At 37.7% G+C, this 67,413-nt stretch overlaps 13 protein-coding genes across 13 annotated transcripts in view; 9 read left to right on the top strand and 4 right to left on the bottom strand.

The window, feature by feature from the left end:
- The window catches only part of LOC147275908 (mitochondrial ATP-independent inner membrane protease subunit 2-like), a 3,950-nt gene extending 3,631 nt beyond the window's left edge, over window positions 1–319 (bottom strand). The window contains exon 1 of the mRNA XM_086254547.1: window positions 146–319. Within this exon, the coding sequence (XP_086110673.1) occupies window positions 146–217 (72 nt within the window). The 5' untranslated portion in view covers window positions 218–319. The remainder of the gene's footprint in view (window positions 1–145) is intronic.
- Window positions 320–11,193: 10,874 nt separating this feature from the next.
- Window positions 11,194–14,215, top strand: LOC147275907 (ENTH/VHS/GAT family protein). Its single transcript, XM_086255444.1, has 4 exons — window positions 11,194–11,351; window positions 11,542–12,045; window positions 13,045–13,320; window positions 13,477–14,215. The coding sequence occupies exons 2-4, from the start codon at window positions 11,560–11,562 to the stop codon at window positions 13,897–13,899; spliced, it is 1,185 nt and encodes a 394-aa protein (XP_086111570.1). The 5' UTR covers window positions 11,194–11,351; window positions 11,542–11,559; the 3' UTR covers window positions 13,900–14,215.
- A 450-nt stretch (window positions 14,216–14,665) lies between these two features.
- TTN8 (Structural maintenance of chromosomes (SMC) family protein) lies at window positions 14,666–24,381 on the top strand. The gene is made up of 18 exons (XM_086253548.1): window positions 14,666–15,468; window positions 15,692–15,928; window positions 16,510–16,743; window positions 17,232–17,473; window positions 17,612–17,878; window positions 18,112–18,382; window positions 18,906–19,032; window positions 19,153–19,260; window positions 19,364–19,471; window positions 19,555–19,694; window positions 20,256–20,345; window positions 20,440–20,648; window positions 21,228–21,397; window positions 21,594–21,703; window positions 21,790–22,169; window positions 22,814–23,065; window positions 23,485–23,712; window positions 23,818–24,381. The coding sequence occupies exons 1-18, from the start codon at window positions 15,031–15,033 to the stop codon at window positions 23,864–23,866; spliced, it is 3,660 nt and encodes a 1,219-aa protein (XP_086109674.1). The 5' UTR covers window positions 14,666–15,030; the 3' UTR covers window positions 23,867–24,381.
- A 640-nt stretch (window positions 24,382–25,021) lies between these two features.
- LOC147275905 (patellin-6-like) lies at window positions 25,022–27,143 on the top strand. The gene is made up of 4 exons (XM_086254961.1): window positions 25,022–26,072; window positions 26,142–26,266; window positions 26,375–26,516; window positions 26,617–27,143. Exons 1-4 carry the CDS (start codon window positions 25,224–25,226, stop codon window positions 26,902–26,904), a joined length of 1,404 nt encoding a protein of 467 aa, XP_086111087.1. The 5' UTR covers window positions 25,022–25,223; the 3' UTR covers window positions 26,905–27,143.
- A 1,776-nt stretch (window positions 27,144–28,919) lies between these two features.
- Window positions 28,920–30,774, top strand: LOC147275904 (prunin 1 Pru du 6.0101-like). The gene is made up of 4 exons (XM_086253903.1): window positions 28,920–29,214; window positions 29,303–29,583; window positions 29,651–30,304; window positions 30,382–30,774. The coding sequence occupies exons 1-4, from the start codon at window positions 28,920–28,922 to the stop codon at window positions 30,772–30,774; spliced, it is 1,623 nt and encodes a 540-aa protein (XP_086110029.1).
- A 3,301-nt stretch (window positions 30,775–34,075) lies between these two features.
- On the top strand, window positions 34,076–35,963 carry LOC147275903 (prunin 1 Pru du 6-like). Its single transcript, XM_086254031.1, has 4 exons — window positions 34,076–34,373; window positions 34,459–34,742; window positions 34,819–35,472; window positions 35,550–35,963. The coding sequence occupies exons 1-4, from the start codon at window positions 34,076–34,078 to the stop codon at window positions 35,961–35,963; spliced, it is 1,650 nt and encodes a 549-aa protein (XP_086110157.1).
- Window positions 35,964–39,897: 3,934 nt separating this feature from the next.
- Window positions 39,898–41,939, top strand: LOC147275902 (prunin 1 Pru du 6-like). The gene is made up of 4 exons (XM_086254030.1): window positions 39,898–40,195; window positions 40,292–40,734; window positions 40,810–41,448; window positions 41,526–41,939. The coding sequence occupies exons 1-4, from the start codon at window positions 39,898–39,900 to the stop codon at window positions 41,937–41,939; spliced, it is 1,794 nt and encodes a 597-aa protein (XP_086110156.1).
- A 3,272-nt stretch (window positions 41,940–45,211) lies between these two features.
- On the bottom strand, window positions 45,212–47,048 carry LOC147275901 (prunin 1 Pru du 6-like). The gene is made up of 4 exons (XM_086252908.1): window positions 46,754–47,048; window positions 46,369–46,670; window positions 45,686–46,285; window positions 45,212–45,604 (listed from the first exon to the last, which is right to left on the bottom strand). The coding sequence occupies exons 1-4, from the start codon at window positions 47,046–47,048 to the stop codon at window positions 45,212–45,214; spliced, it is 1,590 nt and encodes a 529-aa protein (XP_086109034.1).
- Window positions 47,049–48,622: 1,574 nt separating this feature from the next.
- On the top strand, window positions 48,623–49,482 carry LOC147275900 (pollen Ole e I family allergen protein). Its single transcript, XM_086255232.1, has 2 exons — window positions 48,623–48,888; window positions 48,984–49,482. Exons 1-2 carry the CDS (start codon window positions 48,752–48,754, stop codon window positions 49,303–49,305), a joined length of 459 nt encoding a protein of 152 aa, XP_086111358.1. The 5' UTR covers window positions 48,623–48,751; the 3' UTR covers window positions 49,306–49,482.
- A 778-nt stretch (window positions 49,483–50,260) lies between these two features.
- LOC147275899 (mitochondrial import inner membrane translocase subunit TIM44-2-like) lies at window positions 50,261–55,099 on the top strand. Its single transcript, XM_086253659.1, has 14 exons — window positions 50,261–50,551; window positions 50,675–50,781; window positions 51,364–51,447; window positions 51,587–51,662; window positions 52,104–52,148; window positions 52,236–52,646; window positions 52,764–52,832; window positions 53,130–53,194; window positions 53,280–53,348; window positions 53,452–53,524; window positions 53,719–53,823; window positions 54,396–54,467; window positions 54,556–54,618; window positions 54,784–55,099. The coding sequence occupies exons 1-14, from the start codon at window positions 50,474–50,476 to the stop codon at window positions 54,913–54,915; spliced, it is 1,449 nt and encodes a 482-aa protein (XP_086109785.1). The 5' UTR covers window positions 50,261–50,473; the 3' UTR covers window positions 54,916–55,099.
- An 892-nt stretch (window positions 55,100–55,991) lies between these two features.
- LOC147275898 (uncharacterized) lies at window positions 55,992–56,946 on the top strand. The gene has a single exon (XM_086254988.1). It carries the CDS (start codon window positions 56,056–56,058, stop codon window positions 56,629–56,631), a length of 576 nt encoding a protein of 191 aa, XP_086111114.1. The 5' UTR covers window positions 55,992–56,055; the 3' UTR covers window positions 56,632–56,946.
- Window positions 56,947–59,190: 2,244 nt separating this feature from the next.
- Window positions 59,191–61,055, bottom strand: LOC147275897 (transcription factor MYB30-like). Its single transcript, XM_086252877.1, has 3 exons — window positions 60,801–61,055; window positions 60,540–60,669; window positions 59,191–59,879 (listed from the first exon to the last, which is right to left on the bottom strand). The coding sequence occupies exons 1-3, from the start codon at window positions 60,931–60,933 to the stop codon at window positions 59,381–59,383; spliced, it is 762 nt and encodes a 253-aa protein (XP_086109003.1). The 5' UTR covers window positions 60,934–61,055; the 3' UTR covers window positions 59,191–59,380.
- Window positions 61,056–66,265: 5,210 nt separating this feature from the next.
- RUS2 (root UVB sensitive protein (Protein of unknown function, DUF647)) overlaps window positions 66,266–67,413 on the bottom strand; it is a 3,922-nt gene continuing 2,774 nt past the window's right edge. The window contains exons 9-10 of the mRNA XM_086253311.1: window positions 67,077–67,199; window positions 66,266–66,991 (exon numbers count right to left, since the gene is read on the bottom strand). Coding sequence (XP_086109437.1) covers window positions 66,566–66,991; window positions 67,077–67,199 — 549 coding nt within the window. The 3' untranslated portion in view covers window positions 66,266–66,565. The remainder of the gene's footprint in view (window positions 66,992–67,076; window positions 67,200–67,413) is intronic.

Below are 67,413 nucleotides of genomic sequence, written 5' to 3'. Positions count from 1 at the left end.
AACCTGACAAGCAGCAATCTTTATTGGGTCCAAAAAAATAATAATAATAACAAGAAACCCCAAAAGCAGAAAAATCAAAACAAAGGGATAATATAGGTAAATGGGTAAGAGAAAGAAAAAGAGTGAGTGGGAAAGAGTGAAGGACCTTCCAGCTGATAGTGGCTGAGTATTCGAGCTTGTGAGCTATGTATCGGAACCAGGTTGAGAGGGAAACCATCGCAAAGAGAGTACCTGCTGCTTAAGTTGTTGCACGAGAAAGATGTCAAGGTGCAGTTTGGGCATTCCCTTTTCTTAAACCCCTAAAATTTCGATTTTATTAGTTTGCTCTCGTGGGCTCACGCAAATCGCAATTTTAAAGTTTTTAAAGATGGTACAATTGATCCGTAATCTAATTTTAAACATAATCTAGTATTCATGGCAAAAAAAAAAACCATAATCTAGTATGACTCCAGATTTACTGGGGATTATAAATTGATGATCGAATTCGTTTAATTTCTTATTTTTTTAAAAACTAGATGAATCGAAAATTATTAAAATATTTAATTGTGATTAAATAAATAGAAAATTTGGGTTAAATATCTAATCCCAATAATTTTTTAGAAAACCAGTAAGGCCCTATAATTTTTCATTTGAGCTACTAATTTATATGGTTATATTTTAGATTAGGTCACAAATCATTTAGGCCTTTTTATTTTTCCGGTCTTGCCCTTGGCTAGTACATTGGGTTTAGTTTCATATCAGTTTTATCTACTTCACGTTTGCTGCCATAGAGGAGATCCAACCCCAAAGAGAGAGAGCTTCATAGCTCCATACCTCGATACCAAGCTATTCACTTCATGGAGCTAAGAGAGAGTGAGAGAGCAAGTAGTTTTTGACCTTCAAATTTTGTATTAGGATCACGATGAGTTCGAACTCGGATTTGTTGCGCATGCTGGAGTCGATTTTGGGGTTTCATTCTCAGCTCAGTGATGGACACAATGGTGGTGATCGCGACAACTTCACTTGTGCTCATCATTGGGGTTTTGGTGCTGGTGTGGAGGAGATCGTCGGATCAGAGCCTAGAGGTGAAGCAGCTGGTGATGCCCAAGCCGCCGACAATGAAGGATGAAGAGGACGAGTTTGATCTCGCCTAGGTCAAGAGTTAGGTCACTATCTTTTTTGGGGACACAGACTGGTACAGTTGAGGGCTTCGCTAAGGGAAACAATCTGCTTGTGTTGAATTCCAATTTTTTCTTTTGAATTGTTTGTGTTTGTGATCAAATGGGTGAGCTTTGTTGGGTTTTGGGTTAGTTTGCTTTGTTTAGGAGGTTGATGGGAAAAATTAGATTTTTAGTAGTAATTTTCTTAAGGTTTGATCTTTGGATTTTGTTCTCTTTGAGTAATTTGTGTGTTTCTGTTTCAAGTTTTGTATATTGTTTAATTTTGGAGTTTAGGCTTGGCTATGTTTTTGCTTTTTAATTATTGTTTTGTATTTGATTTGATTTTTATTGCTCTTTATGTTTGTGACTGTTCCATTATTGTGGTTTCTGCATTAGAGTTTTAAATTTTTTGTGGAGCTTAGTCACAGCTTCTATTCATGATTTTAGGCCTTACTAGAAGTGTGATTTTAGCAACTACTTAATTACCTAATGTTAATGTTAATGTTAGGTGATGATTTTAGCAACTACTTAATTACCTAATGTTAATGTTAGGTGCTTTATCTTGAGTTCTATACATAATGCAATAAGGTGTAATGTTGAAGTGCTTTATCTTGAGTTCTATACATTCTTTCATTCCTTGATTTTAGAGACCTCACTCAAGTTGGCTGCGTGTCCAAGAGATGCAGAGAGTTTTATCTATCAACTCCATCATTGAATTTGGAGGTCAGGCACTATGAGGATTACAAAGGGCAGTGGAAGTGATCGATGTTTTTGAATTCCTTTGATAGGTTCTTGATTCAGCGTGGGGATAAAAAGATACAGAGCTTTTGTATTCGTTGGGTCAGGGACTATGTGGGTTACACTAAAAAATGCCTCATTGAGCAGAATTATTGACTTATCACGTGGATCCATAATGTAGTAAGGTGTTAATATTGCAGAGATGTTTGTAAGCTTGTGAATTAGGAATTGGTCTTTGTTTGTAAGTAACAAAGGAAGTATATTATGTTATATCCACAAGAGGATTGTTCTTCTAAGGTATAGAATGATGCTATAGTTCATGAATTTCGTGTCAAATATGATGCATTTCCATACACTTGTGATATACACTAGTGATCTCACTTGTAAAATATGATGCATTCCCCTGTTTATGTTAGTTTTTATGCTAAACATTAAGGTGTTTTATGTTAAATTTATTTTTCTGAATCTCAGTCACAACTTCAAATTTTGTTAATTGGTTGTTATATGAGTTTTGGGGGTGGTTTATGTGCACTTTCTATAGTTTTCATGTTGGAGTTTAGGACATTAGGGTCTATCTTTTGAGAACCTAAACTTATCTCTTTCAATATCAGTCACACTTTAGATTTAGCAATGATTGTAGGACAATCACAATTTCATATGCAGTTGTGACTACCAAACAGTCACAACTAAATTGTGACAATCACAGTTAATTTTTTATTATTTTTAGGTGTTCTGTATTAATCCATTTGATTTTTTATTTTTTCTATTTGAATCCTTTGTGTGTGAATTGGAAGACAAATGCATGACTCTTTATGCATATGTAATTGTAGATTTCTTAAAAAAACTTTCTCTCTTATTATAGTAGTCCTTCTAATGATTTTGTTTTTGTTTAATTTAGGGATATAGGGTTGGGTTATGAAGTTGGTAAATGGTACCAAGCACTCGGCAGTGACTTTTTTATAACAACTGAGCACTTCTTCCGGCGCTCGGCTCTAGTTGTGAGATAGTCACATCTTAAATCAGTCACAATTAAATCTAAAGACAGTCACAACTTAATTGTGATAGTCACAACTTTAGATTAGTTGTGACTAATTTGATTAATTATTAAAAAAAAAAAATATACAATAGTATAGTATAAATTAAGTTAAAGCAATACTTTTGCATAGTAGTTAACTTACTGTAATGGTGGGAGATATTTCATTCCTCTTGAATGAGAGGGGTTCGAATCCCCTCCATGTTAAATGTTAATTTAATTTTTTGTGTAATGAGTCAAGCTTGCTTGGCCGGAGGTCGGCCGGAAAATAGTGGCCGGAGGTCATTCATGTTGCTAATGAGGGAAGGGTAGATTTGTACTTTTCATAATGACATAGCAAGTAAATATAGAACTATTGAAGGCTTTTTAATTTCATTAAGGTTTGACTATTCAACTAGTATCTAATCTAAAATGGTATTTAATTTTGGTACCTAAACCAAAAAATTATTAAAGTTTAGTAGTTAAAATCAATGGACCTTTAAATAAATACACGAACATAATGATTTTGTAAATATTTAAAATGATGACCATTTAATTAAATGATTAAACGAATTTTGATTTGTCTAATTTTTTACAAAAATGATTATTATATAGAGACTTAGAAAATAGACGATTTCAATCATCGAATCATAATACAGAATAAGTCCTACAAGCCATATATCATTATGTTTAAGAAAATGTATACCTCATTATAATGGCCAACAAAAAAAAAATTTATATTCAAGTGGTGTAATACTCGCGAGAAACTCAAGTACAGCAAGACATTTGAGACCCGTGTGACATACACATCTCGCGAGACACTCGAGCTACGAAAGGGATATTACTAAGTATAATTTGAAATACATCAAAGGTATAAACATTTAAAATTCTTAAGGAACGACTTGGGATGCCCTAAGACACGACTTAAGAAATTCTAAAGTATGACTATAGAAGTGTCAAAACATGACTTAAGATATTACTAGGTACAATTTAAAATGCACCAAAAGTATAAACATTTAAAATAGCTCAAGTTACGAAAAGAAATTCTCAAGGAACGATTTGAGATGTCCTAATGAACGCTTTGAGATGTCCTAATGAACGCTTTAGATGCTCTAAATAATGACTTAAGAAACTATTGGATATGACTTTAAAAGTGTCAAAACATGACATAGGAAGTCACTAGGTACAATTTCAAATGCATTAAGGGTATAAACATCTAAAATGCCTCGAGCTATGAACTGAAATTCTCAATGAACGACATAGGATACCCTAAGGAACGACTTGAGATGCCCTAGAGAACGACTTGAGAACCGCTTATGTATGACTTTAGAAGTATCAAAACATGAATTGAGATGTCACTAGATACAATTTGAATTGCATCAAGGGTATAAACATTTAAAATGTCTCAAGCTACGAAATGAAATTCTCAAGAAACAATTTGAGCATATGCCCGAAGGAACAACTTAAGAAACTTTTGAGTATGACTTTAAAAGTGTCAAAACATGAATTAAGATGTCACTTGGTACAATTTGAAATGCATCAAGGGTATAAAAATTTAAAATGCTTTGAGCTACGAACTGAAATTCTCAAGAAACGACTTAGGATGCCCAAATGAACGACTTGAGAAACTCTTGGGTACGACTTTAGAACTATCAAAACATGACTTGAGATGTCACTAGTTACAATTTGAAAAGCATCAAGGGTATAAATATTTAAAATACTCAACGAACGACTTGAGATGCCCTAAGGAATGACTTAGGATGCCCTTGGGTACGACTTTAGAACTATCAAAACATGACTTGAGATGTCACTAGGTACAATTTGAAATGCACCAATGGTATAAACATTTAAAATGCCACGAACTACAAACTAAAATTCTCAATGATCAACTTAGGATGCCTTAAATAACGACTTAAGATGCCTTAAGGAACGACTTAAGATGCCTTAAAGAACGACTTTATAAACTTTTAGGTATGACTTTAGAAGTGTCAAAACATGACTTGAGATGTCACTAGGTATAATTTAAAATGTATCAAATGTATAAACATTTAAAATGTCTCGAGCTACAAACTGAAATTCTCAAGAAATGACTTGGGATGCCCTAAGGAACTACTTAAGAAACTCTTGGGGTATGACTTTTAAAGTGTCAAAATATGACTTGAAATATCACTAGGTACAATTTAAAAAGCACAAAGGACATAAACATTTAAAATGGCTCGAGCTATGAATTGAAATTTTCAAGGAATGACTTGAGATGTCCTAAGGAACGACTTGAGAAACTATTGGGTATGACTTTAGAAGTGTCAAAACATGACTTGAGATGTCACTACGTAAAATTTGAAATGCACCAAAGGAATAAACATTTAAAATGCCTCGAACTAAAATCGACATAGGATGCCCTAAGGAACGACTTGAGATGCTCTAAAGAACGACTTCAGAAACTTCTGGGTATGACTTTAGAAATGTCAAAACATGACTTGAGATGTCATTAGTTATAATTTGAAATGCATCAAGGGTATAAACATTTAAAATTTCTCGAGCTACAAACTAAAATTCTCAAGAAACAATTTGGGATGCCTTAATAAACGACTTGAGATGCCCTAAGGAATGACTTTAGAAACTCTTGGCTATGACTATAGAAGTGTCAAAACATGACTTGACATGTCACTAAGTACAATTGGAAATGCACTCAGGGTATAAACATTTAAAATGTCTCGAACTACGAACTAAAATTCTCAATGATCAACTTAGGATGTCTTAAGGAACGACTTGAGATGCCTTAAGGAACGACTTTAGAAACTCGTCTGTATAACTATAGAAGTGTCAAAACATGACTTAGATGTCACTAGGTACAATTTGAAATGCACCAAGAGTATAAACATTTAAAATCTCTCGAACTACGAACTGAAATTCTCAATTATTGACTTAGGATGCCTTAAGGAACGACTTGAGATGCCTTAAAGAATGACTTGAAATGCCTTAAGGAATGACTTTAGAAACTCTTGGGTATGAATATAGAAGTGTCAAAACATGACTTGAGATGTCACTAGGTACAATTTGAAATGCACCGAGCGTATAAACATTTAAATGCCTCGAACTACGAAATGAAATTCTAAATAAACTACTTGGGATACCTTAAGGAATGACTTGAGATGCCCTATGAAACGACTTTAAAAACTCTTGGTTATGACTATAGAAATGTCAAAACATGACTTGAGATGTCACTAGGTACAATTAGAAATGCACCAAAGATATAAACATTTAAAATGTCTCGAACTACGAATTGAAATTCTAAATTATCGACTTAGGATGTCTTAAGGAACGACTTGAGATGCCTTAAGGAACGACTTTAGAAACTCTTCTGTATGACTATAGAAGTGTCAAAACATGACTTGAGATGTCACTAGCTATAATTTGAAACGCACTAATAGTATAAACCTTTAAAATGTCTCAAACTACGAACTGAAATTCTCAATAAACGACTTGGGATACCTTAATGAACGATTTTAGAAACTCTTGGGTATGAATATAGAATTGTCAAAACATGAATTGAGATGTCACTACGTATAATTTGAAATGCACTAAGGGTATAAATATTTAAATGTCTCGAACTACGAATTGCAATTCTCAAGAAACGACTTGGGATGCCTTAAGAAATGATTTGAGATGCCTTAAGGAATGACTTTAGAAACTCTTAGGTATGACTATAGAATTGTCAAAACATGACTTGAGATGTCACTAGGTACAATTAGAAATGCACCAAGAGTATAAACATTTAAAATGTCTCAAACTACGAACTGAAATTCTCAATGATCGACTTAGGATGCCTTAAGGAACGACTTGAGATGCCTTAAGTATCGACTTTAGAAACACTTGGGTATGAATATAAAAGTGTCAAAACATGACTTGAGATGTTACTAGGTACAATTTGAAATACATCAAGGATATAAACATTTAAAATACCTCGAAGTACGAACTGATATTCTCAAGAAACGACTTGGGATGTCTTATGAAACGACTTGAGATGCCTTAAGGAACGACTTTAGAAACTCTTGGGTATGACTATAGAAGTGTCAAAACATGAATTGAAATGTCACTAGGTACAATTTGAAATGCACAAAGGGTATAAACATTTAAAATGCCTCGAAGTACGAATTGAAATTCTCAATGATCGACTTATGATGCCTTAAGGAACGACTTTAGAAACTCTTGGGTATGATTATAGAAGTGTAAAAACATGACTTGAGATGTCACTAGGTACAATTTGAAATGCACTAAGGGTATAATCATTTAAAATGTCTCTAACTACGAACTGAAATTCTCAAGAAACGACTTGCGATGCCTTAAGGAACGACTTGAGATGTCTTAAGGAATGACTTAAGATGACTTAAGGAATGACTTTAGAAACTGTTGGGTATGACTATAGAAGTGTCAAAACCTGACTTGGTCTGTCACTAGGTACAATTTGAAATGCACCAAGAGCATAAACATTTAAAATGGCTAGAGCTATGAATTGAAATTCTCAAGGAACGACTTGGGATGTCCTAAGAAACGACTTGGGATATCCTAAGGAACGACTTGATATGCCCCAATGAACGACTTGAAAAACTCTTGGGTATGACTTTAGAAGTGTCAAAACATGACTTGAGATGTTATTAGGTACAATTTGAAATGCACCAAGGGTATAAACATTTAAAATGCCTCGAATTATGAAATGAAATTCTCAATGATCAACTTAGGATGCCATAATGAACGACTTGAGATGCCTTAAGAAACGACTTGAGATGACTTAAGGAACGACTTTAGAAACTCTTGGTATGACTATAGAAGTGTCAAAACATGACTTGCGATGTCACTAGGTACAATTTGAAATGCACCAAGGGTATAAACATTTAAAATGCCTCGAATTACGAACTAAAATTCTCAATAATCGACTTAGGATGCCTTAAGGAACAACTTGAGATTCCCTAAGGAACGATTTGAGAAACTCTTAGGTATGACTTTAGAAGTGTCAAAACATGACTTGAGATGTCAATAGGTACAATTTGAAATGTACTTAGGGTATAAACATTTAAAATGCCTCAAACTACGAACTGAACAAGAAACGACTTGGGATGCCTTCAGAAAAGACTTTAGAAACTCTTGGGTATGACTATAGAGGTGTTAAAACATGACTTGAGATATGACTTGGTACAATTTGAAATGCACCAAGAGTATAAACATTTAAAATGCCTTGAACTACGAAGTGAAATTATCAATGATCGACTTAGGATGCCTTAAGGAAAGATTTGAGATACTTTAAGGAACGACTTTAGAAACTCTTGGGTATGACTATAGAAGTGTCAAAATATGACTTGAGATGTCACTAGGTACAATTTGAAATGTACCAAGGGTATAAACATTTAAAATGACTCGAACTACGAATTGAAATTCTTAATGATCGACTTTGGATTCCTTAAGGAAAAATTTGAGATGCCTTAAGGAACGACTTGAGATGCCTTAAGGAACGACTTTAGAAACTCTTGGGTATGACTTTAGAAGTATCAAAACATAACTTGGGATGTCACTAGGTACAATTTGAAATACATAAAAGGTATAAACATTTTAAATTCTCAATGAACGACTTTGTTTGCCATAAAGAACGACTTGAGATGCCTTAAAATACGACTTGAGAAATTCAAGGGTATGACTATAGAAGTGTTAAAACATAACTTAAGATGTCACTTGGTACAATTTGAAATGCATCAAGAGTATAAACATTTAAATGCCTCGAGTTACGAACTGAAATTCTCAAGGAACGACTTGAGATGCCCTAAGGAACGACTTGAGATGCCCTAATGAACGACGATAAACTCAAGGGTATGACTTTAGAAGTGTTAAACATATCTTTGCATGTCACTAGATACAATTTGAAATGCACCAAAGGTATAAACATTTAAAATGTATGGAGCTACGAAATGAAATTCTTAAGGAACGACATGAGATGCCCTAAGGAACTACTTTAGAAACTCTTGGGTATGACTATAGAAGTGTCAAAACATAACTTGAGATGTCACTTGGTACAATTTGAAATGTATCAAGAGTATAAACATTTAAATGCCTCGAGCTACGAACTGAAATTCTCAAGGAACGACTTGGGATGCCCTAAAGAACGACTTGAGATGCCCTAATGAACGACGAAAAACTCAAGGGTATGACTTTAGAAGTGTTAAAACATAACTTTGCATGTCACTAGATACAATTTGAAATGCACCAAAGGTATAAACATTTGAAATGCCTCGAGTTACGAAATGAAATTCTTAAGGAACGACATGAGATGCCCTAAGGAACGACTTGAGATGCCCTAAGGAACTACTTTAGAAACTCTTGGGTATGACTATAGAAGTGTCAAAACATAACTTGAGATGTCACTTTGTACAATTTGAAATGCATCAAGAGTATAAACATTTAAATGCCTCGAGCTACGAACTGAAATTCTCAAGGAACGACTTGGGATGCCCTAAGGAACGACTTATGGAACGACTTGAGATGCCCTAATGAATGACGAGAAACTCAAGGGCATGACTTTAGAAGTGTTAAAACATAACTTTGCATGTCACTAGATACAATTTAAAATGCACCAAAGGTATAAACATTTAAAATGCCTCGAGCTACGAAATGAAATTCTTACGGAACGACATGAGATGCCCTAAGGAACGACTTGAGATGCCTTAAGGAACTACTTTAAAAACTCTTGGGTATGACTATAGAAGTGTCAAAACATTACTTGAGATGTCACTTTGTACAATTTGAATTGTATCAAAGGTATAAACATTTAAAATTTTAAAGGAACGACTTATGGTACCCTAAGAAATGACCTGAGATGACCTAAGGTATGACTTGAGAAAATTTAGGGTATGACTTTAAAAGTGTCATAACATGACTTGGGATGTCACTAGGTACAATTTGAAATGCATCAAGCATATAAACATTTAAAATTTTTCGAGCTACGAATTGAAATTCTCAATGAACGACTTGAGATGCCCTAAGGAACGACTTGAGATGTCCTAAAACACGACTTGAGATGCCCTAATGTATGACTTAAGATGCCTTAAGGCACGACTTAAGAAACATTACGGTATGACTTTAGAAGAGTCAAAACATGCTTTGAGATGTCATTGTGTACAATTTGAAATGCATCAAGAGTATAAACATTTAGAATCCCTTGAGCTACAAACTGAAATTCTGAAGGAATAACTTGGGATCCCCTAAGAAACGACTTGAGATGCACTAAGGCACGACTTGAGAAACTCAAGGATATGACTTTGTATGTCACCAGGTTTAATATCAAATGCATCAAGGGTATAAAAGTTTAAAATGCATCGAGTTACGAATTAAAATTCTTAAGGAACGACTTGAGAAACTTTGTGGTATAACTTTGGAAGCATCAAAACATGACTTAGGATGTCAATGAGTATAATTTGAAATGCATCAGAGGTATCTCATGTCATGTTTTGACGCATATATCCAAAGTTATACCCCTAGAGTTTCTTAATTCGTGCCCTAGGGCATCTCAAGTTGTTCCTTAGGGCATTTCAAGTCGTTTTTTGAGAATTTCAATTCGTAGCTCTATATATTTTAAATTTTTTGACATCCTAAGTCAATTCACCAAGCGTTGAATCTCAGTTCGTAGTGCGATGTAAGAGGAAGCGTTGAACCAGGGCAAGGAGAAGCGTTGAACTGAGGCTTCTCCTTGCCCTGGTTCAACGCTTCCCCCTTCCTCGGTTCAATGCTTCCATCTACTTGCCCTGGTTCATTGCTTCCCTTTACCCCTGTTCAATGCTTCCAACTGCCCTAGTTCAAACACTTTTCTCTGCCCGGCTCAAAGCTTCTCCCTGCCTCAACACTTCTTTCAGCTCCGGTTCAACGCTTCTCTCAGCCCTGGTTCAACACTTCTCAATTTAATCCCCGATTCAAAGGTTTTCCTTCCCCCGATTTAGTGCTTCTCTCTGCCCCCAGACGTTATGACATATCCTGGCACGTCATTAGCACTTAAAGGCGCTTTGCCCACATTTGAAGCAAAACAAAAAAATATTGTTTAGTGTCCCAAAATATGGCAAACTCATATCAATGTGCATGAATGAGTTATGAAAAACTCATGATCGGATCATGAATGGGTTTTAAAAGTGCTTACGTTCAATGTGAGCCGCATGCGGTTAAAATTAAAAGTTTCATTCAAAAGCGACGTGGCAAAGGACCCCACCAAAATCTCAGTTTTGATTTATTTTCTGTCGGCCACGCGTTATCTTGGCTTCGATTTTTGACCATCTCCATGTCTCTCAAGGTCAGAGCTTTCAGCTTGGGCCAATTCAACTCAAAGCCTCTGATTATCGTTCTCAAAAGCTCAACTTTCATTCGCACAACGGAGCGCATTAAAAATCAAATTTCTGGGTTTTGTTTCGCGGAATCCCAAGTCACAGTAGGTTAGTCAAATTTTTCAGTTGTACATAAATTTCATTGATCAATCAGCAGCCAAACACATCTAATATGAGTCATATGACTGTGATTTTTCTTTTGTTTATACTTTCTAATTAGCTACAATTTGTTCAAGATTTACTGTTAAATTTGAGCTCAAGAGGTGTTTTTGTAATTTTTTTTTCATAATGAAATTAGGGTTGTAAATTTGTGATCATGGATAAGTTGAAACTAGCTCAGTTGGGTGAGAGGTTAAAGACGGGTGGAGCTCAAATGGGTCGAATTGTTAGTGGGAAAGTGAAGGAAATTCTACAAACCCCGACCCCCGAATCGAAGATGATCGATGAGGCCACGTTAGAGACCTTGGAGGAGCCAAATTGGGGTATGAATTTGAGGATATGTGCAATGATCAATTGTGAAGAGTTCAGCGGGTCCGAAATCGTTAGGGCCATAAAGAAGAAGATTTCGGGTAAGAGTGTGGTGAGCCAGAGGCTGAGTCTTGACTTGTTGGAGACGTGTACGATGAATTGCGAGAAGGTGTTCTCTGAGGTTGCTTCGGAGAAGGTGCTGGATGAGATGCTTAGGATGATTGATAATCCGCAAACGGATCTTGGGAATAGACAGAGGGCTATGCAATTGATTAGGGCTTGGGGAGAGTCCAAGGACCTCACGTATCTACCTGTATTCCATCAGACTTATGTGGTGAGCCCTCTTTATATCCGATATGCTGCATTTAGTTTGTATTTTACCCTTTTATGATTTCTGAACTTGCAGGTGGTCCTTCATGCATCTATTAAGGACATGTCTATCGATTAGTATTTAGTTTTCACAATGTTCTTCAAGTATTTAATCTATATAATTGTTTTCTTTTGGAAAAAAAGGGTCTTTATTAAGCTTTGTTTGGCCTTTGAGCATTGTCTAATAATCCTCTAAGGTTCAACTCTGAACTAATTTGTTTTATTTGAACACTTGTTACTAATTTAGTCCTTCTGTAAGAGGAACTTCTGATCAAACTGTTACTTTTTTAATCCTTCTGCCTTTCTTCACCCAGCACAGTGACAGTGTGTGTAGGTGGGGTGAAACCTTGACTGCATGTGTGCATGTTTTTGGTAGATGAAGCTTTGGTTATAGTTCTGGTGCTTAAGAAACACTGTTTATGGCATTTTTTTCTTCTTCTCTATCTATGTGTCTACTGAACTTGCATGAAAGTAGTTGATTATGATCCAACAAGGAATGATTTTTGTGATCAATTTAGTGGCCCATTCATATGGCCTTGTACATAGTTCCCTGCATTGGAAGGCATCCTTCATATTCCACCTTCTTGAACGGCTGAGGTTGTATATGACCCATAATCTGGGCCTTGGATGGTAAATTACTGTGAGATAAGGTTGTGCATATTTAAGTTTAAATATACTCGTTTAATTGCTTTGTTGGTCATCATACACACTAAACTATGAACTTTTTGCATTTCCTCCCCAAAGAATATAAGATACTGGAATGTAGCTCAAAATCCTTATTATCATTTTCAGTCATGTTCAAGTTAAACTACCTTTTGCCCATAATGTTTTTGACTTTGGCCTGTCTGGACAAGTGGACATGTTGACTGGGGTACTTTGGTTTTTTACTAAGTGTGGTTTTCAGGTTTTCATCAATTTAAGAGACACTGATGTCTAATCTTTTTCTTTTCTGGGTGTTATGCAGAGCTTGAGAGATAGAGGCACACATCCATTAACACAAGAAGGGACTTCGCTCTCAGTGCAGAATACCTTGGAATCATTTATTCAAGAGCCACTGCCTCCCCCTGAAAGATACCCTGTACCTGACAGAGGATTGCATGACTCAAATCATAGCGCTTTCCCCTTTAATTATCAAAACCTATCAGTTGGAGAAAAAAAAGAATATCTTGTTGTAGCTCGCAATAGCCTTGAACTGCTGTCTAGTATTTTGAATACTGAAACAGATTCAAAACCTTTGAAGGTATGTTACTGATTTCTAGTGGAAAGAATTACTACTAATTCCTAAAAGTTGTTAGTTTTTCAGAACTTTGAAGTAACTTTTTACCTAATCTCAAGAACGGTTTGTAGGAAGAAAAACACATGAAAGCTGATAGTGGAAATACTTTTTTGATTGCAGGAAGAACTGACCATGAGCATGCTGGACAAGTGCAAGGAGTCTCAGCCTGCTATTAAGAGGATTATAGAAACCACTACTGATGATGAAGCGATGCTCTTTGAAGCTCTATTTCTTCACGAAGAACTTCAACAAGTGATTTCCAAGTATGAGGAGGAGTTGGAAGCTTGTCAAAAGTCTGGAGGACAACAACTTGAAAACCCTGACACCACCAGGCATGAGGGGTTGGAAGCTGCTCAAAATCACGGAGAACTGCCCGGAAGCTCTAACACCACTGAACGTGAGGAATTAGAAGACACCCAAAAACCTTGTGGAAAACTGCCCGAAAATCCCGATGCCACCGAAGTCAGCTCACCTGGTCAACTTATCCATGGTGAAACCAAGATAGTGAGTTCTCCAAAAGAGGACCCTAAGTCCAGCAATTAAAAAGTTGGTGAATGAGGGAAATTGGTATCGGGCTGGATATATTTGGCTGTATGTATGCCTTGCCAATGCCTGAGTGTCTCACGGCTGCGTTCATGCTGATGACTTTTTATAAGCAGACTAGGTAGTTGGTTAGGAGCTCTTTTTCCCTCATTGTGGTTGAAGTAGTTTATCTTTATGTAAAAACACTAGTATCTTTATGAGCATAGATTGTGGACTTTTGGTGGGGGCATAGCTGTTTGTGGAAGCTGTCTCCACAATAGATGCCCATATGACCAGTCCATTAGAGCTCTATGTGCTTATCCATGCTTCTTCTTTGTTTCTTCTTTTTTGATGAATAGCTTGTCTACCTTTCTCTCGCCAATCTTCTAGCACATTCTGTCCAACCTTTTAATCAATCTGATGGTCCATTTGATCTTACTACCCTACCACATACCTAATGTTCCTTGATATCAGGCTCATGGGCGCATGTTCTTTACTTGGATTGGATCAATGTGTTCTCAACACCAACCATTTTTCTTTGCGTATATTTGTGTACCGAAGATGATGAGTTGATATGGACGTAGTTACTACTTACTAGTTACAAACAGTTAAGCTTCTAAAGCAAACTAGTGAATTGACCAATAAAGAACCTAAATGCAAATTGACCAATAAAAAGGACCTAAATGCAAAGAATGTTGGCATTATGCAATGCCAAAAATTAGGAGTAGGACGACGCAATACGCAAGCGTTCAGACTGTGAAGTGAAAATCGTTAAAATTTGACTTGGTGCTCTCGACTCTCGTTGTAGTAGTGTTTGACTGTTTGTACTTGACTTCTTGGAACATGGTTATTAATTCATAACAGTAGCACAACCTAATTCATTTCTGCAAACTCCCTCTCCCGCCAATTCGCTCAAAACCCCCAAACCTCCTCTCGATCCCCAATTTCCCTCCACTTTCCCGGAAAATAACTGTTTCCATTTTCCGGGAAAATCTCTTCACTTAGTATCTCTACTCTCTATTAACACTTCCCGCCCTCCGCTAATCCCAAACCCTAAATTCCACTCCAGCAGAAACCCTAGCTTCAATTGTTCATGATCAAACCCTAATCTCCACTTTTATCTGAGTAATCCCCAGGGTGCTTCAACCAGCCATGCCGTCCCTGGTCTCTCAGGGCAAAATCCTCCGCTTGGAGCTCGAGAACTTCAAGTCCTACAAGGGCCTCCAAACAATCGGCCCCTTCTACGACTTCACGGCGATCATTGGGCCCAATGGTTCCGGCAAGTCCAACCTCATGGACGCTATAAGCTTCGTGCTCGGCGTACGGACGGGCCAGCTCCGTGGGGCCCAGTTGAAGGACCTGATCTACGCCTTCGACGACAAGGAGAAAGAGCAGAAGGGCCGCAGGGCCTTTGTTCGCTTGGTTTACCAGCTGGCAAACGGGTCGGAGCTCCAGTTCACCAGGGCCATCACCAGCTCCGGCGGCAGTGAGTACCGTATCGACGGGGCACCCGCGTCGTGGGAAGAGTACAATGCCAAGCTCAGGTCCCTCGGAATTCTCGTCAAGGCCCGCAATTTCCTCGTCTTTCAGGTCAATTTCAAGGACCAAATACTACTTCTAGCTTTTACTGTTATTGATATGTAACGTGAGATTAGGACCTATAATTTGTCTGTTCAATCTAATTTAAGCTTTTCTTTTTCAATTTTTTTTAGTAGACTATTTTTTTGGGGGTATGTTTTGTTTGGAAGCTGAGAATTTGGAGGAGAATGAAGTTGGGCCTGACTTCTAACTACCAATATTCTTTCTATTTTAGGGTGATGTGGAGTCCATTGCCTCAAAAAATCCTAAGGAACTCACTGCACTTCTCGAGCAGATCTCTGGGTCTGACGAACTCAAGAGAGACTATGAAAAATACGAAGAAGAAAAAGGCACAGCTGAAGAAAAATCAGCACTTGTTTATCAGAAAAAAAGAGCAATAGTGCTGGAGAGGAAGCAAAAGAAAGAACAGAAGGAGGAAGCTGAGAAACACCTTCACTTGCAAGATCAATTGGTGCGCATCTCGTGGTTTCTTTGATGTTAGATGTATATGCATGTCTGTGCTGCTTATGTGTATATATATGCATGCATACATGGGTTACATATGTGTTCATGCATGCATGCATGTGCATGTATTTTATTAATGCCTTTCATGAAATGGGATGATTTACATAATGTAGGGTAGATATGCATGAAACATATCAACTAAATTGGAGGAAATTGTAGAATTCAGTGTAGGAACCTTCCTCATGCTCCGAGGAGATTATGCAATTCAGGAAAGAGCAGGCTGAAAGGGCCTTGATTATAACTCTCTCTCTCTCTCTCTCACACACACACACACACGCACACACAAAATAACTGCCTTTTACTCATATGTTAGTGTGCACGCAGACACACACATCCAGAGAGAACCCAATATAGGCACGACGAGGAATTCCTGGATTTCTCAAACTTTCTCCATGCAGAATTTTGGTCTTGAAGTCTGTTTCTTGTACATGTTCAATAGTTTTATGTACTTTATTTGAATATTCTGTTTCAGAATTTCTAACAGTTGTCTTATGCTAATAATATGATCATATTTATTCTTTCTTGCAGAAATCCTTGAAGAGAGAACATTTTTTATGGCAGTTGTTCAACATAGAGAAAGATATTACAAAGTTGACTGAGGAACTTGAAGCGGAAAAGAGAACCCGCCAACAAGTTATGCAGGAACTAGATGAGTTTCATCAAGAAGTTAGCAAAAAGAAGAAGGAAAATGCAAAATATCTAAAAGAGATTGCACAATGGGAAAAGAAGATTGCTGAGAGAAGTAATAAACTCGACAAAAGTGTGAGTTTCTTGGCATCAGTGTGAGATAGATAATTCACTTGAGATCTGTGTTCATTAAGATGAGTTTGGCATTTGGAGCTGAATTGGTCTTCGTTGGACCTTTAAACAACTGAGGCTTAAAAATGGTGATGACCAAATAGGTCATAGTAGTTGAACGGGGAACCTTCTCAGTTTTACATTTAACTTAATGCAGCAAAACAGTGTTAGTACAACCTAAATGTCTAGTATAAATGTGTTTGGTTATTTGACACACTGTGGCATATATTATATAGATGCAGCTAGTCGTCAGATGAGCATTTAATGCAGTTGGTGTTATGTTGCACTCATGTACTGATATTTTACGTCGGGGGAATGTGTATGGTCCTTGGATATTGGTGATATATTGCTGGTTTTGTTGCCATTTTAATCTGTTGCCTTTTAAGTATCCTCTTCATGATCAAGAGCGAAATTTTTTGTGGATCTTTTGATCTGGTTTTTCCTGTTTGCAGCAACCTGAGCTTCTGAAACTGAAAGAGGAAATGTCTCGTATAAATGCAAAAATCAAGAAAAGTGAGAAGGAGCTTGCTAGGAAAGAACAAGAAAGGAGGAGACATAAAGACCATATAAAGGAGCTGCAGAAGGACTTAAAGGATCTGACCGCAAAACTAGAGGATTTGCATGAAAAAGGTCGAGAGAGTGGTGGTGAAAAACTGAAGTTAGACGATACTGAATTAAGGGAATATTTTAGAATGTAAGTGTGTTTGTGTGTGCGTGCATGTCCTGCCTGTCCTTTTCTTTTCTTCATGGACTTGTTAAATTACCTTCAGTTTACCATAGTGCTTTGTATAGGGTTTCGTTCTAAATTGTCATTTGAATTTTGATGTTGCAGCAAGGAGGATGCTGGGATGAAAACTGCAAAGCTAAGAGATGAGAAAGAGGTTCTGGATAGGCAACAACATGCTGATCTTGAAGCTCAAAAGAATTTGGAAGAAAATCTTCAACAGTTGAAAAGTCGGGAGCATGAACTGGATTCACAGAAGGAACAAATTCTAACAAGGCAGAAAAAAATTGAAGAAAATTCTGCAAAACATAGAGATGAAGTTAAAAATCTGAATAATGAACTGCATGAGATGCAGAAGACACATCTGCATGCCAGGTTATTTAACTCACTTGTATGCTTTGGTTGAGGCTTTTTAGAAGTCAAAGGAACTCCTTGCATTAATATATTTCATTGAGGCTCTGGAAGGTGTATCTTGGTGCCACCTATTCCCTATTTTTTCATTAGATTAAATGTTTTCTAATGTGTTTTTTGTTTTATATTTTACAAGACGAAACAAAATATGCATTGAATTTTATATTTACCATTGTCATTTATTTGGGTGCATACAGACAAAAACATGAAAATCTGAAGTCAAAGATTGATGAAATAGAAAAGCAACTACGTGAATTGAAGGCTGACCGATATGAGAATGAGAGGGATGCCAGGTTGTCTCAGGCAGTTGAGACTCTCAAACGCCTGTTTGACGGTGTCCATGGTCGCATGACTGATCTCTGTAGGCCAACACAAAAGAAGTATAACCTTGCTGTTACTGTTGCAATGGGTAAATTTATGGATGCAGTTGTGGTTAAGGATGAACAAACAGGAAAGGAATGCATCAAGGTGCTATACGGTCTTATAACCTTTTCCCCCTTTCATTGTGTGTTTCTCTACATTAGATTGTTGACATCAAGTATCAGCATATTGCTTTCATACTTTTACTGGTAGTTAAATGTGAATGACCTCTAAGTGTGCATGATGCATAATGAAGCTGTCAACTAGCCTACTGTGTTAAGATCTGTTTGTATACTGAAGACTTGAGGGCACTTCATCTTGTGGGCTGAGCACAGGCCTCACATTCTATTATCATCCCTTCACTTAAACGTTTTAGTGAGATTCTTTAAACAACCACTGAAAAGAAAGAAAATGGATGATAGGAGAAGTAAAATTATATTTTTCTGTTTTCTTTATGTTCTATGTAGAATGTAACTATAGCTGTTAGTTGTATGTGTTTGAATATTAAATATCTCATGAAACTGGGTTTTTCGTTGGTTTCTTGGCCAGCGAATATTGGGTTCATGGGGTTGACTAAAATTGTGAATTATGTGAATGCAATTATGTTACTGATCCTTTTGTGTCTCTGCAGTATTTGAAAGAACAAAGGCTTCCTCCTCAGACATTTATACCTCTTGAGTCTGTTCGTGTAAAACCAGTAATGGAGAGATTGCGCACCTTAGGTGGTACTGCAAAGTTGATCTTTGATGTAATCCAATATCCTTTATGAATGCTTGCCTCTACTTTTTATATGTTTTTCATTTGTAAGAAAAGCTGTAACTTTTTTAATTTAAATTCAAATGAGATGCTATTAGTTTGTGGACTTAACAACCACACATTTGATCCTACCTTGGAGAAGGCAATTATTTATGCGGTTGGAAATACTCTTGTTTGTGACGAACTTGATGAGGCTAAGGTTCTAAGCTGGAGTGGTGAGAGGTTCAAAGGTACTTAGTTTCTATATTTGTTATTGATTACATATTCTGCGTCAATAAATCATGTTTATATTAAGCTGGAGTTATATTTCTTTGTCTTTCCCACTTAAATTAGTTGTAACTGTTGATGGAATTCTGCTCTCAAAATCCGGCACGATGACTGGTGGTACCAGTGGTGGAATGGAAGCAAGGTCAAAACAATGGGATGATAAAAAAATTGAAGGTTGGCTTTGACTGTTTTTTTTATTTAATAAACTTTTGAAATTTTTGGGTGTTGGATGTGGCTTTACTGTTTTTTCTCTTTAGGACTGAAGAAGAAGAAAGAACAGTTTGAGTCAGAGCTGGAAGATCTTGGATCAATCAGAGAGATGCAGCTAAAAGAGTCCGAAACAACTGGCAGAATTAGTGGACTTGAAAAGAAGATCCAGTATGCAGAGATTGAGAAGGTAACTTCAGTGAATATTTCATTTTGCTCTTCCATTCTATAAATCAAGGTTTCTCTGACTGGTTTCAAATTGATAGTTTATAATCCTTTGGAGCTTTAAGTATGGTGGCAATAGGTATTTACTTGTGTATTCGTACCGACTTTTCATATTTCTTGTTTAGGGGTTGATATAGAATTGTTTCATATTACATTTTGAAAATGGTTTGGGGTTTTTGCATAACATGAGTGCGCAGAATTTAGTTGATCTTTAGATATTGTTGGTATGGAGTAACTTGGTCCATACTCCCTACTCACCCAGAGGTGAAGATGAAGGCTGAAAGTTAGATCTAATGCTACATGTGTTAAGGTGTATGGTTTAACAAATAATACTATCTTAGATATAAAAATGGGGGAAAGGTATGGTTTTGTTGGTTTCAAATATTTGAGATCAGTAAGTTTTTTCTTTCTTTCTGTTTTGGGCTGTGCCTATTATTTCACTAAATATTTTACATTCTATTTCTTGATTATGCCTTGTATAATGATGCCTTGTGGTGGATTGACAAATAAGAAACTTTTTTCGCAGAAAAGCATCAAGGACAAACTTGCAAACTTAAAGCGGGAGAGGCAGAATATAAAAGAAGAGATTGATCGTATTAGTCCTGAACTTCTGAAGGTATTTTAATGATGATGACTAGGCTCTTCGTCTAGTTTATTGCAGTTTTTAATTTCACACGAGTAGTTCCAACAGTTTAAAATTAATCTTGCAGTTGAAACAAGCTGTAGATAAGCGGAGCACAGAAATCAATAAGCTGGATAAGAGGATAAATGAAATTGTTGACAGAATCTACAAAGATTTCAGTAAATCTGTTGGGGTGGCAAACATTCGTGAGTACGAAGAAAATCAACTGAAGACTTCCCAATATATGGCTGAAGAGAGGCTTAATTTGAGTAGCCAGCTGTCAAAGTTGAAATACCAGTATGCCCTCACTCCCGCACACCCTCCATTTCATTTCTCCGTTGCTGTCAATTTTACTGCTCTGTTTGTTGGTAATCTCATTTTATTTTTGACACACGTGACATGTGTGTAGTATATTGCAGGCATGCATGTAGGTATCTAATTTGAAAATGGATACAAATATATGAATATGCATTCTAAGATTGTGCTTATGTTTATCTAACACGTCTGTGAAATGTCCGACAAACTTCAACTACTGGACCAGTCGTTGAGTCGATTTTCTGCTCTTCCACTGATCAGTTATTAGGAGGGTTATGCATGAATTCATTTGGTTCAGCTTAATCTCAAACCAAACCTGTCCAAGTAGATATCATTTTCTTATGGCTTAATTGTTTGGGTTGAGTAGCCATCTTCAATAACGAAAAATGCAACATGCACAAATCAACAAAAAAAAAGTCAATATGAACCAGTTTGAATTTTATTTTACTCATTTCATATATCTTTTCAGAACCAAAACAGATTCTTAAAGTATACTCAACTTTCAAATTCAAGCAATCTTCTCAATTTTCTCAACTTTTTTGTTTTGTTTGATGCTTTCAGGTTAGAGTACGAGCAAAATCGAGACATGGAATCACGAATTAAAGAACTCCAATCTTCTATTAGTAACTTACAAAAGGACTTAGAACGGGTTCAGAAGAAAGAGGCTGAAGCCAAGTCAGCAGCAGAAAAAGCTTCTGGTGAGATCCTTCAATTGAAGGAAGAAGTTCAAGGTATGATAATGGTTTGGCATGGTAAAATATTATTTTTTGACAAATTAAATTCTGAAGATTCCATGCATTCAGCTTCTTGAGATTTAATTCTATAGTTGTTTTTCTCTGTCGTATCTTTAAGTTATTCAAACTAGTAAGCAAGCCTTTTATTCTTCCATTATCTTTTTATTATTTTTGACTTAACCTATTCCTATAGAATGGAAATCCAAGTCAGAAGGGTGCGAGAAGGAAATCCAAGAATGGAACAAGCGGAGTTCTACAGCTACAACAAGTGTATCAAAACTTAATCGACAGATAAATTCTAAGGTTGGGAATTACTTTTGCTTTTACCACTTGTGTACCTTGTTATAGGTGCATGTACAAGCCCTACACATGTTTTTCTCTTGTTACAGGAGACACAGATCGAGCAACTAAGTTCACAGAAGCAGGAAATAGTAGAGAAATGTGAACTAGAACACATAAGCCTTCCCACCATCTCAGACCCAATGGACACTGAATCCTCCACAACAGGCCCAGTTTTTGATTTTAGTCAGTTAAATAGGTCCCATTTGCAGGATAGAAGGTCTTCTGAACGGGATAAACTTGATATGGAATTTAAGCAAAAAATGGATGCCCTAATATCAGAAATTGAAAGAACAGCTCCAAATTTGAAGGCCCTGGACCAATATGAGGCTCTAAAAGAAAAGGAAAGAGCCGTAACTGAAGAGTTTGAAGTGGCCAGAAAAGAAGAGAAGGAAAAAGCTGATCTGTTTAACTCAATTAAGCAGAAGAGGTATTAATTGCTTCTATACTACTAGCAGATCCTCTAATTAATTATATTTCAGATTATTAAAGATGGTTGACACAATATTCTGTTTATGCTGTAGTGGACTTGTCCACTGCTTGTCTATATTTATTAAGATAGTAAACTTGTGTTTTCTCTTCAAAAAAAACATGATTGACATAATATTCTGTTTTGCTAAGAGATGTTTATGGTCACTTAAAACAGCATGACCAACTTATTTAGGATCCTCAGGCTTCCATATTAGATAGCCATTTTTCCATTCTACCAAAATATATTCTTTTCTTAGACTAGTGGAGAAATGTTATGTCTGTAGGAATGGGATTTTGGATGAACCATAAAGCATCAAAGTGTCATCAATATTAAGATTGAAATCCTAGAGTTTCCAACAGTTCTAAGCCTCCATTTCATTTTGGTCAATGCAGCAGTTATGAAAGCCATCATAAGGATTCTTTTTATAGGATATACAAACTAGTCACCAAGAGCAACAATCAGAATAGATGTACAGGTTAATTAGAGGCATAATGGCTTTCAGATCTAGGAAAGGATTTCAAGTTGCCTTGGTTTTCAGATCTAAGAAGACCATGTACTGGCATTTGATTTTAATGCAGCTAGGTTTATTTTGGTCAATGCAGGTATGAGTTGTTTATGGATGCCTTCAACCATATTTCTAGTAATATTGATAAGATATACAAACAACTCACCAAGAGCAACACACATCCACTTGGTGGCACGGCTTATTTAAATTTAGAAAATGAAGATGATCCATTTTTACATGGTATCAAGTACACTGCTATGCCCCCAACAAAGCGCTTTCGTGATATGGAACAATTATCTGGTGGAGAGAAAACTGTTGCGGCATTGGCGTTACTCTTTTCTATACACAGGTATGTCTTAAAAGAGTAGAATAGTTTTTACGTTTTACCTTTACACAAAGATGGTCACGCATGAAATATTCTGGGTGGAACTTGCAGCAGTTATGGAGATTACATGTTTTCAATTACTATGTAAATTTGGGTCGTGGACCATGGAATTTCTGGCACAATTCTAAATGCCATTGACCAGATATTTTAAGATTGATTTAATGAAATATGACATTAACCATTTGCTTCTTTTTCTAATATTCAACTTGAAAATTCCTTTCGGGACTGTTTCACCTGTTTGGAAGAGTAGGTTTTTTCGCCTTCCTTGCTCTCTAATTGCTAAACTCTGTTCAGCATTTGTACTTTACCCTTTACTCTTTTAATCTGTGCAAATTAGTTCCAGTAACTAATAGTTCTTCTCTTTCCTTTATGAATGGTTTCAGTTATAGGCCTTCACCATTTTTTATACTGGATGAAGTTGATGCTGCACTGGATAACTTAAACGTTGCTAAGGTTGCTGGATTCATCCGTTCGAAGTCTTGCGAAGGAGCCAGGAGTAACCAGGATGCTGATGGAGGCAGTGGTTTCCAGAGTATTGTAATATCTCTAAAAGATAGTTTCTATGACAAGGCTGAAGCTTTGGTTGGGGTTTACAGGGACTGCGAGTGGAGGTGAGCTTCACGCGATAATAGGAATATCCATAACTACTTGGGCAAATTTTCATGATTCATTTACATGGGTTTAGTAATGCGATAACTGTGCTTGTTTTATTGCAGCTGTTCAAAAACTCTTACATTTGACCTGACTAAATACCGGGAGTCGTGATACAGCTACTACAGGCTGCAGTTTGGATATGTAGATAGAGATCAGTTTGCTCGCATTCCTGAAATCACTGTATATATGATTACAAGATTTGTGGGGCTCAACAGTTAGATTCTTCTCTCTATTAGGCATGTAAAAATCAGCGTGGGTTATGTTTTATTTGGAGATAGGGTAAGACAAAGCAATCAGCTTCCGAGAATGTGCAGGATAATTTCGGGCATGTTTTATTTGGAGACAGGGCAAGACAAAGCAATCAGCTTCCCAGAATATGCAGGATAATTTCGGGCATCCTACTCGGTCTCTCCAGCATTCAGCTGTGCAGTATAAGTTGCATGAAGCTGTCTCAACCAAAGTTGGTGTTAATGTACTGCACTTTTACTTTTTATTTTTTTCTTAATTTAATTTGTTGGGTACCCCATAGTAGGTTGGGGACGTAGTTGACTCTTTGCAATATGCATCAAGAACAAATTGAAACTGAACCAATCATAAGTCATAACTTGTAACCTATTGCACCATTTGTGATTGTTTTCCTACATGTAGATGGTACTCTGCTCTTTTGTTGTTGGTAAAGTACAAGATCTCTCACCATTTCGCTGATAATTCACATAGGGATTTTTCGTCCTTGAGTGAAAATATATAGAATGTTTTAATTTATAGAATAAAAATTATAAACTTAAAACATTTTAGATAATTTTAATTTATTTTTTTTATAATTTCCTTACTTTTGTCCTCATCTCTCTCTCTCTCTCCTCTTTTTGTTCCTTTTTCTCATATTTTTCACCTCTTTTTAATTTTGAAGAAAAAACCTAAAAACAAAACCCAAAAACTTCCCTCAACTTTTTCACTTGTTATATTGTGCTGGTTAACCTAAAACCATAGGTCCATAACAGAGCCAACTTTTTTATACTTTTATATACCTTAATATAAGAGTGGGAGAAGCTCAAAACTAATTCTAGTTCTTCACAATGAAACGCCACTTATTCACCTAATCTTCCATCCCCACATAAGATTAGAGCCACTAATTCCATGCCAGCCAGATCAGATCAGTTGTTAACTGTTAAAGCACTTGTAATACTAATTTCTCTGGAAGAAAAGAATCAACAAGCCACTCTATGCCAACCTAAACCCACATCACACACACACACACAAAACCTAAATTTGGCGCCAGGCAACCAACGGTTCATCATCGTCCCACAAGCCTCTCTTCCAGCTTGAGGTTTAGAAAAACCGAATCAACAAAAACCTCGTCTTTGCTCTCTCTCTCTCTCTCCATCCATTGAATCTCAGCACCATCGATATAACTCAGCTCTCCGGAAGCTCTGGCTGCCCTAGATTATTCTGATTACCCTTGGAGGTAACAATGACGGAGAAAAATGAGAAGACCCACAACGAGAATGAGGATGATGATGAGGGAGGAGAGCACAGAGATCAAACACCCAATGAAAATGAAAAGACCCAGCAGCTGGAAGATGAAGAAAGCGACCCAGAAGATTTCGAATCCGCAGTTCAAGACCAGGAGGACGATGAAATCTCAGCTGCTGCTTCTTTGGAAATGGAGCAGAAGAAGAAGAAAGCCCTGCTGGAACTCCGTTGCAGGGTCGAAGATGCGATTCTCGGGAACTATCTTTTCGGGAAACCCAGCAAGAAACTTTCCAAAGAAGATAGCTCAAGGCAAAGTGACCAACTCAAGGAGATTACCCTCTGGGCTGTGCCTTTATTTCCCAGTAAAGGCCACCAGGGCACCGACATTGTGCTCCTCAAGTTCTTGAGGGCCAGAGATTTCAAGGTCCATGATGCGTTTGAGTTGCTCAGGAGGACGCTGAGATGGCGAAGGGAGTACAAAACCGATCACATTCTTGAAGAGGAATTGGAATTGGGGTCTAATCTTGAAAATGTGGTGTTCATTGGTAGCAAAGACAAAGAGGGTCACCCTTTGTGTTACACTGTTTATGGGCCTTTCAAGGACAAGGAGTTGTACAAGAAGACATTTGGGTCGGACCAGAAGCGCCAGGAGTACTTGAGGTGGAGGGTTCAGTTCATGGAGAAGGGCATCAAGAAGCTCAGCTTCAAGAATGGTGGGGTGGACTCCATTGTTCAGATTACAGATTTGAAGAACACACCAGGGCCTGAAATGAAGGAGCTTCGTTCTCTTAGCAACAAATCTCTGCTTTTGCTTCAGGACAATTATCCCGAGCTCATTAAAAAGATTGTAAGTAAGTAAGTAATTAATTTGTATGAGTGCATATAATGCTAATTCTTGACTAAATTTAATTTGCAGATTGTTATAAATGCACCAATTTGGTACTATGTGGTCCATGCGCTCAGGTCACGGTTACTTAGTCACACAACCAAAAAGAAGTTTGTCTTTGCCAGGCCCTCAAACGTTACAAAGACCCTTCTCAAGTGAGATTAATTAACACTAACTATATGGATTAAATTCATTCATTAGTATTTGAATTGGTAATTTCTTCTCCTCTGTCTCTCTAATGGGAACTTTTTCAAAAATTATAGGTTTATAGAACCAGAAGAACTCCCAGTTCAATATGGTGGTCTCAGAAGAGAGCAAGATGAGGACTTTACCCCAGAAGACAAAGCATCAGAGGCCATAGTCAGAGCAAACACAACTGGCTTAATTGAAATCCCAGTTGCTGAGGTACTTAAAAACAACAGTTAACTTTGATGCATGCATTTCTTGAGTTGAATGCTGTTTAATTAATAGATGGATTTTGGGGGTGTACATGTATAATTTATAGGATGGGTTGACAATGGTGTGGGACCTAACAGTGGTGGGATGGGACTTGTACTACAAGGAAGAGTTTGTTCCTGATGATGAAGGGTCTTACAAGATCCTCCTGCAAGACAAGAAGAGAATGCAGGGGCAGGGAGAGAGTGTTAGAAATTCCTTCTATATTAGTGAACCTGGGAAGATAGTGATGACCCTTGAGAATTGGACCTTCAAGAACAAAAGGGTTCTCTACAGGTCTAAAGCCAAACCTACAATCCCCATGTACATGCATCATCTTAAAGAAATAGCTAGATAGCTACTACCTCTCACTAATTATTCTCTGAAGCTTAATTATTTTGTGCTATTGATCCTTCTTCAAATTCTGAAGCTCTCCAATTAATGATGCCAGTACTGTGAGAGAGGTTTGATCCTTAATTCATTTATACAGAACATGCAGATTCTTTTATTTTAATTTGTACAATAATTCTCTAATATTCATTAAATGCTTCTGCCCTTTATTGGGCAATTAGAAATTTGGAAGTGCTTCAGAAAGTAATTTGCTACGTATAACATATTTACCCAACATTACTCTTAGAACCTTTATTCATTTATTTTTATTTTTTTTCTGATTGAACATTACTTATATACAAGTATGACCAACTGTTTATTCAAATATTATTAATGGCATAATGTTTTCAACTTTGATTAAATAGGATTTGAATGGTGAAAATAGCACCATATATTTATATATATATTATAATTAAATGTAATTAATGATCGAATCAAAATTTCTTTGGCAAAGAAACTTATACGGAGATGACTGCTGTGCTGGGCTTGGATAGATAAGGATTTTATTGGGCTTTTGGGTGCGCTTGATTTGTATTTGGTGTTGTTTAAATTATTTGGGCTTTGACACTGATTTTGTGGTGGGCTGCAGTCCCTATGCTTTCAATCTGCCTTTAACATGTCTCGCTGGGCTTTTGAAAGGAGGAATGCTAGACGTGGGGTTTGTAGTCGTAGTGAATTTCGAGTTCAAATTCTTCTTCCTATTCAGATAAAATAAAAATAAACAATTCTTCCGCCCATTTAATAATAAAAGAAAGTAAAGAATGTTAGATCAAAAAAGAAAAAAAATTGCTCAACTGCAACAATAATATTAGAGATATCAACTAATATTTCCATTTTTACCACCAATTGATGTGAACACGAAAATGAATATATAAAATGCAATCATATCGATCAATTGAGATTTATAAAATTAGAATAATATATAGTTGGTGTCTCTTGCACTATTTAAACTGCAAATATATAATAGTTGGTGTCTATCAATTGAGCTCATATAGTCATATGTCAATTGCAATTAATCTTCAACTTTGATTGATGGTACCTAAACTGAAAATAGATGCATCAATTATAGTTATATATAGGTCCTGTAAGTGTAAGGTGATTGCAGTGTGCCTCTTTCTCTTCCTCACAACCAATTAAAACAAAATACTCATTCTTTTTTTTTCATACAGAAATTTATTTGTTTGGTGTTTTTGATAAAAAGAAATTTGTTTGCTTGTTTGTTTATAATTGTGCGGCAATTTGCTGCTGGAAGTTTCAATGGACAACATCAGGAGGGAAATGGAAGAAAATAGGCTCACATGAGATGTTGGAGGAGGTGTGAATACCTTCAAATTTGGCTCACATGCTTTGTACACATAGGTGTTTTGGATGGAAATTAAATGTAACAGAAGTTACAAAATGAACTAAAGTGATACTTGTGCAATAGTTCATGCACTCAAAAATTTAAAAATAAAATTCATGAACTAAAGTGATACTCAGGGTATAATTTATGTGAACTATTACTATAATTAATTCAATATATATTTATGAAGGCATGAGCACCGGTATACATTAAATAGATTGATAATACTATTATGTTATGTCACATATAAAAAAAAAAAAAAAAAAATTCAAGTTTGGGAAGTAATCAATAATTTACTTTTCCAAAAGGACAATTTAGCATTGAATCCTTTCACTTTCCCCTATATTGGACCAGGTTCAAGCAGTGAAATACATTGCAGTTGCAGACGATAATGGCAAAAACACTGCATGCACATCTTTTGTATCTTCTCCGAAACCAAAAGCCACCTGCCCTAAAAGACAGAATGAGGTGTTCACATTTCAAGCTCCATAGCCATGCAAACAGAAAAATGGCCAAAGATTCCTTACACAATCTCATACTTGTCTCAGTGGCCAAAGCTTTTCCCTCCTATAAATACAACACCTTCTACTCGCCGCTTCACCTCAATCCAGTGAGTGAAGTAGTAGCTTTCATATCAAACAATGGCTAAGTGTTTAGCGCTCTCTCTCTCTCTTTGCTTACTTGTCCTCTTCAATGGTTGCTTAGCAGCTCGCCAGCAATCTCAGCAGCAGCAGAATGAGTGCCAGCTCAACAGGCTCCAAGCCCGCGAACCCGACAACCGCGTCGAGTCCGAAGCGGGTCGGATCGAGTCCTGGAACTACAACGAGGACGACTTCCAGTGTGCTGGAGTCGCCGCCGTTCGTGTCACCATCGAACAAAACGGCCTCCACTTGCCATCCTACACCAACGCTCCTCAACTCATCTACGTCGTCCAAGGTACTATTGTAATATTAATTAATATAAAAATAAAAACATGCAACCTCCAATTAATTAATATTCATTTTCATTTTAATTGCATGTGCAGGTAAGGGTGTTTTAGGAACTGTGTTCCCTGGGTGCCCTGAGACATTCGAAGAGCCTGAGCAATCTCAAGACCGTCGACAAAGACACCAACAACAGCAAGGCCGACGTCAGTTCGAAGAACTAGACCGCCACCAGAAGATCCGCCGCATCAGGGAGGGTGACCTCATCGCAATCCCTGCCGGAGTTGCCTACTGGTCTTACAACGAAGGCGACCAAGAGCTTGTTGCCGTTTCCCTTCTTGACACCAGCAACGACCAAAACCAGCTCGACAGTAACCCAAGAGTACGTAACAGATTAATCACTAATTAATTACTTACTTGTATAATAATTTTATATATAATATGTGCAGAGGTTCTATCTTGCCGGGAACCCACAAGACGAGTTTGAGCAACAACAGCAAGGGCGCCAAGGTTCAAGGCAGCAACACCAGCGCGAGCAGCAGAGAGACCAAGACCGTGAGCAAAGAGACCATGACCAAAGCCCGAGGGGCGAGCGTGGACAGCAGCAGAGAGACCAAGATCGCCAGCGCGAGCAAGATAGGAGACAAAGACAGCAACAAGGCAACTCAAACAACAACATCTTCTCTGGCTTCGACACCAACCTCCTCGCAGAGGCTCTCAATGTCGACAGCGAAACCGCAAAGCAGCTCCAAGGCCAGAACGACCAGAACAGGAACCAGATCGTGAGAGTGAAGGGACGCCTCGACTTCGTCCACCCACCCAGGTCACGTGACCCACAACAGGAGCAACAACAGCAGGAGAGGGAGCAGAGGGAGCGCGAGCAGAGAAGACATCAAGGAGGACGCCAGCAGGAGTCCCGGGGATCACGTGACAACGGCCTTGAGGAGACATTCTGCAACTTGAGGATCAAAGAAAACATTGGAGAAGCTTCAAGCGCTGACGTGTTCACTCCCCAAGCCGGTCGCATCAGCTTCCTCAACAGCAACAACTTGCCCATCCTAAGGTGGCTCGGCCTCAGCGCCGAGAGAGGTTTCTTCTACAACGTAAGTAATTAGCACAATGACTTAGATTTGATAATAAATGAGCTTAATTAAATAATTGATTATTATTTTGCATGCAGAATGCTATCTACAGCCCACACTGGAACCTGGTCGCACACGAAGTGTTCTACGTGATCAGAGGAAACGCGAGGGTCCAGGTGGTGAACCACCAAGGTGAAGCCATTTTGGACGACGATGTCCGCGAGGGACAGCTGTTCATTGTGCCACAGAACCACGCGGTGTTGCAAAAGGCCGGCAACCAGGGATTCGAGTACGTGGCCTTCAAGACGGAGGACAACGCCGTGATCAACACTCTGGCCGGCAGGACCTCCGTCTTGCGGGCACTTCCAGATGAAGTGATTGCCAACGCCTACCAGGTTGACCGGGAGCAGGCAAGGAGGCTCAAGTACAACAGGCAGGAGACCACTGCTTTGAGCGCATCACAGCAGAGATCAAGATCGGCTATTGCATAAGTCAATGCATGTAAAATGATCATTACGTAAAAACTGTAATGCGGCGGCACGTAGTGTTTTTTTGGTTAATGCTAGCTATGGTACCAAGTAAGCAAGGGTTGAGATCAATAATAAATAAATAAAAATGGTCTTATAAGGCTTTTTTGTAAGATGAGATCGAGTCGTGTAGCTACTGAAGGAATAATTACTACGTGTAATCTATCTTATGCTAGTAATTTAATGAAATATCCTTTCTAATTATGAATTAATTTTCTCTTCTTTAATTTTGCCTACAATGAAATTAATCTTTGATTTGGGATAAATGCTGGGAGCCATAAAGAAAAAACATATATAACTAATTGAAGAACTTACCTATCCCTTATACCACATGACATCTCATTGACTCTCTCTCTTTTCTCACTCTCTTTCTCTCATTTTATGTCTCTATCTCTCTCCCTTTAAAAGATGCTATATCATTATAACACGAGGATATATAAGATATATTGGAGCTTGGATTTCTTGCTTAATTTGCAGCTAACCTGGGCTGTGGAGACGTCCTAACTGCAGAGAATATATATAGGAGTTGCTCTATAAACTAAGAATTTGAAATTTGAAACTAAAGGTACAAATGGACTCGATCTTCTGCCGCTATCAATTTGATCTTGAATGTTGGGATTACTTGTCGATCATCCGCTCGACTCTCTTATTTTGGCATGCAGAGAGGTGTCAAACTCTGATTGCTCATGCGAATTGATTGATATATATATATATATATATATATAGAAATAAGAATTATGTCTATATAGCCTTGCCAGTTTCAGTCATTCATTCGAATTGGGATTAATCTCTACCTTAACAATCCGCCTTCTTGTAAACTTGCTATTCTTGATCATCTAGTTGGTGTTGCTAGAACTCGATCTGTTCTATTAATTAGTTTTACTTCTTCTTAATAATTAAAGATGCTAACAAATTAGAAAAATTTTAAACCCCCTAATTAATCACCTAAAAAATTTGCCTAAACCCCCACCCATCTAGAAACTCTTTCAAAATCCCCTATAACTTATAATCTTAAATTATCCTTCTGACGCGCGCTGACACATGCTAACACGTGCTGACATCAGTGTAACTGAATTTTGATGAAACTGTTTTTTTTTTTTTTTTTTGGAATTGAAGTTTTTGTTAAAAGTCAATATTTCGCTAAAAATTAAATCAAACACTGAAATTGAATTTCAAGAAATTGAATTTCAAGAATTCAGTTACACTGAAAACTGAATTTCAAGAATTCAATTACACTGAAACTGAATTTCAGAAATTCAGTTACAATGAATTGCATAATTCAGTTATGAATTCACTTATTGAAACTGAATTAAGTGATGAAACAATTACACCTTGATTAAAATGCAATTATACCTTAATTAAAAAACAATTACACCTTCACTAAAATGCAATTACACCTTAATTAAAAAAAAATTACAACTAGACAACGTCATCCGATCACCTCACGCGCGACAAGTACACGACAGTCGCCACTGCCTCGATCTGTTTCTACCTGCAAATTTGATTCATCATATTTCAGAACCATAATTTCATTCAAAATTCATTTAAAACTCATGTTTCACGAACTGAAACTGTTTAATCAATAAATGTAGGCTTAAAGTTCCCTACCCATGCAAGAAACTGAATTTTCATGCACTAAAGAATGAATAAAATAAGGTTTTAATCGCCATCACTCGTGGTGGAGCAGCCGCAGTGGTCGTGAGGTTTGATTAGGGTTTTCTTGTTTCTTCAACAATTAGACCAATCCAAATACATATAATTGAAGAGCACAACGAAGTGAAGAAGATAGGTACCTGACTCGTCGGAAATGGCTGCCGAAAAAGGCAGATCGCTGGTGGAGAAGCCGCGACCTTTGTGGCTTCGATCTGCCGTCGTGGCTGATCGGATGGAGAATCCGAGCACACCATCATGCTCAGGACGTCGAGAGGAAGAAGGCTTGGGTGGTTTGGCATTCCAACTCCGCCGAAAAAGGCAGATCGCCGACGGAGAAGCCGCGACCTTTGTAGCTTCGATCTGCCGCTGTGGCTGATCGAATGGAGAATCTGAGCACACCATTGTGCTCAGGACGTCGAGAGGAAGAAGGCTTGGGTGGTTTGGCATTCCAACTCCGCCGAAAAAGGCAGATCGCCGACGGAGAAGCCGCGACCTTTGTGGCTTCGATCTGCCGCTGTGGCTGATCGAATGGAGAATCCGAGCACACCATCGTGCTCAGGACGTTGAGAGGAAGAAGGCTTGGGTGGTTTGGCATTCCAACTCCGCCCAAAAAAGCAGATCACCAGCGAGCACCACCGATCGGAGTCGCGGCGATCTGGGTTGTTTGGTCATGATTCGGGGCGAGTAATGACAGAGGGAGGAAGAGGAGAGAGAGAGAGAGAGAGATAAAGTTGATGGTGGTGGTCTCGCTGGCAACCGTCGCCGGACAACGCCACACGCACCGAAGAAAGATGATGCAGGAATGTGAGAGAGAGAGAGAGAGAGAGAGAGAGAGAGAGAGAGAGAGAGAGAGAGAGTGAGAATGAGAGAGTATATTGGAAATTAATTTTGAATAACCTAGGGTTATAATATGAATATTAAAAAAAAGTCAAATTTAGCTGAGTGTTAGTTGACTAGGGTTTTGGAAGAGTTCACGTAGGTTATTTGGGGTTTTGAATTAATTATATTAAAGGAGAAGGTTTTGAAATAATTAAGTTCTAAATAGAGGGTTATGAATAGTTTACACTTAGAAAAAAAGTTTAATTCATAGGTTAGAAACTTAGAATGTAAAGATTTCAGGCCAAAAGTTCCATATTATTTTGACTTAATTAAAAGGATGTAATAAGAATGATGAATTAAAAAATATATTATGACCAAAAAACATCAGAAAGTATATTTCAGAGTTCTTAATAATTTTTCACCATGCGTATATTCAGGGAAACATGGTAAGGATTATTGGTAGTAAATTTAATTTTACGTTACCCATTAATTAAACGCCTTTCAGCAGATCATCGGATTCCTTCACTTTGCTCTGTATCTGGACCAGGTTCAAAGGCTGTAACGTTTACTTCAGCTGCAGCCAATAATGGTTGCCACCTGCCCTAAAAGACAGTGAGGTGTAAGCATTTCAATCTCCATAGCCATGCAAACCGAAGAATGGCTACAGATTCCTTACACACAATTTGATACGTGTCTCAATGTTTAAAGCTTTTCCCTCCTATAAATACAACACGTACCTTCTACTCGCCGCATCACATCAACTAGTGAAGTAGTAGCTTTTATATCAAACAATATGGCTAAGTGTTTAGCGCTCTCTATTTCTCTTTGCGTACTTGTCCTCTTCCATGGCTGCTTAGCAAATCGGCAGCAATCTCAGCAGCAGCAGCAGAATGAGTGCCAGCTCAACAGGCTCCAAGCCCGCGAACCCGACAACCGCATTGAGTCCGAAGCAGGTCAGATCGAGTCCTGGAACTACAACGACGACGACTTCCAGTGTGCTGGTGTCGCCGCCGTTCGAGTCACCATTGAACAAAACGGCCTCCACTTGCCTTCTTACTCTAACGCTCCTCAGCTCATTTACATTGTAAAAGGTATATTTAATAACATAAGAATTAATATTGAAAACAACCTCCAATTGAATAATCCTAATTATTTTTAATTAAATTGCACTTGCAGGTAGGGGTATTCTAGGGACTGTATTCCCTGGATGTCCTGAGACATTCGAAGAATCTCAGCAATCTGAGGACCAAGACCGTCGACAGGAACAACAACAAGAAGGCCGACAGCAATTCGAGGAACTAGACCGCCACCAGAAGATCCGCCGCATTAGGGAGGGTGACCTCATCGCAATCCCTGCCGGAGTTGCCTACTGGTCTTACAACGAAGGCGACCAAGAGCTTGTTGCCGTTTCCCTTCTTGACACCAGCAACGACCAAAACCAGCTCGACAGTAACCCAAGAGTACGTAACAGATTAATCACTAATTAATTAATTACTTACTTACTTGTATAATAATTTGTACATGTAATATGTGCAGAGGTTCTATCTTGCCGGGAACCCACAAGACGAGTTTGAGCAACAACAGCAAGGGCGCCAAGGTTCAAGGCAGCAACACAAGCGCGAGCAGCAGAGAGACCAAGACCGTGAGCAAAGAGACCATGACCAAAGCCCGAGGGGCGAGCGTGGACAGCAGCAGAGAGAACAAGATCGCCAACGCGAGCAAGATAGGAGACAAAGACAGCAACAAGGCAAGTCAAACAACAACATCTTCGCTGGCTTCGACACCAAACTCCTCGCAGAGGCTCTTAATGTCGACAGCGAAACCGCAAAGCAGATCCAGGGCCAGAACGACCAGAACAGGAACCAAATCGTGAGAGTGAAGGGACGCCTCGACTTCGTCCACCCTCCCAGGTCACGTGACCCACAACAGGAGCAACAACAGCAGGAGAGAGAGCAGAGGGAGCGCGAGCAGAGAAGACATCAAGGAGGACGCCAGCAGGAGTCCCGGGGATCACGTGACAACGGCCTTGAGGAGACATTCTGCAACTTGAGGATCAAAGAAAACATTGGAAAAGCTTCAAGCGCTGACGTGTTCACTCCCCAAGCCGGTCGCATCAACTTCGTCAACAGCAACAACTTGCCCATCCTTAGGTGGCTCGGCCTCAGCGCCGAGAGAGGTTTCTTCTACAACGTGAGTAATTAGCACAATGACTTAGATTTGATAATAAATGAGCTTAATTAAATAATTGATTATTATTTTGCATGCAGAATGCTATCTACAGCCCACACTGGAACCTGCTTGCACACGAAGTGTTCTACGTGATCAGAGGAAGTGCGAGGGTCCAGGTGGTGAACCACGAAGGTGAGGCCATCTTGGACGACGAGGTCCGCGAGGGACAGCTGTACATTGTGCCACACAACCATGCTGTGTTGCACAAAGCCGGCAACCAGGGATTCGAGTACGTGGCCTTCAAGACTGAGGACAAAGCCGTGATCAACACTCTGGCCGGCAGGACCTCCGTCTTGCGGGCACTTCCCGATGAAGTGATTGCCAACGCCTACCAGGTTGATCGGGAGCAGGCAAGGAGGCTCAAGTACAACAGGCAGGAGACCACTGCTTTGAGCGCATCACAGCAGAGTTCTTCCTCACCTCGTGACAGGTCAAGATGGGCTATCGCATAAATGAATCATGCATAATGCGGCACGTAGTCTTTTTGGTTTTGTTTTGGTTAATGCTAGTTATGGTACTAAGTAAGCAAGGGATGAGATAAATAAATAAATAAATAAAATGGTCTTATATGACTTTTTGTATGACTTTTTGTAAAAGGAGATCTAGTTGTGTAGCTACTGATAGAGGGAATAACACTACTACATGTAATCTTTATCTTATGCAAGTAATAATTTTCCCTTTTACTAACTTTATGAATTTTCACTTCTTTTTACCTTAATACAGTGAAATTCATCTTTAGTATCATACTAAACAGCAAAGAACGGGCAAAATTTAGAATTGGTCCCTTTTTTACATCAAATCTAAATTATGTACACTGATTCTTACATTAAATATAAAAGAATTTCAATAGAATTTTCTCTCAATTTATGAAAATTAATAATTGACAAAAAAAAAAAAACAAAATTACAGTTAATATAAAAAATCTAAGATGATATTGAAAGAATTGAGTAAGATTTGAGAACTAGAGCAATCATACATTTTAGATTTCTTTTTTAACATATATTTGAGCCCTAATTTCATTCAAACCCTAATTTGAGATATTACATTTTTGAGTTAAGAGAAGATTAAACAGAGAAGAGTAAGACATAAGAGAGGAAATCAAAATAGAGAGAGAGAGAATGCGTGCATAAATGAAGGTCTGAAAACGAACATTACTACATTCTAGTTTTTTAATATTAAACATTAAAATTGTTAGTATTAATGGGTGAGAGAGAAAGATAGAATGCGTGCATAAATGAAGGTCTGAAAAGGAACATTACTACATTCTAGTTTTCTAATATTAAACATTAAAATTGTTAGTATTAAGGTCTGAATAACAACGTTTTTTTTTGTTTAAAATGTGTAAAACAACGACTCATTTTCCCCTTCTCAATTTTGTAGGATTATTTTATTTTATATATAAATTTGGAGCCCTTTAAAAATGGGCCCTGGGCCGTCGCATGGGCCACAGATGTGCAATATATATAGAGCTGTTATTTGCACACCTTTTTTTCTTTTCTTTTTGCATACATTTTTCTCTTACACACCTCCTACCATCTTCTAAAAATTAAAATTTCTCTTTTACACACCCCTCCCATTACCAAAATATCCCAACCTCATTAATCTCACCAAAATTTCTCACTACACACCCACCTAATCCAAACACTACACACCCCACTCCAAATGTGAATTTTTAAATTAAAAAAAAAAACAAAGAACAAAAAAAAAAAAAAGAGAAATGTTGAAACCAGCCCAGCCCCTCCCTCAGCCTCTGCCATCGCAGCCCCTCCCCCTCCCTCACCCACCCCGACAACCACCCTCCCATCCCCTCCCTCACCGACCATCTCACTCCCACTCTCCTTCCCTCACCCGATCACCTCTATCTCTCTCTCTCTCCTCCCCGCAGCACCGACCCTCGTATTTCTCTCTCCTCCTTGCAGCACCTCCTTCTCCCCTGCAACACCAACTTAAAAAAAATAAAATAAAAATTGCAGGTTCGGCAGACCAGTGCCGAACCTGGCTGTTTCGTTCGGCATGTACCCACTGAACGAACCAGGTTTGTTCGGCGGTTACCTGTCGAACGAAACCGACGGGTTCGGCACTGGTCTGCCAAACCACCTGCCAACCTTTTTTTTTTTTTTTTGCTATTTGTTTGGGCGAGAAGAGAGAGAGAGAAGAATGTGGTAGTGGTGGTGGCTGTTTTGGCTTAGGTAGGGGGAAGAAGAAGGTGGTGGTGGTGGGTGTTTTGGTGGTGCAGGGGCTGGGGGGGTCGGTGCAGGGGCTGAGGGGCTAGGTGGGTTGGGTGGAGGGGCTGGCTAGGGGAGGGTTGAAGAAGAAGAAGAAAAAAAAACAGGGGAAGGGGGGTGTGAACGAGAGAAAAAAGAGAAGGGGCTGGGCTGAGGGAGGGAAAACTTGAAAGAGAAGGGGCTGTATAGTCTTTTTTTTTTTTTTTTTTTAATAAGGGTGTGCAAAAAGAAAAAAGATGGTGTGCAAATAGCAGCCCTCTATATATATTAATAGAGGCAAGGGAGCAACCAATTGCACGCTAATGTAGCCAGTAGCCTAAATATATCCAAATTCAGAAGCTAGGTAGCTAGCAGACCATCAGCCACCAATCACCATGTTCAATCGACGATAAACTTGATATATGGTGGTGGCAATGTTGATCAAACTATAATAGTAAGGGTGCATGGAAGCAAGGTTAACCACTCATATGAGAATTATGCATGAGACCATGCATTGAAAAAGAGTCCATAATTCAGTTTGAAGAACCTAGCAGCAAAATCTCTAACATGGAATATTAGGTTCGTTCCCAGTGGTCTGTCTAATTATTTGATTCAAAATTTGTGTCTTTTTAATTATAATTCTAGTCTTTGACAGTTTTTAACATCAACAAACTAATCATGACATGTTAGAATTTGTATTGTTTTTTACTAAAACACTTCCTTTCCCTTTACTAAACTAACCTTTGTTGCTATTACTATATATGAGGTTTTTTGGACAAATTTTTAGGAATTGATTTAGATGGAGTTGATTTATTCATTAACTGATTTATTGTTCTTTTAATTATTCCGGAATTAATTAAGCACAAGTTGTTGTCGATCAAGGTGATAAACAAGTATACATTTACAAATTAGAATTTAACTCATGCTTGTCTGTTTGAAAGCAAACAAGGTTCACAAATTACAAAGAAGCAAGTGATAAATAAGAATTCACATAACCATAATGCAATGAAAGCATGGACCAAAGAAAGAAATGCTTTATTTTGAATAATGAAAGAGTCACACTCTTAATCACCATATATGCTCGATCAAGGTCAAATGCTCTAATCTGAAAAGCCATATCGATCAATGTATCCCATAAACAAGTTGTCATGCTCAACATCAACAATTCAGACTGAAGAGAGCTGACCGATATATAGATCACTTAAATTAATGTCATTCGATAATGGACGAATTAATCGATTTCCAGAGGGAGGTTTATGGTCTCGATGAGGACGCGTCTACATAATTTTATTAGTAAATTATTAAAACAAGTCAATAAATTTAATACAAGTCCATAATTTTATTAATTAGTAAATTATTAAAACTATTTAGGAAGATTCAAAAGTACGTATGTACGTATTTTGTTTTTTTAATATATAAGAACGAAAATGCATTGATATATGGAGGTGCATTCATGTTTTTATCATAACAGTACGTACCGATCGATCTGCTACAAAAGTTTTATTCTCTATTATCTTTCAGGTTTTTAATATATTTTTTTGGTTGTTAGGACTTAATTGATTTTGTTTAGGTAAAATTTAGTATACTATGAGTTTAATATTTAGAATTTAAAATTTCTTATAAAATATATATAAGTCACTGCACTATATATCAATCGATTGGTGTAAAGCTCCGATCGATTGTCACATTTTCTGGCCTTAAACGTTAAAATTAAACCTGTGTGTACTCTCGTTTATCAGTAGTTTAAGTGTAGATTAGAGGTGAATTAGTCGAAAAGCCTTCACCAATTAAGACAACGCCACTAGCTAGAAAGATCGATCTTGAACGCAAACAAAAAAAAAAAAACGTACAGTACAAATGAATTAAGCGGCTAGCTTTGAGATCATCATCGGATGCCTTCACTTTGCCCTGTATCTGGACCAGGTTCAAAGGCAGTAAAATTTACTTCACTTGCAGACAAGAATGGTTGAAGCTATTAGCCACCTGCCCTAAAAGACAGAATGAGGTGTAAGCATTTCAAGCTTCATAACCATGCAAAATAGAAAAATGGCGACAGATTCCTTACACACAATTTGATACGTGTCTCAATGGCCAAAGCTTTTCCCTCCTATAAATACCAACGCCTTCGACTCACCACTTCACATCAACCCAGTTAAGTAGTAGCTTTCATATCGATCTCCAAATGGCTAAGTCCTTAGCGCTCTGTTTTTCACTTTGCTTACTTGTCCTCTTCAATGGCTGCCTAGCATCTCGCCAGCAATCTCAGCAGCAGCAGCAGAATGAGTGCCAGCTCAACAGGCTCCAAGCCCGCGAACCAGACAACCGCATTGAGTCCGAAGCCGGTCAGATCGAGTCCTGGAACTACAACGACGACGACTTCCAGTGCGCTGGCGTCGCCGCCGTTCGAGTCACCATCGAACAAAACGGCCTCCACTTGCCTTCCTACTCCAACGCTCCTCAGCTCATTTACATCGTCAAAGGTATTACGTTCTCTCTAACAATATCGTTATAATTAAAAATAATAACATCCTCCAATCAAATAATATTAATTCTTACTAATTAAATTGCGCATCCAGGTAGGGGTGTTCTTGGGACTGTATTCCCTGGATGTCCTGAGACATTCGAAGAACCTCAGCAATCTCAAGACCGTCGACAGGGACAACAGGACCAAGACCGTCAACAAAGACAACAGGAGCATGACCGTCGTCAAAGAGAACAAGGACAAGACCGTCAACAGGGAGAACAAGAACAAGACCGTCAGCAGCGACAACAAGAACAAGACCGTCAACAGAGACAACAACAACATGGTCGACGCCAGGGACAGCAACAACAACAAGGCCGACAGCAATTCGAGGAACTAGACCGCCACCAGAAGATCCGACGCATCAGGGAGGGTGACCTCATCGCAATCCCTGCCGGAGTTGCCTACTGGTCTTACAACGAAGGCGACCAAGAGCTTGTTGCCGTTTCCCTTCTTGACACCAGCAACGACCAAAACCAGCTCGACAGTAACCCAAGAGTACGTAACAGATTAATCACTAATTAATTAATTAATTACTTACTTGTGTAATAATTTTATATATAATATGTGCAGAGGTTCTATCTTGCTGGAAACCCACAAGATGAGTTTGAGCAACAACAGCAAGGGCGCCAAGGTTCAAAGCAGCAACACCAGCGCGAGCAGCAGAGAGAACAAGACCGTGACCAAGGCCAGAGGGGCGAGCGTGGACAGCAGCAGAGAGACCAAGATCGCCAACGCGAGCAAGATAGGAGACAAAGACAGCAACAAGGCAACTCAAACAACAACATCTTCGCTGGCTTCGACACCAACCTCCTCGCAGAGGCTCTCAATGTCGACAGCGAAACCGCAAAGCAGCTCCAGGGCCAGAACGACCAGAACAGGAACCAGATCGTGAGAGTGAAGGGACGCCTCGACTTCGTCCACCCTCCCAGGTCACGTGACCCACAACAGGAGCAACAGCAGCAGGAGAGGGAGCAGAGGGAGCGCGAGCAGAGAAGACAGCAAGGAGGACGCCAGCAGGAGTCCCGGGGATCACGTGACAACGGCCTTGAGGAGACATTCTGCAACTTGAGGATCAAAGAAAACATTGGAAAAGCTTCAAGCGCTGACGTGTTCACTCCCCAAGCCGGTCGCATCAACTTCGTCAACAGCAACAACTTGCCCATCCTTAGGTGGCTCGGCCTCAGCGCCGAGAGAGGTTTCTTCTACAACGTGAGTAATTAGCACAATGACTTAGATTTGATAATAAATGAGCTTAATTAAATAATTGATTATTATTTTGCATGCAGAATGCTATCTACAGCCCACACTGGAACCTGCTTGCACACGAAGTGTTCTACGTGATCAGAGGAAGTGCGAGGGTCCAGGTGGTGAACCACGAAGGTGAGGCCATCTTGGACGACGAGGTCCGCGAGGGACAGCTGTACATTGTGCCACACAACCATGCTGTGTTGCACAAAGCCGGCAACCAGGGATTCGAGTACGTGGCCTTCAAGACTGAGGACAAAGCCGTGATCAACACTATGGCCGGCAGGACCTCCGTCTTGCGGGCACTTCCCGATGAAGTGATTGCCAACGCCTACCAGGTTGATCGGGAGCAGGCAAGGAGGCTCAAGTACAACAGGCAGGAGACCACTGCTTTGAGCGCATCACAGCAGAGTTCTTCCTCTCCTCGTGATAGATCAAGATGGGCTATTGCATAAATGCATGTAATGTAATGTACGGACGTACATAATAATGTAATGCGGCGGCAGTAATACGTGTACGTTTTTGGTTAATGCATGGTACTAATAAGGAAGGGTTGAGAATAAATAGGTAAAAATGGCCTTATATGGCTTTCTTTGTAAGAGGAGATCGATCTAGTAATCAATGTAGCTAGTACTTAATTAAATAACTACTGCGTCTAATCTTATGCTTCTAATCTTTTTAATGAATTTTCTCTTCCTTTTGCCTAAAACAAAATAAATTAATTAATTTTCTCTTTAAGTTTGGTTATAACACCAATAAGCTAGGAATTGCTTCTTATGGTTGCTAATTAAAATTACCTCATAAACCCCATGCAATTTTATATATATCGAATTACATAAATGGATAAGAGTCCTGTGTGAGGAGGTACGTACCTCGCGCGATCTCTTGGAAATTAACAGTATATATAGGTCCATGGTTTTCATTGCATCATAGTTTATGGCCTTTGTTTTTAATGACATATATTCTCTTGTTGTATGGCTAATAACTGGACTAGGTTTTTTTAAGTTTCAAGTTCTCTTTCATGTAAACCCATCTATGGAACTCAATTCCGTCCGTACGTAAGAGGTGTTAAGGGTATTCCATAAAATATGACAGCCCTAGCATTACTCATTTTTTAACAAGAGAATATTGTGTGTATTACATTACTATCAAATTGCTTAATTTGTTAAGGGTATTTTGGTGTGCTGTCCAAAAAGATGAAGGTAAATTATAATTTGGTAATGAACTTTACTTTTCCAAATGGCAATTTAGATATTTGAAATTTGAATCCTTTAATTTCATTTTATAGTTTGCAGACAATATAATGGCAACCATGCACCTTATTGTCAGAACTGGGTGAATTCCTAAAAACTCCCCAACACAAAGTTCACTAGAAACATCGATCTTAATTGAACTCAAACAAAACAAAACAAAACACCAGCACTGCACGTACGTCTTTGTTTGTATGTTCTCTGAAGCCAAGAGCCACCTGCCCTAAAAGACACATTGAGGTGTAACAATTTAAAGCTGCATAAGCCATGCAAACAGAAAAATGGCTAAAGATTCCTTACACTACCTTTCACACGTGTCCCTCCTGGCCTCCTTCACTTCCTTCTACCTCCTATATATAAACACAAACGCCTTCTTTTCACTACTTCAAGCGAACCCAAAAAGCACTATGGCCAAGTCTTTAGCGCTCTGCCTTTCACTTTGCTTGCTTGTACTCTTCCACGGCTGCTTAGCAGCTCGCCTAGAATCTCAGTATAGCCAGCAAAATGAGTGCCAACTGGACAGGCTCCAAGCCCGTGAACCCGAAAACCGCATTGAGTCGGAAGCGGGTCAGATCGAGGCGTGGGACTACAGCTAGGACGATTTCCAGTGCGCTGGCCTTCACTTGCCTTCATACACTCACTCTCCTCAACTCATGTACATCGTCCACGATATAATTAAAAATTATGAAAATTTATTGTAAGATGAAATCTAGTCGATAGACTAGCTTCTACCAAGTGATTAATTATAACTACTACTAGGTATGAGTAATCTTTGTTAAAATTAGAACATTTAATCCAAAACTAATTGTCAATGAGTGGAGAGATTCAAGATTTATAAGCACATATGTTAACCTCTAGATTTTCGATGTGGGATATTGCTCCACATTACTCTCAGCACGCCCTGCACGTGTGACGAGATTTTTGAGCCTTACACGTGAACAAATTGTATTGGGTGACGTGGGAGCACGTATGGCCGTTGGGCCTTACACATGGATAACCAAGCTCTTATACCATGATAGAATTTGAGCATCCAACCCAAAATCAATTGGCAATGGGTGGAGAGGCCCAAAACTTATAAGCACATATGCTAAACTCGAGTTTTGCGATGTGGGACATTACTCCACATTATTCTCAACAATCTTATGCATGTAATTCATAAAATTAGAGCATCCAACCCAAAACCAATTGGCAATGGGTGGAGAGGCTCATGACTTATAAGCACATATACTAAGCTCTAGTATTCCGATGTGGGACATTGCTTCACATTACTCTCAACACGCCCCTGCACGTGTGGCGAGATTTTTGAGCCTTACACGTGAACAAATTGTATTGGGTGACGTGGGAGCACGTGTGGCCGTTTGGCCTTACACGCGGATAACCAAGCTCTGATATATATCATGATAGAATTAGAGCATCCAACCCAAAACCAATTGGCAATGGATGGAGAGGCCCATGACTTATAAGCACATATACTAAGCTCTAGTTTAAGGTTTAGGGTTTAGGGACATTACTCCACATTACTCTCAACAGTAATATCCTTCTAATGAAATTTTCTCTTCTTTTTCCTTAAATATATGTAGCTACTGATCTAAACATATGACACATACTTAGTCATGAATTTAATGCCCACTATGTTAAAGCTTTAGGGATAGAGGCTACACACACTAGAGTCAAACGTTTGTGTAATTTCGGAATAAATTTATAATATAAATCGAGCTGAAAATAATTTGAAAGTAGAAAAAAAACCATTGAAAATTAAGCCCTAGCTTTCAGTCAGGATTCGAATGATTACTTATGGAGATCGATTTGAAGTTTTGGACCTTTTGGATTTAACAGGTTTTGTCTCCTCATATGGAATTTAATTTTACTCTTTCTACGGATGCCTAATGAGTATTTAATTTAATCACGATCAGAGCAAAGCAATCATCATCAGGCAATTTCATGTTTACCTTGAAAAAAAATGTACCAAAAAAAACCTTAAACATTTAAATCGATCCCTTTTATCAAATAAAGATATATAAAACGAAATGCAGTACTTGTTCAACCCATTATTTATTTGAGTTGAAGATTTGTTGATACATCTAGAAAAGAGATCGTTTTAGGTAACCGAAACACACTTCCTCTCTTTATCAATCGGATCCATCCTAAAAAAAATTAATATAAAATGTGTACATGTGTATATGTTTGTATAGTGTACATATATGTATAGGGGGACTGAAACATATAGAATGTGTTTCATTGAAAATTTATTAGATGGATTCGATTCTTACATGCATAAATCTACAGGTAGGTAATAGTACTAGTAGTAGTACTATTTATTTACTTACTAGCTAGAAAGCTCTTCCTCTTACATTTAATACAGCCAACCCTTATATATAAGGTCGTTTTTTATTCTTTACCCTCACTAGTTACTAACACTACGTGCCGCGCATTACATTTTACGTACGTTACATATCTCATATCACATGCATGCATGCTTATGCCATTATTTCCCTCCTCCGTGAAGAACTTGCGCTCAACACAGCACTCTCCTGCCTGTTGTACTTGAGCCTCTGAGCCTGCTCTCGAGAAATCTGGAACGCGTTGGTCAGCACTTCATCCGGCAGTGCCCGCAAGGCCGAGGTCTGGCCCGCTAGAGTGTTAATGGGCGCATTGTCCTCGGTTCTGAAGTTAATGAACTCGTAACCCTCATTGCTAGCCTGCTGCAACACTGCGTGGTTCTGGGGCACAATGAACAGCTGGCCCTCCCTCACCTCGTCGTCCAAGATGGCCTCGCCGTTCTGGTTCACCACCTGGACCCTCGCGTTACCCCTTATCACGTAGTACACTTGGTGGGCCCTGAGGTTCCAGTGTGGGCTGTAAATAGCATTCTACATAAAGAGATGATACACGAGATGATCAGTTGAAAAGTTTTAATATAAGAATCATTTTTACTCTCCATTTTCACTCACGTTGTAGAGGAAGCCCCGCTCAGCGCTGAGCCCGATCCACCTGAGCAGCGGGAGGTTCTCGCTGTTCAGGGTGCTGATGCGACCGCCCTGGGGAGTGAAAACGTCGGCGCGTGAAGGGTCGCCGATGTTCTCTCGGATCCTCTGTCTGCACCCTCTGACCTCGACACTGTTGTACTGCTCTTGCTCTCTCTCCTCTTCCTGTCGCTCCTGTTGTCGCTGCTCACGTTCGCGCTCCTCCCGGCTGCCGTGCCTGTCGCTGAGTGGGCTGAGGAAGTCGAGTCTTCCCCTGACTCTCACAATCTCGTTCCTGTCGTCGTCGTTCTGGCCCTGGAGCTGCCTCGCGGTCTGTTCGTCCACGTTGAGAGCCTCAGCGAGTAGGTTTGTGTCGAAGCCGGAGAAAATGTTGTTGTTGTTGTTCGAGCTCTGGCGCCCCTGATGCTGCTTCTTCCCCCTTCTTTGCTCTCGCTGTCTCTGCCCTCTATCTTGTTCGTCCTCACGCTGTCTCTGGCTCTCATGCTGGCCTTGCCGGTCACTCTGGTGGCGTTGACCTTGTTGTTGCTGGTCAAACTCACTTTGTGGGTTACCAGCCAGATAAAATCTCTGTAACACGTACATAATTAATCAACGAAATAATTATTAGTTCATTTGTTGGCTACTAATTCTTTTGTTAATGACTTAATTACCCTTGGGTTTTGGTCGAGCTGGTTCTGGTCGTTGCTGGTGTCGAGAAGAGCAACAGCAACAAGAGGCTGCTTGCCGTCGTTGTAGCTCCAGTAAGCTACTCCGGCGGGTAAGGCGATGACATCACCCTCTCGGACGTATCGGATCCTCTGGTGGCGGTCATGTTCCTCGAACCGGCTCTGGCCCTGTTGCTGACGTCCTTGTCGTCGAGATTGTTGGTATTGTTGTTGCTGCTGAGACTGTTGGTCAGATTCTTCGAAAGTCTCGGGACAGCCAGGGAACACCACTCCCAAAACACCCCTACCTGCACAAATGAATTAATAAATCCATGCATGCAATTTGATTCATTGCTTAAAGTGTGCGTATCATTGTATTAATTTGTACTACCTCTGACAACGTAAATGAGCTGAGGAGCGTTGGTGTAGGAAGGCAAGTGGAGGCCGTTGGGTTCGATGGTTCGTCTCACGGCGGCGACACCAGCGCACTGGAAGTCGTCCTGGTTGTAGTCCCAGGACTCGGTCAGGCCAGCTTCGGACTCAATAACGTTGTCGGGTTCACGGGCTTGGAGCCTGTTGAGCTGGCACTCATTTTGGCCCGACTGGGATTGCTGCTGACGAGCCAGACAGCCATTGAACAAGACTAGTAAGCAAAGCGAAATAGAGAGCGCTAGACACTTAGCCATTGCTGCTACTTAATTGGGTTGAGGTGAAGCGGCGAGTAGAAGGAGTTTGTATTTATAGGAGGAGAAGGCTTTGGGCATTGACTCATTGAGACACGTATGAATATTGTGTGTAAGGAATCTGCAGCCACTTTTCTTTGTGCATGGCTTTGGAGCTTCAAATGCTTACACCTCATTCTGTCTTTTAGGGCAGGTGGCTAATTAATGCCTTCAGAGAACGTACAAGTTCTTGAACGCTGTGGAAACCTGGTGGGTTTTTGGCATTATTGTCTGCAAGTGAAGTAAATTTTGCTGGGCTTGAACCTGGTACGAATAAAGGGCAAAGTGAAGGAATCGAATTCGAATATCCGATGATGGTCTGAAGCTGTTTGATTAATTGGTAAAGTAAAATTTAATTCATTACCAATATTCCATTATTCCTTCCATTAATAAGAACTCGTGGATAGTTCTTGATCCATCATCCATATTCCATATCTTTTTAACTCAAATAATATTTTATATTTGATAATATATACTGATGCATGCATATGTTACCATTATAATTAAATAATATTTGACTCCAGGTGACTGATTTATGGTTTTACAAGACAATCACTTATTTTCATCCTTTTCCATGTGAAACTCTAAATGCAATTATATTATACTTTCTTTATTTGGCGTCAAATCCTTATATTCTCAATTATGAACTGAACTTTGTTCTATTTGACTGATGTTTTGTTGTTCTTTGTACGTATTTGATTGGAAGAAAAAAATGAATTCAAAGAGGATCCATTTATGCATTATAAGTATCTTTATTAAATCATTATGCATTTATGCTCGAAAATTTTTCACCCTGTAAAAATAATTAAAATACATGGCAACGTGACCAAAAAAAAAAAAGAACAATTCTTTGGGCCAACTTGTATACAATGTAAGTCCAATTTGAATTTGGGCTGCGTTGAAGCCATTCATAAAGAACATGGATTGTGAGTTGGGCCAAGCCCAAGTTCTTCTTATGTTCATCTTCCCAATTTCTCATAGAGTTTGGCTCAGACATAAATATGAGATCCAAGGTTAGGCCTAACCAAACCATGAGTCTTTGATGCAACAATTAAATGTTGTGGTTATTGTGTCTTGTGCCCTTGTACCATAAATAAATAAAAACTAAACTACCCACAATAATGACATTGAACGACTTACATCTATTGTTGTACTTGTAGTCACAATGTTCCTTGAAGTGGAACATCCCATCTTCACCCTATCTATGTTGGATGATGTTGCCACTTTGAAGAAGCCAATTTGACATGTCCAATGATGCTGAGCTTTTTGTTGGTTGAGTTCAAATTCAATGAAAGCATCAAAGCATAAACAAGTTCCAGGCCCTCCAGCTGTGTTGCACATGAGCCTGTTTTTCCGAATAACAATATGGTACACGTTTGTATTCAAAACACAATGAAAACAGAAGGGTAAGTTAGTAAAAAACACTTGCTCCACGTTTGTATTCAAATCACAATGAAAACCGAAGGGTAAGATAGTAAAAAACACTTATATTGAGAAGAGGAGTAGAGGACCAGTTGCATTAAAAAACGGGACAGCAGTGGTGGTTGAGTGTCTACAAGACCAAGACCTAGTTTGAAAGCGAGTAGAGGTAAATATTCAGAGAATCTCAGATCCCAAACAGCAGAAAATGAAACAAATCTTAGTTCAGTAACTGAGCCAACAAGAAAATGGGGAGGCCTTCTCAACGGAGTCAACTCGTTCTCCTTCTTCTACTTGTTCTTGCCTGCTCTGTATCAACTACTACAGCTAAAACCCAGAGACCAGGGTTTCTCTTTACAAGAACTACAGGAAGATGCACTCCACAGTTGGGTTTCTCTCTCTCTGTCTTTCTTATTTTCTCTTTGTTGGGTTATGATTAGGTGGTGGTGACATGTATAACTTATGATGCACATTCCACAGGTATTGGGGGAGCAGGAGGGAGGCGTGGCCAAGGATGGTCCCACAGACATCAACGGTGTCGAAGGTGTTCGGGTCAAGAGCATATGAACGGTACAGATCTGATCTGACGCTGCTGGAAGCGACGGCCAGGAACGACGAGGAGAACGCGTTCCCTAGGCTGCTGAAGCAGGCGAGCGCAGCCCTGCTCAACTCGTACGCAAGGAAGGGGTTCCCTTACACGCCTTGGCAGGTCAAGACTTTGGTCATACAAGCTTTGGTGTCCGAGAAATCTGCAGCCCTTCAAGCCCAACACTTCTCTGTTGCCAATGAGGCTTGTCATTAGCAACTATTTGATGTGATATCATAACCCATATGTGTTTTCTTGCTTTTGCATTTTGTTTTTGTCACTATGGACCTAAATACTAATAGAATACTTCGTTCTAGCTTAAATTAATGGTGGCTTAAACTCTATATTTGGGTTCAATTTTGGCAATGGGGATATTGTGATGAGATTTATCTTGATGAAGTGTAAGTTCTTCAAATTTTAATCCAATCCATTTAGTCGATTTAGTTTTTTGTTGACTCTTAATGAGAGAGACCAACATAATAATCACATAATGTATGATGTGTGGAAGTTTTTGTTCCATTCTCTCAAGAATTCAATTGAACTTCTAAATGTTTGGTCATGAACTTTTTAGAGTCATTATGAGGGATTCAATGAAGTAACATTCCACCATCAAACTTTATGTGGCCCTACATGTAGAACATCAACCTACAAATGGATACGGAATAAATGGAGGATATTAAAACTAAAATTCCTTATAAATAAACAAAATTTATGTAAAGTAATTAATAAGGGAATTCCACCAAAAAAAAATACTTAGGCATTAACCGAAAAAGGACCATGAGTATTACAGAAGTATAGAGAAATCATTCTGTGTATCCGATAAATCGTCATGTGTTGTAATCAATCCAACGTATCATAATGTGAATGAATGTTATTACTAATATAGTATATTTTACTAATATAAATATATTGTTTAATAATACTCTTACAGATTAAATTAATTATACCAAATAACGGTGTATTTGATACACTCAATAATTTTTCGAAGTATAGATGGAGAAAAGAAGCTCATGAATCATGATATCAATGAGTTGGGCTGCTCATTAAATGGGCTTTAAAAAAAGAAAACAGTATTGGGCCTGTTTAGTATGGGCTCATTCAAGTTCAAAAAATCTGCTGAGAACAAAAGAAAAGAAAAAACTAAACAGAAACCCTAGAGTTCGGAAGCCTTGTTTGGTTTGGTTTGTGAAGTGTAACTTACACCTTCAGCTCCATTGTCTATTCGTCCTTTTCTTCCCTCCCAAGTATGGAAACTGGATACTAATACAGACACCAAAGCTTCCAACTTTTCCGAGAAAGATAAAAAAAAAAAAAAAACAGAACAAGAAAAACACCATTTTTTTCTTCTCTGTTTTTGAGAAAATTTAACTTTCCCCCAAATTTGATGGCTGGTAGAAAGCTAGTTCGCGATTTGTACCTTCACAGACAACCCCTCTTGCTTCAGCTGACGTCCCAACAACAGGTTCGTTCCTTTGAACATTAGTAATCGAAGATTGAAACTTTCCGGCATTTATTGGGTTAATTTAATATTTGTCCTTTTTTTGTTTTATTTTTTATTTTGGGGATGGGGGATTTGCTGAGATAGGTTTCCAGCACGAGGATTCGATTGCTTTCAGCAAATGGGTATTCTGGGAATCGTCGATTCAGTGTCTTCAATGAGTTTTCGAAGCAAGTGAAAGGCGAAGTTAACAAGTATCTCTCACTTCATTCACTCTATTCTACGTGTGTAAAATGTGTATGTATGCATGTACATAAGCTAATTCTTATATATTGGGCAGCCAAAGCTTAGGAACATATATGATATATATATATATCTATGTAAAATCTGCTATTTTAATTTGTTTTCCTTGTTTAACATTGATGTTGGGCTCGAATTTTTTTTCAAGGCTGTGTTACATGTAAAAATTTTGAAACTTTATATGTATAGTGTGCTTCTTGAACTGAAAAGGCAATTATAATTAGTCATTTGAGAGTGGAAGGTAACACAATCTTTTGGTTTGGTTGACCTCTGTTGGGTCATTGATGTGGTTTTTATGAGATAGAAGGCTTTGTGGAGCTGACTCTCAATTTACAGTGTGAGTAACTGTTAGTAATGGCTTGAGTCTCCACTTCCATTCTGAAGTAAAAATTAACAGTTTCTTCCTATTTTCCCATTTTGTTCAAAGCTCTGCAAAATTGTTTTTGTAATCGTTATAACATCTACTTTTTTAATTATTACAAGTTCTCATCAGAGATTTGGGGACATTATACTCGTCATTATTCCCCTGGTTGCAGGAATCCAGAATTTCAACAGTCAGTCAAGGAGCTGAAAGAAAAAGCGGAAGAGCTCAAAGGGGTGAAAGAAGAGCTGAAAGTTAGGTAATTATGTGATATAGCCACTTTCATGCCATAGAAATTTTTAGTCTTCTTATTTTATAGGCTGAGACATACCCTTGTATGTCAAGGCTGGCTGGGCACTTCCAGTGGAGGCTCTGAGATGGTGAAATGGCGAATGCAGAACGAAGCAGACAACTGAGCAGCTGTACAAGCAGGTGGATGGTGTTTGGACGGAGGCTGAAGCAGCAGCAAAGAAGGTCTGATTTCAAATACCTTCAATATAGGCAGTGCTTCAAATATGTAGAATTCTGGATTGTCTAATCATTTTTATTAGGGTTATATCTTGCTTAGGGCTCCTTCCTGGATGTGTATGTGCTTTTGTAATTCTTACAATGCCCTCAATTTCCTAGACAAACATTTTTTTTCCTGTTAGAGTTCAGATGTTTCTTTTATGAGACTAACCGGACAAACATGCTTGTATGGGAAATTGAGGGCATTGTAAGTATTACAAAAGCACAAACATATCCAAGAAGGAGGGTCAGATGTTTTTGCACTGTTGTGGCTCTTACTCCTATTGTTCTTATATGCACCAGTAACAACTGCCATTACTGCCACTTTGGCATTTGTTCATCATTTATTCTCATAGGAAACTTGCATATTTTCTAGTAAATATGATTCATTGATAATTATGTTTGCAGGTTTCTTCCAATGTAAAAGAGAAGATCTCAGCTGCCACAGAGGAGGTCTGCTTGGTGTTTTTTTCCTTACCTCTTACAAATGTTATGCTATGTGCTTCAATCTGCTGAAGTTTATTTTTTTGTCCAATTTAGGTCAAAGAATCTTTTGGAATTGGGAAAGAACAGGCTTCTGGTGCTTCAGCTGAGCATGTTGCTGATGCAGAAGATAAAACGAAGGCCTCAACATCTGGGGAAGACAAACAGCAGCAGTCAGGGTCCAGTGATACTGCAGAAACATTATTTGGCAAATTTAGGTCAAGTGTTTCTTCCTCAAATGTTTCCTCTGCCTTCCATAGACTTAAGGAAGCAAAGTTTATTGACTTGGCAAAAAAGGGATATGACATTGTAAAGGATGAGTTAAGTGATAATCCAACTAAGAGAAAGCACCTGGAGTATACTCCTCCTTCCACCCCACAAGGTGAAAGAAGTACAAGAACCGACATTGTTGTTACACCCACCAAACAATCTCGCTGGAGTAAAAAGTGGGAGGCTATCAGAATGAAGGTTAAATTTTCACGCTTGCATGAAATATTACAAAAATTTTCTATTTATTTGCCTTTTCCCTTAGTTGAAATAAATTTTGATTTTTGCTTTTGTTTTTGTTTTTACTCTCTTACCTAGTTGCAAGGTCATCCTATATTCAAGCGCGTCAGTGGGTTAAGTGAACCTGTTGTGACAAAAACCCAGGAGGTATGCTACAATTCAGATGTTGTTTCTTTTTTTCTCTAAAATCTAGTTTATACTTCATTTTGATGAACATATACATGTTACGATCCTGTCATGGTTGTGATCATTTATATTAATGTATTCTGAACAAGAAATATTACATTTTGTGCTCTTTCCAAGATAGATGTAGTGAGTATAACTGCATGAGAATGCCATGATATTGGGTTTCAGTTGTCCCTATGATCGACAACTTGTTTATGTATATTAGTATACTATCTCTCTTGATTTTGCTGTATTGCTCATCTTTGTTGAAATTGGCAGATTGCTGAGGACATGCGGGAACATTGGGAGACAAGCGATAGCCCAATTGTTCACAAAATTCAAGAGTATGCCTGCTAAGCATTGTTAACTTGTTATACGAGTTATATTTTTACCAAATATTTGAGTGCTGAGTTGACCATCCTTTGACAGTATCAATGAAACTATTTTTCAAGAAACAAATACTGCTGCATCAATCAAGGAGATCCGTCGCCGAGATCCGTATGATCATTTTGCCCATTGCTGCTTGTTGTCATATTTATCTTTATATTTTGATGACTTTATTAATTTCTTCTCTCCAATTTTAATGTTTTGGATGGATTAGATCTTTCTCTTTGCCAGAGTTTGTGGTAGAAGTTCAGGGTGCTGTCAAACCCGTGCTTAATGCTTACATGAAGGTTAGTACTGAGCAAGCTGAGCTTCCTTAGGAATGCCAGAATTGTGTTACCTACCCCCACTCTCTCTCTCTCTCTCATGTTTTTTTTTTCTTAGTTCATGGTTTGCTCTCAACATATCATCTCAGTGGTGGCCCATGTGAGTGTCACTAGAGTTTCTCTTCTTTATTGGAATAACAAGTGCTTTAAATTTACAGGGAGATATTGAAACACTGAAGAAGTATTGCAGCACTGAGGTGATTGAACGGTGTAAAGCCGAGCGTACGGCTTTACAAAGCCATGGTATCTTTATAGATAACAAGGTAATAAAGTTTGCTTCTTCTTATAATATATTAATGTTTCCATGCCAATTACATAGTTGAGTTCAATATTGAAGAAATGTTAATTAGAAATGCATGCTTATCTTCTTGTCTTTTAGTATTATATATAATTTTGATATTTGAGACTGAAGGCTAGACTTCATCAGAAATGAGAAGTGAGATTGGAGGTATAAAACTTTAGTTATGCATATGAATCCTTGCTGAAGCTAATATATTTTTATAATAGCTAATCAATGTTTGATTTGATGAAGAGACTAAGTTTCTTTGAAGTTTGGATCATTTTGATGTGGCAGCCACATCATTTTAAAATCACATGGCAATAATAATGCAAGCTCTTTTTCATGACTTTGAAAGTTGATTAAAGATTCCTAAATAGCAGCTTTTGTATGCTCTAGGGTCATTTACTGAAGTCGGTTGAGAAATCATTTGTAGCCTAATTTTTGTTTGTACACTGATATGGTAGAAATGAGTGAAGGAATCTTTTTCAGGGCATAAGCTTGTATTTGGCATGGATATATTATTGTGTTACAAATATATGATTTTTTGGGTTGCAGATTCTGCATATATCTGATGTGGAAGTAAGAGAGACCAAAATGATGGGAGACTCTCCCATAATCATTGTAGTGGTAGGCATTTCATATTTTCTTAAAACTTAATTGATATAACAGAAGCAAACGCTGATAGCAACTGCCCTTCTCCATGAACATTTTACAGTTCCAAACGCAGCAAGTCTATTGTGTACGTGATAAAACTGGTTCCATAACAGAAGGCGGCAAGGTAAATGTTAATACATATATATTTAAATGTGTTGTTTTCCCCACTTGAGCATATTCACTTGCTCATGAAGAGCTGTATAAACACATATTATTGTGTCATCGTTCTGGTTGTTAGAATTTTTATGTGTACAAACTCATGTTTTGTGATATGGTATTGTTTCATTAGGATACAATCCACACAGTGTACTATGCCTGGGCCATGCAACAAGTGGATCTTGAAGAACTTGATGAAGGTGCTCTCTACCCAATATGGAGGGTAAGAGAGATGCAACAATTTGGAGTTCAAGCCCTTATTTAGTTCTCTTCATAAAAGTCTGATGGTATTCATGGATGTTGTAGCAAACTTCCCTGGGTTGTTATTCACCGCCAGGAAATTTTGTAGTAGATTATATCTCATTTATTGTTTATCAATTAAACATAGTTGTGTATTAAGCATAATTATATATTTTAAAGGAATATTATTTTTCTCACATTTAAATTAATGAATAAATTCTTGCTGCCAAATAGAGTACAAATATGCTTTTTTTTTCTCCTCACCTTTTTTTCCTTCAAATAGTAAGACTCGGTACCTGTCAAATGGAAGTCTCTATTGGTTGCTGCTTGCATTTGATTCTATGCGACCTTAGAATCTTTTACAAGTTGCAGAAGAGGATAAGTAGATGCATTGTACTGCACTTGCTTATTTACTACCACTAGTTGGGAGAATAGACATCAAAAAGGAGAAGGAAAAAAGGGCATCCATGATCCATCTCCATCATATCTCATATTTATGAGGCATCTTGAAACACTAAGATAAGCGATGGCCTAAAGGTTTATTTCCTTGGGTAGAAAAGGTTAACCCACTAATAGTAGTAGCACAAAGAGACAAAAAGCTCTCTCAACAAAAGAGCTGAGGTTGTTCATGTTTGAACCCAATTCGACATTTGAACTTGTATAGTGGGTTGATCGAGTTTGAATGAGAAACTGTCAAGCTGAATTCGGGTTGGAATTTGAGCAATCCAAGTTGAACCAAAACCAACCCATTCGAACTCATAAAATATAATTATGAGATAAACTTGAGTTAAATCCATTCTAATCTAAATGGGTTGATATTTCGTTTTAGACTCGAATTAAGTAACTTCCATTTTGAGTTTGGGTGGGCTCTGCATCTTCAATCCATCCAAGCTGTGAAAGTTGCACCATATATTCTAGAATCAAGCTGCTTTTTGGCTTCTATAATAAACTGCTTATTTTCAAACGCGTAGAGTAAGAAGTAAGCTACTAATCCATATATAAAATTGCACAAAGCGAATACAGCCACAATAATAAGAAACAAAATCCAAAAGCTAAAAGAATCTAGCAGCTGCTTACCCCACTATAAAAAAAAAACCCATCGAAACACAAACTCGCAACACTGCATAACCAAAAGCCAAAAGCCTTCCCTCTCTCTGTGTCTCTCATGTCTTTCTTGAGACTGAGGCTTCCACCAGCCAAAAGGGCTTGGAAGAGCTTCACTTCCAAAATACAGAGAAAACTCTACAAACCCAAAGGCATCCACAAACCCAGAAGAAATCGTGTCAACACCATAACTAGTACTGGAGCAGCAGCTTCTGCTTCTGTTAGACTTGGACCCTACAAATTTCTCCAACTACGTTTTCAACGAAAACCACGCCTTGCCCTGCGTTTTCGCTTCAGTCGCCACAAGCTCCTTCACAATCATGTGTATGTTGACAAGTTGTTTAACGAGCCTGCTGTGTCTGAGCTAGCAAAGTGCCCGCCGAGCAAGTATATCGAGCCTGTTAATGATCATCATCCTGAGCCCGGTGCTGTGCCGGGATCAACAAGCTGCAAGCAAGCTGCAGCAGCTAATCATGAAAGCGGGACTCAATCAGCAACTTGTGCAGAGGATGATATCTGGGAGTCACTGGGATTTGCTTCACCCCTCATGCAGGGAATTGATGAAAGAGCAGAGGAGTTTATAGCTAGGTTCAGAGCAGAAATGGAGGATCAAGAGAAGTTGGCACGTGCTTTGTAGTAAAACCCTTCACTATTTAGATTAAAAGGAGGGAAAATTAATTAGATCCTCTACAACATGTAAATAAAGCGTATGTTGTCCTAAAAGCAGTTCATGCCTTGCTTAGAAGTTGGAAGGTGTTGGGATGTTATGCAATAATATATGGAAGAGTATAGGTTTGGTTGCAGATCGTTTCATGATGGGTCTGCAGAAGAGTTCAAAGAAAAAGGGCCAATTTAGATTAAATGTGCTTCCCAAAGGTCAATAATGGGATTTGTTGTACAAAATTTGGTTTTTCAACTAATGTATAATTATTCATTAGCCGATTGTATCACATTCGAGTTGTGAATTAAGAAATTGAGTTTTGAAGAGGTCTGGTTCATAAAACAAAGATTTGGGTTCAAACAAATTATTTTAAAAAATTTGAGTTAAGAATAATATACATATTATTCGATTAAATACAAAACAAAACCTCATATTACCCATAACCATAAAGATCAAATATCCAAATGATGTAGTGTAAATGAGAAGAATAGAATAGAATAGAAAATCCTTCATTGGATCATCATGGTGGACTTTCTTCATCCTATAAGCCTCCATATCCTCAGCAGTAACCTGAAATTGATAAAAAAAATGGTGAGAAAATCCACAAGAAAGCCACACAGACTCCACCGCTTAAACACTAGGCAAATTTACCAAAGAAAGGAAAAATATTAGTTAAGTACTCCAACAACAAATTCAAAATATAGACATGCATGTTATCTTTTCAACTCAAGATTTGAAGTTGTATAGAAAGTTGGCAACACCTTTTTAAGAGATTCAGCAAGTAATTTCTCATCTAAAACCAAATCATCTGGGATATCAGTTCCCCAAGTAGCAAGTCTTTTCTCTTCCGCTGGAGGAGGCATCTCTGTTTTCAGGTTCGTAACACGAGTTAGAAAAGAGGACATCTCTGTTATCAGTTCCCCAAAACGACCACGTTTCGCATTTACTTAAACTCTTGCTATTGGGCTTTCAGTTTTCTTTTGGATGTCGGCCCAAGTGAACGACATATGGGCTTCAGGTTTACTTTTTGGATTCTTTGCTTAATATGAACCTCTATTTAGGACCCAAATTTAGCTCTGAGGGGGTTTCCCAAGCCCAACTCAAAAGAATATGCATTTCTTTCAGCGGTAGAATAGGAATGTTCAAACTTCAAAGTATTTTAAGAGGGAGACAAAGCTGATTTTGCTAAATTTTTAACAACAAACATACTAAATTTATTCACCAAATGATGTAGGTCACTACTTACTTACTGTAAATAAATCAGTTTTAAACTTAGTTTAAATTTGAATAAATAATAAACTTTTAGGATATCATTCGATGAACAAATTTAGTGAGTGTAGCAGTGTTTTTGTTAAATATATGTTTATAATTAAAAAAAAAACAATATATTCTTTAATTATAGAATTTTAGTGTTTTACTAAATAGTGTGAGACAAAGTAGTTGAGTGGATATTAGCATAGACATGCATATCTTGTGCGAGATTATATAGGCTTTTTTTTTTTTTTTTTTTGCTAGGGGGGATTATATAGGCTTAAATATGCTTTAAATTCATGTTAGCTACATGCACAAACTCTTTTTTCAGGCTTGCCCAAAGCGCACGTGTTTGGTGCTTTGTTTCTTTTTCTTGGTTTTTGTTCTCTTAAAAATTTAAGCACACTTTCAAAGGATAATTATCTAGGATTATAAAATAGATATATATAAGTGATACTTGATAACTCCAAATCTGATATTCATGAGGATATTAAAATAAAATTCCAACTTGATATGAAACCTACTGTACGTTTGGTAATCATGCTCTTAAGTGGGAATCAATACAGTGAAGGAGGGAAGAGAAAGACGAAAATAGGTATCCATAGAAAGCATTGTGTATAGACCCAACCCATTTTTTCACATTAAGATCAAACAACAACAATGTGGATTAATATTCTTATATTAAACAAATTAATGTAACATATACAGTTTGAAATTAATAAAATGGTATTACATATTATTAATTAGATGAAATTATATTCATAGTTAATAACTTAACATGTCAGATTATATGATAGAATAATGTTATTACACTTCTTAAATTCTGTATATATCAAATTTTCTTAATGGTTAATTACTTAATTAGAATATTGTAACATTGGACCTTATGGTGACCATTGTTAAGCTTTAAAGTTCTTTTTTTGAAAACATAAAACACCATTTATGTTCTGTTTTGTTTATGTGGCTCAAGCTAGGCCTTTATCTAGTTAATACGTCCAGCTGTTTTGGAAGAGAGGCTTTTGGCCTTTATCATAAAAGGCTCCGTAGCCTCTCTTTTTTGTACCGAGTTTTCTCATTAGAGCAGAAAAGTTTTACTTTGGAGCCATTTCCTATTCTGCTATTTTTCCTTCTGATTTGTTCTTCTTAAGGAATATATTGTTTTGTGATCTTGGGCTAGAGAACCTTTGGTTTCTCTATTGTTGTCCTGGTGTGCTACAAGTTGAAAAAGGATTTGCTTTGTTGGTCGAACAATTATAACATGATATTTTTGTCCATGAGCATGCATTGAGCAATTAATCGATTTCGACAAAATTGAACATTTATTAGTATACATACTCTTTTGCCGCGTTGAACAACCGACCTCATTTTCAGGGTCAAAGAAATTAGACGTACGTACAAACCAACTCAAATCCATTTTCCCAACTCAAAATCTAACCAAGAAAATTACAAAACAGCAGTCATTCATGATCATATCTCAAATTTCTAATAACTCTGGGATTTGACCCTCTGCTCTTGTGAAAACGCTGTACCAAAAGTCCATGCTGTGGTCATACATATCTGAACTAAACCCATCAATAATAGGCTCCAAATTCATGACTTGTGGTTCTTGTGGGTCTGCACCGACTGCCTCAAAATCATTCACCACTACCCCACAATTTTCAGCTGACAAGACTTCTGACCAGAAATTCTCATCCACTTCTGGTAAATTATTTGCTGCACAATCATCAACTTTCATGCTGGTGGTGGTGACAGAGGAGGTGTCACTTGAAGTAGTGCATTGTGGTGGAGAAACTGGCCCATAATCCACGGTTTCGGGTTCGGGTCTTGGACCTTCTGCTTCTTGTTTGGTATATGGGTATGGGTTCGTGGTGTGGTTTTGTTGTTGTTGGAGCCTCTTTTTCAAGTGGGTGTGCCAAACGTTTTTTATTTCATTGTCTGTGCGACCCGGCAATCTTGCTGCAATAGCCGACCATCTGAGGAAAAGGAGAGGTAGTAAAATCACATTAGGATACGCAATAGATGCATTAAAAATTAGACGTCAAGTGTAAGCAAATGTAAACAAATGCTATCAAATCTGTTTTCTACTGTCACATGAATGATTATGTGCACTATGCAAAGTGCTATGCTGCATGTCTAATAGTATTTTAAGGCTCGAAAAACGTGTCTGTTTTTTTTGTTTAAACTAGCACACGAGAGGTCATGTATGCACAAGGAATCTTTTCAGTCCCACATGTTTCACCAGCATGCATACGCATATATATGAATTCTGTACAAGGATTCACAAGCATATATCGACGATACATCTTCACTAGCTACTATAATTGTCTTTTAGAAAAAATGAGAAAATTATTGGGTATATCTGATATATTGTTATGTAGTGTTATTAATTTAACATTATTAGATAATATATTTATATTAATAAAATATAGTATTAATAACATCCACTTATATTATGACACGTTAAATTAATTACATCACATAACAGAATATGGATTATATAAAATAATTTTTCAAAAAATTGAACAATACTTTAACTCCTTAATTATATGGTCATTAATTCCTTATCCTAAATCAATGACAATCTGACATGTGTTGACGTACGAAGAATTGATCATCATGACATGGGTACATACCTGTTTCCCAACATTTGATGCAAGTTGATGATGGTGTCTTCTTCTTCCCTGCTAAAATTGCCTCGTTTGATATCTGGCCTCAAGTAGTTTGTCCATCTGAGTCTGCAACTCTTTCCACACCTTAATAAACCTGCATATATAGAAATCAACAGACAACTCGTCAATTAAGGTTCAAATTAACAGTCATGAAAGACAGAGCTCACCAAATGAAATTGAACAATTGAGTGAAAAAGAATTAAACGGCAATATTTAGTTAATTACCAGCTTGTTTAGGAAGTGCCCTCCAGTTGCCATGGCCATACTGTTGAATGTAAGTGATGAGTATGTGATCTTCTTCAGGGGTCCAAGGGCCTTTCTTCAACCCCATCTTCTCACAGCATGGAGCTCTCACCATTTTTGGTCTCTTAATTTCAAAGTTGATGATAATCAGAAACCCTTGTAGCTAGAACTGCTAAGGCTAGCCTTTGTTTTTTAACTCTCTCTGCGATCTAAACGCTCAAAACAATGATAGCAAGGCCAAAGGATGAGACATGAGAGGACCATATATATATAGGGGTGATATTGATCATGTGATGTGAGGTCTTCCAAAGCAAAAGTTGCTGGCAGCTGGTACGAATAGTCCAAGTACAGGTTTAATTAAATGAATCCTAATTAAAAGGCAAATCCGACCCAAATTTTCTAGGAAATCTCTTGCTATGTGGGGTATAGTGTGGGGTATAGTGTGGTGTACATGACGTATTGTTTGAATAGTCAAACTAAAACGTGGGGATATATATTTTCCTGAAACGGATGTGAATTAACCTTTATGCATTGTGTTTACTCAATTCTGACTTTTCTACTTTTAATTATGATGCATTTACTCTTTTAAGTTGGAATTTATTTGGTTAATTTTTGGTTGATTCTTAAATTTCTGGGGGCTTTAAATCTTAATACGTATTGGGTGTATCCAGGAAATCCCAACTCGATCTGTGGCATTGTTTCAAGTTCAACATCGATCAATTGCTTTGGGGGTCAAAGAAAGAGGCTTGTCCCCATGAGTAGATTGTAGAGTACTAATTAAAGATGTTGCTGTCCTGTCTTTGTACGTAGGTGAAAAAAACAGAATGTTTCATATATAGTTTAATTTCAATTAATTAATTAAATAAAATTCTTTCAAATTAAAAAACCGATTGAATAAAGTAATTCTTTGAAAACAGAAAATATCTTAGAGCTCAGTTTTTGTTTTTGTTCTAATTCTCTCTCATAATCTTATGATGGAACCCAAGAGTCAATGAATCATCATATGCATATGGATGTGTTCATCTAAATATAACAGTTGACATTTCTACTTCACAGAGAGAGGACTTTAAAATGGGCTAATTTTACATTCACATTTGAATTTATAGACCTCCAAGAAAATTGATCGGTGTGCCTAAATATTGGATATCGCTACTGTAAAGTATTCAAACCTAAGATACTTTTGAAGACGAACATAAGTGTGGTATATACCAAGTTTTTGATCAAAGAGTAAAGACCAAGTTTGGTTTAGTTTCAAGTGTTGTGTAATATATTATCAGAATGTTAAGAAAATGACATATCAAACTGTACCACTAAGAAACTCTGAAACCAATTACCAATGAAATTATGGCCTAGTAGGACAGTAAATGCCACTGAGCTCACCACTAGCTTCATCTCACCATATTAATTTCTCTATATATATATCTGTTCATGTGTAAGATTTTCAAAGAGATGGAATTAAATTATTCATGCCGACTTTGAAGTACTGGGACCAGGAGCTAGGCCATTCATAATTAATTAAACCATATTTGACAAATTTACACGAAACTATTACAGTCATGATATCAACAAGTTGAACTAAAGAAATCAGCCGTTTCCGTCAACATGGACAAACAAGTGCTGATGATGACTAAGTGGAACTAATAATCGTATACAATAATAGTCGTATACTCGTATGACTGTCCCAGATAATTACTCACTAATGATGTCACAACCCCTTCAAATTAAGTTACTCTTAACTTTCTTCTTTCTTTTTCTTCTCCCTACAGAAGTGCACTTAGGAAAACTTTAAATGATTCGTTAATGCATATATGTGAAATTCATATAATTTGGATGATTGTATCTGTCCTTATTGTATCCGATTATTAACCCATTAATGATCTATTAGGATAATATTAATGAGTACTCATGTCAATGTTGATATGCAACAGCTAGCATTACCATATGTATGTTTAAGTTGTCTTACTAATTAAGTTGGAGGGGGCTGGGGGGTTGTAACTGTTGTAGAACTTTTATATATGAAGTCTCGAATTTAAATTTCTCATTCCTCAATATCGTTTGATAAAGGAATAAAAAAACGGTCTTATTATGTATAATGACTAGCCTCTCCACACTCGCTCCCTCGAGTGTGAAACGACTCTTTTTATTGCACAAACACCGATAGTTTGGCAAACATAATCTGTTTAATAGGTTTCTCTAATTTCTATTCTTAAATCACAAATACAAATAAACCTAGTTGTTCAACCCAAATGAAAAACTCAAAAAAAAAAAATTGAATATGTGAAATTAAGGGAAAATTAATTAAGAAGAGAGAATTAAGAGAAAATTAATTAATGAGAGAGATGCGGCAAACCAATCTCATGGGCGGGAAAGTAAATTTGGAAAATAAATAACTGACCATTTGATTTAAGCCGAAACGATCTCAGCCATTCGGATCCGGAGATAAATTTTAAGATTCAAAAACAATTTTATTTTATTATATAAATATTGATTTGAAGCCCAAATATATATTATCCCAAATTTGAAGGCCAAACCAGTTGCTTAATAAAACCTCAAAATTCGGATAATTGATTGGATTAGGCAAAAACTTTAGTAGATCATGCTCACCACGGATTGATCAACTTGAATATTAATTATAGGAATCAAATATATATATCAATGCCGCCATCCATATATACCCAAAAATATGAGAAATTATTCTGTATAACCGATATACTGACACGTGGTATAACCAGTCTATGTGTTATAATATGAGTGGATATTATCAATATTATACCATACTAATATACACACATTGTCCAATAATACCCTTACACGTTGGATTGGTTATACCATATGACGATATATCGGTTATACCCTATAATTTCTCCAAAAACAGTCCATGCTTTGGTGCTTCTGAATGAGGCTAAATTTTTTTATCTTTCTTAGTCTTATGTTATTGGCCTTTATTTATAATTAGGTAGGCATGATATGATTGAATTACAATCAACTCGTGCCTTATCGGTTTTACACAGAAATTAACTTTAAGTACACTTGAATCTCAAGGAAAAAGTAGCTAGTTTTCAATCTTGTATCTTCTTAAATATTATTAAATATATGTGTTAAACTTTTGGCAACTTTTTCCTGGCCGGTTAAATGTATTAAGACCTAAATATGATCGTGAGTAAAGATATCATAAGCGAAATCTTGAGTCTTGACTATAGTGTGCCACATTTCTTTATACACATATATAATATGTGTAGCTTTTGAAGTGAGTATGACCTACAACCTCTTAATTAAAGTAGTTTCAACGTACATATATGCTCTAAAAATTCAAAGCTAGTCATTGCATAATCCATGACGTTACCGACATTGCAAATAGTAAGAAAGAAGATCGATCGATGATAAAAGTTTGTTGATTTACAGCGCGCTATTTAAAATAAATCCTTTAATAATTATTTTATATCCCAACGGATGATTTTTTTTAAAAACATGAAAATATATACTACATATAAAAGATGATGGTAAAGCGAATTACATATGTATTTTTGTTTCAAACTTATATGTACCGTACGTGTGTATTGATACATATTTAGTGATTGAGTAAGTTTGATGAACAAATTTAGTGATTCTAACATTATTATTTCATTACATAACATCATTTTATTGCAACTATATATATGTTTCTCTCATATTAGAAAACAAAATAGTGATCCAAAGAGAACCACAATCAAATAATACAGCCGTATATATAGCATGCGCGCATCTGATCAAAGATATGTGGAAGCCATCAATCAACTAATTTCCCAGAATTTCTAACCTAGCTACCTCTTTGACAGAAGTTAGTGTTTGCAAAGTAGCTAGTGCCCGTCAAACATTGAAAATTATATATTGAGAATTTTGTACAACAATTGTGCTCTGTTCCATTGCGAACAAATATTATATATTATGGTGGACAACTTCAAATAAATTAATTTCATAATTAAGATGCATGATGTTATTTTATCGTGACACATGCACGTGCATGTGTTTTTATATGTATACATGGACAAATTACACATGAATCATGAAAATTAAGATGCCTTCAAATACCAACTTTTTCTTTTTATTTAGAGGGAAGAAGAGTAGGTAATGTATGCTTTGAAAAAATCGGGGTCTTTTCCACATAATAGCGTCAACCAAAGACCCGAGCAAAGAGGTTAATGTTTTTTTTAAGAAAAGGGGTCTTTCTATCGACGAGAAGAAGAATTCAGAAGAAATTACATCATTGGTGCATTAAATGGTCGTTTATTTTAAGCCGCACAGTTGTGGATTAATATAGAACTAAATGAAGAATTAGTGGATCAATATAGAAGTAAGTAAAAAATTAATTGACCATAATAGTTCCCCATATGTGCAGCACATAACTGAAATATATAGTCGTTTGTGCTAATTTAACGATTTGGACCATAATAAAAAATGTCACAACGTTAATAGACTAATAAAAAATAAAAAAAAGATCATGAACAAATATGAAACTTTCTAAATAATAAGTGAACTAATAGTACAATTTCCTGTATGCTATAAATTAGCATCGGAAATAATGGAAATCGAAAGCTACCATCGTCATTTTGGGCATACAAATATTGCATACATGCATGCATAGATCTAAAAAGTTTATACTCAGATATTGATCGATGTCGATATGCATTTGACAAGTTGACAGTTGACACGCACTGCTTTCAACTCTTCTTCTTTTCTAATAAGTGAATCTTCGTCGGTTGATTGGTCCTGTTCTTTGAGGCACGCTAGTGTATAGTTTATTATATCATATGCATTCATAATTGTTTGGCCGGAATGAATGATTTTGAATCACAAGGTGTAAGTTTTATGGGTTGATGATCCACGCCTCCACGGGTCAACATGATATATTTTATCCCATCAAATATCAATTAAAAACTTAGAGATCATATCAAGTAGTTCCTTAGGCTGCCTTGACAGATGGGACGAATGTTGTATTTGTGACCAGATCCAATATGATGCATTAAAAAATTGTGAAGGAGTTTGAATCAGCAGCCAAAGCCTACCTTTATTATATACTTGTTTAAATGGGATCATTGTTCAAAAATGAGTCAAATGACCAATAACAGTCTGGCTCTTGAATTTGAAAGGCTGCCTTTATAAAATTTATTTACTATATATATATATACATATACGTCGGCCGTGTTACTACTAGATATGCTTGTACAACCAAGGACATCAAAAAGATATGCACGTTTAAATAACAAAGAGTGAGAGTGAGCTTTTAATTAAAGTGAGCATCTGCAAGGAGATGCTATGAACACTTTTTTTCTATTGTTTAGATTGAAAAAGATTACCATCTGCGATATTATTATATAAATTTAGAGCAAAGACATTGCAGCCTACACATCAATGATGGAAGTCCATGTCATCAACCCATGCATTGAAAGCATTTTTATTTTTGAAGACTCAAACAAAACATTAAAAGGTGGTGCCATAAGGCACTAAGCCACTAAGGCAGCCTAAGTACATGAATTTATCCTTGAACTTATTGTGTTAAATTTCTAAAATTTAATTTTAAAGTAGCCAAGTGCTAGTACATCTTCAGGTTAAATCCTAAATAAAATTGAAAACAATGATTACAATCTAATAGTGAGTTACAGAAGTTTCCTAATTCACTAAACATTTGTCACATATTCTCTGCTTTTCAATCCTACCCGTATCAAAGAATTTCTATATCTTGAAGAAGAATCGTCTGCAACTACATGCAACTACCACGCAAAACGACTTCCCGTTCCATCGAGAAAGCGGTCAGTATGCCACCCCTTGGCCTGCAGTTCAGATACAAATGGGCCAAATACGTCATTCATCTTCTCGTAAGCCTCTTGCAGTGCAGTAGCACTCGACACATGAAACGACTTCTCCATATGTGAGGCATATGCAGCAACAAGCCACCCCCTCAACGCGTCTTCACCGGTAGCACTGTGCTCCAATACCATGTCAACCCATTTGTTTCCATGACTTAAGAGAAACTTCTCTTCTGGGAATATTTCTTTCAATTCACCAAGTTTTGAAGGCTTAATGACCTTGTGGAAAGACCTTCCCACTTTTACATTTCCAGCATCTTCTATGAGTCTCCCGGGAAATAGAAGATCTTCTCGATACCTCAGGTCAGCTGGGCTTGATATTTTTCCCGTCTGAAATTGATGCAATTTCAAATTGATTAGGAGAGAGAGAGAGAGAGAGAGAGAGAGAGAGAGAGAGAGAGAGAGAGAAACAAACCTTGAGAAAATCAGCCACAATCATCGCAGTCCTCTGTGGATTCAATGTGTTGACTGGAGTTGCCCTCATTTCTTCAACAACACTGTATACATGTACGATTGAAAGAAGAGGCCCAACAATCATCTGCAACAAATTACAAATCATTAGAAGCTTTATTGTTGGACAGTAATATTAGAAATTCACAACTACCAAACAAAATGAATCCAGGAAATATAATGCCACGGTTCCGCCCCCTATATATATATATATGTATGTATGTATGCATGCTGTTTTTTTATATCTTGAAGCATTCAAGTTGCACATAAGATTATGAAAGAAAGTTAAATTTTGGAATCAG

The sequence above is a fragment of the Dryas octopetala genome, chromosome 8 (assembly GCF_963921425.1).
Source record: "Dryas octopetala chromosome 8, drDryOcto1.1, whole genome shotgun sequence".
Lineage (NCBI taxonomy): Eukaryota > Viridiplantae > Streptophyta > Magnoliopsida > Rosales > Rosaceae > Dryas > Dryas octopetala.
Note: the sequence above shows the minus strand (reverse complement) of the source record. Positions and strands in the feature narration are given on the sequence as shown.

What these genes read in the sequence shown, in the direction of transcription:
- LOC147275907 (XM_086255444.1), top strand. Translation starts at nt 11,560, where the DNA reads ATGGATAAGTTGAAACTAGCTCAGTTGGGTGAGAGGTTAAAGACGGGT. An exon ending in TATTCCATCAGACTTATGTG is followed by an intron (nt 12,046 to 13,044) that starts GTGAGCCCTCTT and finishes GGTGTTATGCAG; the next exon opens with AGCTTGAGAGATAGAGGCAC. An exon ending in CAGATTCAAAACCTTTGAAG is followed by an intron (nt 13,321 to 13,476) that starts GTATGTTACTGA and finishes TTTTGATTGCAG; the next exon opens with GAAGAACTGACCATGAGCAT.
- TTN8 (XM_086253548.1), top strand. Translation starts at nt 15,031, where the DNA reads ATGCCGTCCCTGGTCTCTCAGGGCAAAATCCTCCGCTTGGAGCTCGAG. An exon ending in GCAATTTCCTCGTCTTTCAG is followed by an intron (nt 15,469 to 15,691) that starts GTCAATTTCAAG and finishes TTTCTATTTTAG; the next exon opens with GGTGATGTGGAGTCCATTGC. An exon ending in GTAATAAACTCGACAAAAGT is followed by an intron (nt 16,744 to 17,231) that starts GTGAGTTTCTTG and finishes TCCTGTTTGCAG; the next exon opens with CAACCTGAGCTTCTGAAACT.
- LOC147275905 (XM_086254961.1), top strand. Translation starts at nt 25,224, where the DNA reads ATGACGGAGAAAAATGAGAAGACCCACAACGAGAATGAGGATGATGAT. An exon ending in CCGAGCTCATTAAAAAGATT is followed by an intron (nt 26,073 to 26,141) that starts GTAAGTAAGTAA and finishes TTTAATTTGCAG; the next exon opens with ATTGTTATAAATGCACCAAT. An exon ending in TTGAAATCCCAGTTGCTGAG is followed by an intron (nt 26,517 to 26,616) that starts GTACTTAAAAAC and finishes TATAATTTATAG; the next exon opens with GATGGGTTGACAATGGTGTG.
- LOC147275904 (XM_086253903.1), top strand. Translation starts at nt 28,920, where the DNA reads ATGGCTAAGTGTTTAGCGCTCTCTCTCTCTCTTTGCTTACTTGTCCTC. An exon ending in ACTCATCTACGTCGTCCAAG is followed by an intron (nt 29,215 to 29,302) that starts GTACTATTGTAA and finishes TTGCATGTGCAG; the next exon opens with GTAAGGGTGTTTTAGGAACT. An exon ending in AGCTCGACAGTAACCCAAGA is followed by an intron (nt 29,584 to 29,650) that starts GTACGTAACAGA and finishes TAATATGTGCAG; the next exon opens with AGGTTCTATCTTGCCGGGAA.
- LOC147275903 (XM_086254031.1), top strand. Translation starts at nt 34,076, where the DNA reads ATGGCTAAGTGTTTAGCGCTCTCTATTTCTCTTTGCGTACTTGTCCTC. An exon ending in GCTCATTTACATTGTAAAAG is followed by an intron (nt 34,374 to 34,458) that starts GTATATTTAATA and finishes TTGCACTTGCAG; the next exon opens with GTAGGGGTATTCTAGGGACT. An exon ending in AGCTCGACAGTAACCCAAGA is followed by an intron (nt 34,743 to 34,818) that starts GTACGTAACAGA and finishes TAATATGTGCAG; the next exon opens with AGGTTCTATCTTGCCGGGAA.
- LOC147275902 (XM_086254030.1), top strand. Translation starts at nt 39,898, where the DNA reads ATGGCTAAGTCCTTAGCGCTCTGTTTTTCACTTTGCTTACTTGTCCTC. An exon ending in GCTCATTTACATCGTCAAAG is followed by an intron (nt 40,196 to 40,291) that starts GTATTACGTTCT and finishes TTGCGCATCCAG; the next exon opens with GTAGGGGTGTTCTTGGGACT. An exon ending in AGCTCGACAGTAACCCAAGA is followed by an intron (nt 40,735 to 40,809) that starts GTACGTAACAGA and finishes TAATATGTGCAG; the next exon opens with AGGTTCTATCTTGCTGGAAA.
- LOC147275901 (XM_086252908.1), bottom strand. Translation starts at nt 47,048, where the DNA reads ATGGCTAAGTGTCTAGCGCTCTCTATTTCGCTTTGCTTACTAGTCTTG. An exon ending in AGCTCGACCAAAACCCAAGG is followed by an intron (nt 46,286 to 46,368) that starts GTAATTAAGTCA and finishes TACGTGTTACAG; the next exon opens with AGATTTTATCTGGCTGGTAA. An exon ending in AGCGGGGCTTCCTCTACAAC is followed by an intron (nt 45,605 to 45,685) that starts GTGAGTGAAAAT and finishes CTCTTTATGTAG; the next exon opens with AATGCTATTTACAGCCCACA.
- LOC147275900 (XM_086255232.1), top strand. Translation starts at nt 48,752, where the DNA reads ATGGGGAGGCCTTCTCAACGGAGTCAACTCGTTCTCCTTCTTCTACTT. An exon ending in ACAGGAAGATGCACTCCACA is followed by an intron (nt 48,889 to 48,983) that starts GTTGGGTTTCTC and finishes CACATTCCACAG; the next exon opens with GTATTGGGGGAGCAGGAGGG.
- LOC147275899 (XM_086253659.1), top strand. Translation starts at nt 50,474, where the DNA reads ATGGCTGGTAGAAAGCTAGTTCGCGATTTGTACCTTCACAGACAACCC. An exon ending in GAGATCCGTCGCCGAGATCC is followed by an intron (nt 53,349 to 53,451) that starts GTATGATCATTT and finishes TGGATGGATTAG; the next exon opens with ATCTTTCTCTTTGCCAGAGT. An exon ending in CTCCCATAATCATTGTAGTG is followed by an intron (nt 54,468 to 54,555) that starts GTAGGCATTTCA and finishes AACATTTTACAG; the next exon opens with TTCCAAACGCAGCAAGTCTA.
- LOC147275898 (XM_086254988.1), top strand. Translation starts at nt 56,056, where the DNA reads ATGTCTTTCTTGAGACTGAGGCTTCCACCAGCCAAAAGGGCTTGGAAG.
- LOC147275897 (XM_086252877.1), bottom strand. Translation starts at nt 60,933, where the DNA reads ATGGTGAGAGCTCCATGCTGTGAGAAGATGGGGTTGAAGAAAGGCCCT. An exon ending in GGCACTTCCTAAACAAGCTG is followed by an intron (nt 60,670 to 60,800) that starts GTAATTAACTAA and finishes CTATATATGCAG; the next exon opens with GTTTATTAAGGTGTGGAAAG. An exon ending in CATCAAATGTTGGGAAACAG is followed by an intron (nt 59,880 to 60,539) that starts GTATGTACCCAT and finishes CCTTTTCCTCAG; the next exon opens with ATGGTCGGCTATTGCAGCAA.